This window comes from Cetorhinus maximus, chromosome 20, assembly GCF_964194155.1.
Source record: "Cetorhinus maximus chromosome 20, sCetMax3.hap1.1, whole genome shotgun sequence".
NCBI classification, from domain to species: Eukaryota; Metazoa; Chordata; class Chondrichthyes; order Lamniformes; family Cetorhinidae; genus Cetorhinus; species Cetorhinus maximus.
In genome coordinates, this window is record NC_135898.1 from 64,046,933 (window position 1) to 64,119,021 (window position 72,089).

Here is a 72,089-nt window from a genome sequence, read left to right on the forward strand (position 1 = left end):
TCCCCAGGGCTCCTTCCCCTCTCTGCACTCCTTCCCCCCCTCTGAACTCCTTCCCTTACACCTTCTACGTTCCTTACATCTACCTCCCCAGTTGCCATCTTCTTCCCCATTACCCCCTCCTTCCCCCATACTCCCTCCCCCACAACCTCACCCCCCCGACACCTTCATTCCCCTCTCCCAACCTCACCCCCGACATCTTTATTCCCACCCTCCTTGCCTCATCCCCCCGACACCTACGTTCCCCCCCTTTAGAACCTCACCTCCACAACACCTTAATTCCCCCCCTTCCAACCTCACCCCCCGACACCTTCATTTCCCCCTCCCAACCTCAACCCCCGACACCTGTTCCTCTCCCAGTTGATCCTAGACCTTCCTCTCCCAGCCCCTCGACCATCATCCATTGTGAGCATCAACGGTGACTTTCCAACGTCCGTGAGCTGCTCCGCAGCAGAGCCATGTCCATGAGAATCCACCCAGCATGCTGCGAATGTTCCTCCAGTGTGCCGCTGCTGTTGGGCTCCAGCATCTTCTGCTCCTTGGATGTCCACGATGTGAGTAAGGACCTGGCGGTAAGCCCCGACTTTTGCACATCACAGTTGTCAAGATGTGCTCTGCATCAGTGTGTTTTCCCACCAATGTGGGCGGACAATCCAGCAGGGGGGATGAGTCTGGTGGGCTGGCCTTATAATGATATGCATTATATCATTGTATTACAATGATGTATTACAGTGATGTTATTGACGTCTGATGGCAAGGAACGCGGCCTTCTGGGTGGAGTGGACGATTACAAACTGATTTCATGACGTTCTGAAACCAATTTTTGGTCTTGTCGCTCATATTGTCCGCTCACACCACCGAGCCTGCCCAAAGCCAGCGGGCACGGTAAATCTTGGCATCTGACTTTAAATTTGAGTGTTGGGGGGTTCCAGACACAGGGTAATTGTCCAACAGAAGTCAAAACTTCCCGGACAACTCCCATGCAATCCTTGTGTAGTGAATTCTGAGGGGACTCCTGTGCATCTTTAGGGTACCTCTAGGGTTTGACCCTCCGGAGAACGGAAGATCTGGGCCAAGGTGTTTGCAACCAATTGCAGCTGGAAGTGCCAACTGGATGGTTCATCACAACATCTTTTTGAGGTCCCCAGTATCCCAGATGCCAGTTTTGATTCACTCCACGAGATATCAAGAAACAGCTGAGCCCATTGGTTACAGCTAAGGCTATGGGCTCTGACAGCATTCCAGTTATAATGCTGATGACTTGAGCTCCAAAACGAGTCGTGTCCTTAGCCAAGCTGTTCCAATACAATTACAACACTGCCTTCTATGTGACAAAATGGAATATTGCCCAGGTATTCATATAATGCAGGACAAATCCAAACCAGTCAGTTAATGCCCCATCAGTCTACTCTCAATCATCATCAAAGTAATGGACAGTGTCATTGATAGTGCTAATAAGTGGCACATACTCACCAATAACCTGCTCAATGATATTTAGTTTGGATTCTGCAGGATCACTCAGCTCCAGAACTCATTATAGACTTCGTCTAAATCAGAAAAAAGGATCTGAATTCCAGATGTGAGGTGAGTGTGCTCTTGACATCAAGGCAGCATTTGACTGAGTGTGGCATCAAGGAGCCTGAGTAAAATTTAAGTCAGTGGGAATCAATGGGAAATCTCTTTACTGGTTGGCATCATACTAGTGCAAAGGAATTGGTTGTTGTTGTTGGAGGTCAATCATCCCACTCCCAGGTCATCACTGCAGGAGTTCCTCAGGGTAGTGTCCTAGGACTGACTATCTTGAACTACTTTCCTCCATCAGAAAGTCAGAAGTGGGGATGTTTGAAGATTGTACCGTGTTCAGTTCTATTCACAACTCCTCAAATAATGAAGGAGTCAATCAGCAAGATCTGGACAACATTCAGGCTCGGGCTGCTAAGTGGCGGGTAACTCCTTTCCTAACTCATGGATCAAGAAGGTGGCTCCCCACCACCTTCTCAAGGACAAATAGGGACAAGCAGTAAATACTGGTCATGTAGTGATACCCACATCCCATGAAAGGAATAAATCACAAAAAACACAAGTGCCAAACAATGATGATCTCCAACAAGAGAGGCTCTAACTCCACTCCTTGTTATGGCATTACAATCATTGGATCTCTTACCATCAACATCCTGGGGGTCCCATTGACCCAAAATGTAGCTGATTCAATCACATAAACGTTGTAGCTACAAGAGCAGGTCAGAGATTGGTTATTCTGCGGGAATTAACTCACCTCCTGACTCAAGAAGCTCAACACCATGCAGGATAAATGAGCCCACTCAATTGGCACACCATCCACCACCCTTTCTCCCTCCACCATAGGTCCAATGTGGCTGCGATGTGTATCACCTACAAGACACACTGCAGCAAAATACCAGGGGTCCTTCAACAGCACCTCTCAACCCTGCCCACTCTATCACCGAAAGGACGAGGGAGCAGACACCTGGGAACACCATCACCTCCAAGTTCCCTTGCAAGTCATACACCACTGTTGCTGGGCCAAAATCTTGGAATTCTGTACTTAAAACCGCTGTGGCAGTGCCTACACCACAAGGACAGTGGTTCAAGTTGCCTGCCAGCAACTTTTCAAGGGCAATTAGGGATGGATAATAAATGCTGGCTTTGCCAGAAATCCCCACATCTTGTGCATAAGCGAATCAAGAAAACCTCCGCATTCAGTGACTCCAATGCAACAGGCCAATATATTTTGGTGTGGAATTTATTGTCTCTATGTTATCATTGGAATACTTACTGAGCTTGTACCACCCTCTTCACTATTTTAGCAGAGGTTAAATGGGTTTAACCTCCTGTGCTAGTTTTGAAGCTTATATATCATCAAGACACAGATGTTATGAGATCAGAAAAGTTCTTTTGATATAGTTAATATACAAATGTTACTCAAAGGAAAGGGATAACAAAAATGGGTCCACTGGGTATTGAAAATCCGGGTGCCAATAACAGTATATAATTAAGAAATGCTATGATATAAGAAAGTCAAAGCTAAGCATTGTATATTTGATAGAAAGTACTTTTTTAAAGTTGTTGAAAATTACATATATAATTACATATGGCACAGAAACAGGCTATTTGGCCCAACCAGTTCATGCCAGTGTTTATGTTCCACTCAAGCCTCTTATCTTTTCTCATCTAAATCTACTATTGTAACCATTTATTTCCTTCTCCCTCATTTGCATGTCATTTCCCCTTAAATACATCAATACTATTCACTTCAACTACTCCCTGTTGTAGTGAGTTCCACATTCTCATCACTCTTAGAGTAAAGAAGTTTCTTCTGAATTCCCTATTGGATTTTTTGGTGGCTGCTTTATGTTGGTGGCCTCTAGTGCTCTTCCCCACAAGAGAAAATATTCCCTTTGTATCCATGCTATCAAAACCTTTCATAATTTTAAAGACCTCTATAGGCCGCCCCTCAGCCTTCTTTTTCTGAAAGTACAGTGACTCAGCCTGTCAATCCACTCACCAAAGCTCCTTTGACAGCACCTTCCAAACCCACGACCTCTATCACCTAGAAGGACAAGGGCAGCAGATGCATTGGAACGCCATCTTCAAGCTTCCCTCAAGCCACACACCATCCTGATTTGGAACTATGTCACTGTTCCCTTACTGTCGCTGGGTCAAAATCCTGGTACTCCCTTCCGAGCAGCATTGTGGGTGTTCCTACACTACATGGACTGCAGCGATTCAAGAAGGTGGCTGACCACCACCTTCTCAAGGACAATTAGGGATGGGCAATAAATACTGGTCTAGCCAGCGATGCCTGTATCTCATGAATGAATAAGTTTAAAACAATCCTTTCCTGATATGTATACCAACGCATTCCCGGTATCATGCTTGTAAATCTGCAACCTTTCCAGTGCCTCTATAGCCTCTATATCCTTTTTATAATATGGCGATTAGAACTGCATGCATGTGGTCTAACCAAGATTCGATACAGTTTAAGCATACCTTCCCTACTTTTCAATTTGTTCCCTCTAGATACAGAGCCTAGTGCTTGGTTTGCTTTTTCTATGACCCTGCTAACCGGAGACGCAAATTTTAGTGATTGATGTATTTGTACTCCGAGATTCCTTTGTTCCTCTGCCCCACCTAGACTTGTACCTTCCAAGCAATAAACTACCTCACTATTCTTCCTACTAAAATGTACTACCTCACAATTATGTGTTGAACTTCATTTGCCAATTATTTGCCCAATCATGCAGTGTTTTATTATACAAGTTTGTTTAGAAATGACTCATTTAATCCCCTGCCAATTTCAGCACATCTTTACCCAGGGAATGATGAGTCATTTGGGCAGGAAGGCACCAAGTTTAATCCACTTTTGCTATACTGAGCGAGCTAATGAGTGACTTTTACTGTTGGCACAGATGATAAGATGGCGGTTGTGGATCAGCTGTCCATTATACAGATAGCTTAATACTTCTTTCCATTGATATCCATTTCTATTCAAATATATTTGCATATAACAATAAGAATACATTTGAATCTAAGTTTGTAAGGGTTCACTAGTTAATTATGGATTGATGTTATAGCCTTATTAAGGAAAAGCTTCATTTCATCTTCAGTGCAAAATGAGATTCACATTCAGATTTTGATTTTTTTTAATGTTCATTTTTTCTTCAAAATTCAGCTCCATAATCTGCCTTTCTAATGTAGCAATGGCCAAAATATTTATCTGTAACAAACTTTATGAAAAGTTGTAAAGAATTGGACACAAAAGGCAATAAATGGAACCACTGAAAGCCAGGCAAGACATGTAACGGGCAGTTAATGTGCAGCCATCAGTTCACAGTCCACACAAAGTGAAAATCAGCACCAGTATCAGCCAGGCTTACTGTAGGATTGGCAACCAGGCCCTGCGATTAGCAAGGGGAATAAAAAAATTCAAAGCTCTCACTCCAGATTGCTATCAAAGGATTCCTATTGGAAATATAGTGCTGATGCTGGATGGGGACAGGATCAGATTTAGTTGTGATGTCTGTCATGGAGTAATATTCGGCTAACACTTGCTGATTGATAATGGTTACTTGGGTAGGGTGCTGGAGGACAAATGGCTTGCTTAGGATTGTTTTTGGCACCTTTAGAAGATGAAGGAAGGGGGATAAATGGATTAATTTTTTGTATGTCAACAAATGGATTTTGTCTCCAGACCTGAAATTAAATCTTCTGTCTGGCATTTAGTCTGCTGCAGACTAAACTACGTATTGAAGTAATATTGTCATCTGTTCCATGACATGGTATTAAAAGTTTTATTATTGCGTGAGCACAGGTTCAAAACCTGTCAGTGGACAGTGCTGGCCTGTAGCCATTAGGTTGGCAGATTTTATATTTGAAAAGATTAATTGCTTTATTAAAATTTGAACATGTCAACCTAGTGGAATATAAATTATTGTACTTTGTATATCAAGGCATTAGAAGCACCTTCTCTTCATTATACATGAAATAGTATTGTTACTATTAATTGTTTGAGGTTATTGCTGATATTTTTAGGCATGTCTACAAAAAGTGCACTTAAAATGTTTCTTTTCTTTATGTCTAATCCTTTACAATTTTTATAAAGTTTGCTACAGATCAATACCTTGACTATTGCAAGATTAAAAACACAGATTATTGAGTTGAGTTTTGAAGAAAAAATAAATCTTGAAAAAAAATTTAAAATTTGAGGTCCTGAATCTCATTTTGTATTGAAATTGAAACAAGATTTTTCCTTAACAACGCTTTCCTTAAATTCAATCCATAAATAACCAGTGGGCCCTTACAAATTGGGCTTCAAATACAGTGTTATTGTTGTCATATGCAAACATACTGGAATAGATATTTTTTCCATTTTTAATGTAATATTTTGAATCCAATATCTATTTAGATAAATGCCTTTTAAAATATTTTATTGGAAAACTGAATTACATTTTAATAATCGCTAAATATTCAAATGAATTAACTTTGTTGTTTGGGTTCATTGCACAGAAACAGTCTCTGGTGGTAGCTGTTTTTATGATGAAAGGTTTAATTACAAATACAAATGAGTTTCTTCTGTTTTGTGAAGATGAGATAAAAAATCTAATTACAAAGCTTTTTGTTTCTAGTCAGTACAAGGTTATTTTATTGTTGTACTTTTAATATAAATTTACTTTGTGCATTTTCAAGTGGATGCTTCACTTATTTTTGGAAAGTATGTCTTTTTGGAACAAAGAATATGGTTTCATGAATAATAAGTATCTTACGTTCCATGAATTGGGTCTGTACTATTTATTGGATCGTACAAATATATTAAAGCAATAAGTGAACAATGATCAATTATTGAGCCATCTAATGTTCCTTGATTTTTCCACATGCTGAATGAAGCAGAGTTTTATTGTACTGTATTCATTTTGTTCCTTTTACTTATGTTTGCATCATGGATGATTTATTATTTGCACTGCAATTATCTGCTTTTACAATAATTCACTAGACTTTTTGTGGGATCAAGAGTAGCTTGAGATTTTGCCTCATTGCACAACTCGCAAGTACAATTCTCTATCTAACTGATATAAATCAATCTCAGAGGCCAAATAAGATTAAATTCAATTTATATTATCTATTATAATATTTGTATTGCCTTTGTTTTGTCCTCCTACTTAGCATATCCATCTGCACCAAACATTTAACATCAAAGTTGAGGACTCTTGCTTATCTGACAATTTCCTTTCTCCACTGGGGTGTCTCCTCTTTTATGGCAAAAAATTCAAGTTCATTGTCTATTGTCTGAAACCCTGTTTTGTTCACCATGATTCTGCCCAAAGGACATTTCCTGGAATGATGCATAATGGTGTAAAAAATGAAACTCTTAGCTTTTGGTTAAGAGGCTATAATAATTTTATACAAATAGCCAGTTATTGAGGGAAAGGAAATTGAACGAGTTGTAATATTGCAACAATAACCTTCTTTATGCTATAATAAGCTTGGACAAATCTATGATCTTAGCAGATGCAGAGGTATGTACAAAAATGGAATAAGTATTAGCAGATTGCCCCTTTTTTAATTTAGTCCATTATGTATCAAGTATCTTATGATACAAACACTAAATGAGTTGCAAATTACAGCCAGGAGTAATTCAGTAGTAATCTTACAAATTATAAGAAAGGACAGATGTGCAAAAGACACTCAATTGCCAGTTTGGACAGAGCAGAATTTAACCAGGTGCTGATTCCTTCAAGAACACATATAAGTAAGAATCTGTTGAAATAAAAGATTTTTGGCTTTGTGAAAAATGTTTCTAAAAATGAGAATGACAAAAAGCACTTTACATTTATCAAATTTATTGTCATTCTTCAGCAGAACTTTCAAGTTTACTCATATCCAATATGTTCTCAGTGGATTAAAGAAAGAATAATTGGACATGCTACTAGAAGCACTAGATGCTATGCAGTAACCTAGTAGTAAAATAATGAAACTCAAATATTTTTGGTATTATTAAACGTTCAAAGAACTCTGCAAATGTATGGCCCAGATTTTCCGGCCTCCAGGTCGTCTGAGACCAGGGGCAGAATTTTGAGTTTGGTGGGTGGGCACAGTCAGCAGGTCAGGGATCGGCAGGGAAGCAAACCACTGCCCGCGATCGGCCCCTGACTGTGATTTCACACTCGCGGGCCAATTAAGCGGGGGAGGGGGGACTGTCGGCCGTTGGGTCCAATGCTGCCCCGGCGGCCAGTTTAAAAGCGGCACAGGCAGCCCCTGGAAGGCTGCCACAGAAGAACATCTGTTTTGCGTTAGCAGACTCCAAGTGATGGAGTTGAGTGTGGCTGGAGATGCCAGGCGGGAGGGCAGGTCGGGTGGGCATTCGGCCCTCCGCTTTTCAGATGACTGCCTCGCAGTCCTGTTGGAGGAGGGACACCCTTGTCCCCAGAGATGGGAGGAGGATGCCACTGCACCTCATAAAGAGGGCATGGGAGGAGGTGGCAATGCAGGTTAGCAGCCATGACGTGGTGTGGCGCACATGGGTGCAGTGCTGGAAGAGGTTGGCATGGATCAGTGTGCAGAAGTGTTAAAGTGTGGCTGTGCCCCCATAGACCTCAGGGGCATTAGAGTTTGAGTGCCAACTGTTAATGATGCTGGAGTTGGCCAAGAGGGTGAGCCCTGGCTGCTTGGACTGAGTGCCTTGTGGCTCGAGGGCCACGACTCAGATTTGCCCTGCGAGGTGTTCCTCAGCTGGGGTTGGCCAGGCTGCAATGGTGCTGCAAGTAGAGAGTGGACTAATCAATGCTCCTCTGTCCTTTCGGGAGAAGGCGAGCCAGAACCAAGCCAAGAGGGCACTTACAGGCGGAGGCCCACCCAACCTGCTGCTGCTGACCAGATTCGAGCTGGACACCCTAGAGCTCAAGAGCCATCACGCTTCCTGTGCAACTGGGCGTGGAGAGGCGGGGGTGCCAGACGAAAGTAAAAGTGCACAGAGGTGAGAGTTTCAGGTTATGCAGCCATTTTTGTGTAGCCTCTTCATTGATGGCAGCCTCAAACCTGGAGTCCTCATTGATCATTGAAAGACAAGGGCACCATGATGCAGATCTCCATTGTCTCACCAGGTTCCTGGCATCTACAGTGACAGCGTGATCACTTAAACTAATGACATTTATTTATTCTTCCTTAGATTTGCCAGCAAGCACTCGCTCTCTGGATCCTGAAGGGCCACCCGTGAAACCAGAGGATCACTGGGCTTCATTTGCACCTGCATCACATCCGCTTTCTGAACCAGCCACCAGCGCAGATACCAGCACCTCGATGGCCATTAGATCTTTGGCTAGAATGTCAGAGCACAGTGGTAAGGGCACTTCACACTCGCTTGAGGTGCAGGCAGAGGCAGAGAGTGCCCAGGGTGCCAGCAGTTGGAGGAATGCTGGGGACTAGGAACATGCTGGGTCGAAGGCTGATGATGAGCCTCTGGAGTCGTCCATTATGTGGCAGATGCTGGATGTCCAGCGAGATGTGCGGGAGGATATGGCGGAGATCCATGAGGGTCTGTGTGCCATGGTCTCTGTTTTTGAGGAGTCCATGTGGAACATGAGGATGTGTTGACCCTCATGGTCGGTGCACTGCCTCCTTCATTGAGTCAGTGGCGATTCTCATGGAGAGGCAGCTCCAGGGACAGAATCGGGGTTCTGGGGTTGCGCTTGGGCCTGCAAGCCCTCACACAGATACTGACTTCAGGTGGTCAGTGACCAGTGTGGGAGATGGATGAGGCACCAGTATCCCAACCAGGTGCTCGCCCATCAATGGTGAGCAGGGAGGTCCAGAGCAACCTCACATTGGCACACGAGCTGCTTGTCGTCTCTGCGGGCTCCTTTCAGGGCGCTCTGAATTATGGCAGCAACTCCTTTGCCCCTCTGGCAGGGATCGTGGAATCTGATGAGGCTGAGACGACTAGAGAGATGCCACCTGTGGCACTGGCCGCTCCCTCCCAAGAGGGGCCAGCACAGGCTCCACTGATCAGAGGACGACTGCCAAGGTCATCAAGGCCAACTGGACAGCAGAGTCAGCAGGCTACCTCCAATGTCAGTGCCAGCAATGTGGGAGCACCTAGATGTAGCATTCATAAGTGTAAGTTAAAGGCACCATGAGCACAGGAGGGACAATTCACGGGTGATTTTCTGTTAATTTATGTTTGGTTTATATGTCTGCTGGTGTGGACATCAACATCTGTAATTGTAATGGCATAATGATTTCAATGTAGCGATAATATTAAATTAGCTTTTGTTTTGATGACCTGAGTATAGTTCACTGTTTTTCTTTCTGGTGCAGGGTACGCCAGTGTGTAATGCTGGACTTGAGTGGCTGGATACTTTATTGCACAGGCATTGAGTGGACTTTGGGTTCAAATGAAAGAGTCATTTCAGACATCCGGGATGGAGGCGGCAGCCCTGGCGTGAGGTGGAAGCAGACCTTTGATAGCCTAGCTGTTGGATCAAGGTGTCCCTGGTGTCCCTGTCTCCCTGGGGGTTACTGAGGTCTGCCTCCACACCCTCAGGATTCTCCTCATCATACTCCTCTTCTGATTCATCATCTGTGGCCTGTGCAGCTGCGTCAAGAACCTCTTCCTCCAGTGGGTCCCCCCTTGCCAGTGCCAGAATGTGGAGAGTGCAGCATGCAAACTTGATCGGTGACACCCGCTCTGGGGGGTATTGTGGTGCACCCCTGAACAGTCCAGGCATCGGAAGCGCATCTTGAGAAGACGTATGGTCCTCTCTACCTTGTGGAGGCATGACTCCTATTATAACACTGCTCTGCCTCAGTTCTTGGGTGGCAGAGAGGTGTCATAAGCCACCTAGCCACCTTTTCAACTGACAGCCCTTGTCACCCAGCAGCCATCCATCCAGCTGGGCTGGAGCACTGAAGAGGTGCGACACCTGGGAGCGTCTCAGGATGTACATGTCATAGGAGCTGTCAGGGTACCTTACACAGATTTGCAGAATATGCATCCTGTGCTCACACACTATCTGCACATTTATTGAGTGGAATCCCTTCCTGTTGACAAAGGCACCCGGCTGACCCGCTGGCACCTTGATGACCACATGTGCGCAGTTGATGGCACCCTGGACGTGGGGGAACCCTACAATTGCTGCAAATGTTGGTGCGCAGCTACTTGTGGTGGCCAGGGATGGACACAGAAATCAAAAACTTGGTCAAGAGCTGCATGCAGTGCCAACAGGTGCAGAAATTGTCCCCTTCTGCATTGGGATTGGCCAGGAAGGCCACGGGTCCGCCTCCACATTGACTACGTGGGGCCTTATTTGGGCACAATGCTCCTCTTGATTATAGACTCTCACTCGAAGTGGATGGATGGAGGTGAGATCACCCACATCTGCCACCACCATTGACAGATTGCGTCAGAGTTTTGCGATACACGGGTTACCAGAGATAATAGTGTCTGATAATGGAACGGCATTCGCCAGCAGGGAATTCCAAAGATTTACAAGCCTCAATGGCATCACACATATTAAGACCGCGCCATACCACCCTGCATCCAATGGGTTGGCCGAGAGGGCAGTCCAGACCTTCAAGTCCGGACTGAAAAAACTGGGTGGAGACTCTATTGCAACTAGATTATCATGTTTGCTACTCAGCTATCGGACTACGCCACACACGACCACCGGTTTTGCCCCCACAGAGCTATTAACAAAGAGATGTCTCGTAACTTTGAGCCTCATAAGGCCAAATTTAGGAGGGAGTGTAGAGAGAAGACAGGAGGCCAGAAAAATGGACACGATTACCACAGTCGAGGAAGAAACTTCACTGTTGGAGACACAGCTTTTGCAAAGAATTTTGGAGATGGCCCAAATGGCAATCAGGTGGAGATAGTGCTGTGACAGAACTCTTGTCCTATCAAATATCAGTTGAAGGTCGGAAAATTAGGACATGTAGATCACCTCAAGAAGAGGAAAACAGATCTACAAGAAAGGATGCACCTAGCATCCCCATTGGACTCTACACCACACGTAGTAGGAACTCCCTTTGGTTTGGAAGTACCTGTAGGATCCGTTGAGCCTGAGAGAGTTGAAGAGACAAACTTACAGGTTCCTACTGGAGATCCTAGTGTACAGATGACCCCTGAGACGGAGGCCTCAGGTAAACCATCCAAAGTTGTAGAACTACGACGTTTGAAGAAGCCTCTAGAGAGGCTGAATTTGTTAATAGTTTATTTATGTGAATAGTTGATATATTTTAAAGATTGTAAATTGTACTTTTGAGTAAAGGGGGAGGGATGTGGTAACCTGAGGTGCAATACACCTTTAAGAGGATGTGAGCAGATTGACCACGTGACTGTATTACTCAATTGCTGAGTAGCATAGGCTACAATGTTCATCAGTAGTTTTGAGTAGGGACTGTTCGCAAAGCACACATTGTATTAGTACTCTGTTATTTGTGTAAAAAAACAGCATGTGCTTCCTCTTATATTGGTCGCTGCGTCTGCAGTATATTGTTTGCCAACTCACCCATCAGTAGATAGGTGTGCAAATGCGTTTGCGAGTAAAGCGACCCGACAGAAGGAACCTAGCAGTAATGTTATCCTGCACCGTTCAGCAGTGCAGATAGTTCCAACTCGATGGGTATGCCCTAGCAATTAGATTTGGAGGTCACACGAGTACTGGACCAACTGACGGAGTCTGTGACAGCTGAGGCCATTGAAACTCAGAGGAGGACAGTGGGAGGCCAGGCTGATGCTGAGCCCCATGACGATCCTCTGGAGTCATCCGTGAGGCAGCAGATGCCAGAAGTTCAGTGTGAGGTGCGTGAAGATCTGACAGAGATTCCCAAGGGTTTCTGTGACCTGGCACAAAGAGTGAAGGAGCCTATCCAGGCCAAGAGTGCTGCAATCTCCCACACGTCTGCGCACATGGCCTCCTCCATCAAGAGATTGGCAACTCTCAAGGAGAGCCAGATCCAGCAGACCAGTCAGTTGATGCCAGAGATGTACACAGGCCTGTATGTCATCTCCTTGTCCATGAGCTCAAGGGACCAATGGCAAATCGAGAGGGGGACGGGGCACCTGGAGTCTCAAATAGTTCCTCATCCTTCTCAGGTCAGCAGGGAGGTACAAGTGTGCCTTACAACGGCGGAGGGACAGCTGCCTTCTGCATCTGGGGACTCCTCTCAGGGAGCTTCTGATGTAGACATCGGCTCCTCTGCCAGTGACATCAATGCCTCAAGTTACTGCGATGATAGATGAGGCTCCACTGCTGTGCATGAGCCCCTCAGAATGCTGGGGCACTCCAGGTCTCCGGCAGCCAGAGGGCAGCCACCAAGGTCATCTCTGACCACGGGACAGCAAGGTCAGCAGTCTGCCTCCAGCACAGCTGGAGGTGAAGGGGAGAAGCACATAGGAAGATGTGTAAAAGAGCTAAGAATAAACACAAGAGGCACCTGGGCCTCACAGGTGATTATACAGTTAGTGATTTTCTATTTGTTTGTAACGATTAATGTAATAAATGTCTGATTTGGTTTTGAAAGTTTCCATCCAGTGTTGGTGACCCTCAGCCATGCAAGTGTGGCTTGTGTCAACCTGAGGCAGGTATGGGGGTGACCATTGTGGGTGTGTTCATCATTTGTACATTGCAGAAGCTGGTGGATGAGGGGTTCTGGGCTTACAGCAGTGCTGAGTGGCTTGTGTGTGTTTGGAGTGCACATCTTTATTTGGCTGGATGGTTGAAAAGGTAAGTGTCACCCGAAAAGCATATGTATAAGTGCCTCCCGAACCTCCCTTGCACCTATATCTTGGTGTCCTTGAAGCAACCCCTCATGTCTGACAGGATTCTACGCTTCCTCATCTTCCTCTTTGTCTGAGGATGCCTCACACTCCTCTATGTCTTCAGCAACCAGGGCCTCCCCTCTCTGCAGCACCAGGTTATGTAGAGCGCAGCAGACCACCATTATCCGGGAGACCCTTGCTGGGGCATATTGAAGCACCCCATCCAATCAATCCAGGCACCTGAATCTCATTTTGAGGAGACCAATGGTCTGCTTGATGGTCGCTCTGGTCACAGTGTGGTTCGTGTTATAACATTCCTCTGCCTCAGTCCTTTGGTTCCTGACTGGTGATAGCAGCCATATGTTCAGTGGGTATCCTTTGTTGGTGAGTAGCTACCTTGCAGACGTGCAGCAGGGGTGAAAAGCTATGACACCTGGGAGCGCTGGAGAATGTAAGTATCGTGGCAGCTTCTAGGATAACAAGCACAAACCTGCAGGATCTGCTGGTTGTGGTCACAGACGAATTGGATATTGTGGGAATTATATCCCTTCTGGTTCTGGTTAAAGCTGGCCTGCGGGAACCTTGATGGCCACACGTGTGCAGCCTATGTGATATTACACATCTTCTGCTGAATCACCTGCTCTCTTCGCCTGAATGTTTGCACTGATGTACAGAAATGATGGAAATTGATGTACAGGGGTCCATAAAATCACATTCCATTGGCTCCTTAAACATCTCAATTGCCTCGTACTTGCTCGTTTTGAAATCACGAATGATGTCCCCACACGACTTGCCATATGCTTCATATAAAACTGCATCCTGACTGATGACTTGAGGTCTGACACAATGCCATCCCACCTCCATCACCGTCCATTTCTGCGCTGCAAAATCCTGGTCATGGTGTCACTACTCCTTAATTAGAATGGTCACATAATTTGTTAAGGCTCATAAATGAACTCAGGGGTTGCAATGTGCAACTAACTTGTGCTTGTTGCTTCCAAAGCAAGCACAATGCAAACTTTGTGTTGTTGCCTCATTTACATGATTGCAGAATGCAGCTAAGCACATTGAGTGGCTGGATGCCTGAGCTGGAAGGTGCAAAATTGTGAGAGGCTAGCATGAGTTCAATTGAGCCTGTATTTAAAGACAGCTTTTTCTCTTAAAGGCAAGGTGCATTTTGACTGCAACAGGCGATGGAAGTCATTCTAGCTTTGAGTGTCTCCTGAGAAAGGGAAAAGAATAGCACAGTGGGCTCCAAGGTTCTCCAATACGGCACTGGAGGCCTTAATGCAGGGGGACAACAGGAGGAGAGAGGTGCTGTATCCAAAGGGCACCAAGAGGCCCTCCAGAAAGACATTGCAAAGGCAGTGGGAGCAGACAGTCCTCGTAGTCATTGCCAGCAATGTAGCAAGAAGTTTGATGACCTCACATGAGTGTGCAAAGTCAGTGAGCTCACCTTCAAATACCATATCCCACCAATTGAATCAATGGCCTTACACACTGTTCAATACACCATCCCTTCACTTAGTTACCAACAACCTCTATCAAACACTCATACTGCACAGTCATAACTTCACCTCACCCTCACACACTTAGCACTGATGCAAATCTCACATTCATGTCCCACATAGTGTACACACTGCCAGTCACATCATCCAAACAGATTGCACTCACTGCCACACTTCTCTCAGGACAAGATGGCACACTGCAGTGCACATAAGCAACTAAGGACTGGCACAGCTGAGCATCCTCACCCTGTTGGAGAAAACAGTTCTGGCCATCATTGAAGCAGCCATGACTGAGGCCATTGCCAGCGGCGAGGCTCTAAACATTGAAGATGATAGTATATTCCTTCCTCATCTTCCATCTCACATCCCAGGTCCCCCTCATCCCATAATCTCTTCTGATACATAAGCCACAAATGGTTTAATCATGTACCTCATACTTCTACCTGTTCCTCACTGCAACCCTACCTTTGTGTTTTTCTTATTTCAGACACTCACTGGAGTCATGAGCCAGGTGGTCAGCGGATACCCCTTGTCACCTAGCAGTCACCCTCTGGGTTCTTAAATGCTGATGGTACAGTGGGCTGGTGCAGTATAAGGCATCATGACTGATGACAGAATACTGGACTTTTACAGGTATGATAAGCTGAGTACCATCACACATCAGCTTAACATTGAGGAAATGGTACCTTTTGTCATTGTGGTATATCTCTGAATTTACATGCGGTGCCCACAAAGTAATGGGTATGCAGCCTGTGGCACACTGCGCCAGAGGCTATCTTGACAAAGCCATGTGATCACTCCACCTGCTTCTCTCTTGAAAGATAGAATGCAATGTATTTCCCTCTCTTTGCATACAAAGCATGCAGCAGTGGAGGGTGACCATCGAAATGTTAGAGATATCACCTGCTCCAGGCTGGAAGGAACCAAATTTAAAGATGTTGAAAGCGGTGGTCACTTTTATAGCCCCTGACAATGCCACCCTCACCCTGCTTTGAGGCTGTAGGCCTGCCTGCAACAGGTGGCAGACCTCTGTGATTTCCTTAGTGAAATGGAGATGGCACACACACCATTCCTTGCTGAACTTTTGATTGGATTATTGGCCCCTGAAGACCCTGGTGGATATGGCAAGCTGCTAAAAGGCCTTTTCCCCCTCCACCCTCTTCGAGCAGCTTGTCCTCCTCTGTGTTGCCTCTCAACATTCTCTCAGTTGTGTTGGAGGCTAAGGGGGTTAGAAACTACAGCACCCATAACTGGGTGCTAGTGTTGTGAACAGAACCCTTGAAAGCAGAACCAAAACCTTCAGTATATGCCACATCTCTCCCTATAGATGGCACCAACTTTAAGGAGCAGTACAGATCCCCAAACACATCTACCAATTCAGTAGAAATCAACCAGCAACTAACCTGAAAGTGGTTGGTGACTCCTTTAAATAGCACAGGTGCTGCTGCTTCCTGCTGCTGAACACATATTCAGCTCCATGAGATTAAGAGAGGACATTAGCTTGCCCGGTGAGGTTGACAATGACACTGTTAGAATAAAATCAGCTGACTAACATCACAATCTGCCTACTCTGCATACTTCTGACATACCCTCCCAGCACTCATGCTAACAACTTGTCCAAAATGGCATCCACATGGCTAGCCTTTTTCACACTTGCACAGAAGTGACCCAAACACATGGGTGCTACACAATACAATATATGCCCACATGCATTTGGATGGACACTTTCAACATCTGGCAGAAGTGATCGGGCTACTACCAATAAGACACCCTTATTCAATAAAGGTTGCAAGGGTGGTCCTAGCAAATGTAGGCTTGTTAGTCTAACACCAGTGGTGGGCAAGGTTTTGGAATCCATAATCAGGGGAAAAAGTCAACAGGCACTTGGAGAGGTTTGAGTTCATTAAGGAGAGCTAGCACAGATTTTTAAAAGGCAGGTCATACTTGATTAATCTAAATGAATGTTTTGATGAAGTAACAGAGAAGGTTGATGAAGGGAATGTGGTGGATATTGTCTCTTTGGATTTTAAGAAAGCATTTGACAAGGCACTGCATCAAAAGCTGGTTCACAAAATTGAGGCTTATGGAATAAGAAAGCAAGTGTGTAATTGGATAAAAAAAACTGGCTTATGCACAGAAAGCAGCGAGTCGTGGTAGATAGTTGTTTTTCAGACTGGAGGGTGGTAGATAGTAATGTTCCCCAAGTGTCATTGGTAGCCCCCCGGCTTTTTTTGCTACATATAAATTACTTGGATCTAGGAATATGGAGTAAAATCTCAAAATTTGCCGATGACACCAAACTTGGAAGAATAACAATGAATAAGGACAATATGAATCGCCTGCAAAATAGATAGGCTAGCAGAATGGGAAGGCAAGTGGCAGATGGAATTTAAAACAGATAAGTGTGAAGTGATACATTTTGGCAGAAGGGATGGGGAGAGGCAATGTAGACTTCATGGCACAATTCTAAAGAGTGTGCAGGAACAGAGGGACCTTGGGGTGCATATGCATCGATCTTTGAATGTGGCAGGATGTATTGAGTGTGGTTAGCAGTACAGAGAGTACAAAAGCAGGGAAGTCATGCTAAACCTTTATAACGCTCTGGTTAGGCCTCAGCTAGAATATTGTGACCAGTTCTGGTCACATTTTAGGAAAAATGTGAAGGTTCTTGAGAGGGTACAGAGGAGATTAACCAGAATTTTTTTTTTCCTTATTCTTTCTTGGGATGTGGGCGTTGCTGGCAAGGCAAGCAATTGTTGCCCATTCCTAATTGCCCTTGAACTGAGTGGCTTGCTGGGCCATCTCAAAGGGCAGTTCAGGCCAGTTAAGAGTCAACCACATTTCTGTGGATCTGGATCACACCTTGGCCAGACCAGGTAAGGACAGCAAATTTTCTTCCCTTAAGAGCATTAGTGAACCAGATGGGTTTTATGACAATGAATTAAATTTTTAGGACTGGCTTAGTTTTCAAGATTAACTTTCAATTCAATTCCAGATGTTAAATTGGCTGCTGTGGTGGGATTTGAACCTATGTCCCCAGAGCATAAGTCTGGGCCTCTGGTTTACTAGTCCAGTGACATGGTTCCAGGGATAAGGGGTTTTAGTGACAAGGTTAGGTTAGAAAGGCTGGGGTTGTTCCCCTTGGAGCAAAAAGACAATGAGGGGGGAGGATTTGATAGATGTGTACAAGATTATGACAGGCTTAGGTCAGGTAGACAAGGAGAACTCTTCCCATTAGCTGATTGTGCAAGGACTAGGGAACAGAGATTTAAGATTTTGGGTAAGAGATCCAGGGGGAATGAGAGGGAAAATTTTTTTACACAGCGAATGACCTGGAAAGAACTTGCTGCCTGTGATGGTGGTGAATGCAGAAACAATCAATGATTTCAAAAGAAAATTGGATGGAAATAAACTTGCAGGATGACGGGAGCCAAGTTAGCGAGTGGGACTGACTGGATTGCTTTGCGACGAGCTGGACTCGATAGGCTCAATTCCATGCCGTAAATGACTCTCTCTCTTTCTCCCTCTTTCTCTCTAAGTCTTCTATGGGCATATACATAGTAAAAGGGCTGTAAGAGAATGGGTGAAGCCAAAAGAAGGGATTTCTCAGTGCAGGCAAAGAGCATGGCTAAGTTGCTAAATGAATATTTTGTATCTCTTTTTACCAAGGAAGAAAATGTGCCTGGAACCCGAGTGAAAAAGGGGTGGGCTAAAAATTGATAAAGAGGAGATATTTGAAAGGCTGGCCACACTTGAAGTTGATAAATCACCAGGACAGGATAGGATGCATCCAAGAATGCTGAAGGAAGTAAAGGGGAAATTATGGAGGCACTGGCCATAACCTTCCAACCCTCCTTAGCTATGGGTGATGTCAGAGGGCTGGAGAATTGCAAAAAAAATTACAGGTCCCTGGGGAAAGAAAAGAGGAGTGGAATTAACTGCATAGCCCTCCCAAAGAGCTGGCAGAGGCATGATGGGCCAAATAGTCTTCTTCTGTGATGTATCATTCTATGATTCTAGAACGAAAGTACAATACGATAAATAGTGGTAATAATGTTTCTCAGGCTGTGCGTGCTGGTGGTAAAAGTGCCAATTTAATTATTGCACCTTGAACAATGGCAAAAAATTCACATCGATACATCCAGCAGATATATTTAGCTGATGCTCTTTTCAGACTTACGACAACAAAGTGATTGCCTGGCTGCTCGAGAGGTAGGTTGGCTGGATTTATATTCCTGTTGACTTAATTTGGCACTAAACTCTAACTAACGAGCTAGAATCCTGTCTACCGAGGATGGGAGTGATAAAATTGCTCCGTGTTTTGAGATAGTACGTGCACTAACTTTGTGTTAAGATCTAAAATCACAGTTCCTAAAATTGCTCCTGGGAGCACTCAGGTGTTGCGCACAATAATGGACAGTACCGGCATTACCAGTTTCTTTTTGCTTGTTGAACATCAATTAATTGAATTTGCACAAAATTAATTAGGCTTGACTTTGATCGCACATTCTGTTAATGATGCTCAAATAAAATCTGACATTCAAGCAGAGGAGGGAGCTGTTAGCACCTAGCAAAGTGGCATTGAACAGAGCCACCAAGCTGTTTCAGTGAACATAGTAACATGGGTGGAGCAGCGTGCCTATTGCTGGACTTGTTGGAGGAAGAGGACCTAGAGCATCTAGAAAAGTGCAAGACGGGGAGAACAACCAGGAACCACTACTGGCTCAGTCAGTGTGGAGACTACAGGTAATAGAACTGTTGTGGGATGTTGGTACCATTTGGTAGGCCTTAATGAAGTCTTCTTAGTCTTAAGTAGGTTAACTGTATGTGCTTATTAACTTTAAGAACTATGTGGATATATACAGTAAAGGCTTCAAGCTAGGAGCTTTCCCGTGCTTGCTGGTGCACACGGCTCTCTCTAACACTAGATTGACTCCTAGGTGTGGGTCATGTGTTTCCTTACATCACTGTGTGGGTGGTACTGTAGTCAGTCCCACGTTAACCTTATATTTACCACACCCTTATACTACAGCACTTAGTCTCAGGGAGATCTGTGCACTCTTGCATGCGCAAAAGAGTGCACTCCTGGCTGAGGGAATCCATCCCCCGCCAGCACAGGAAGTGCATAGCACTTTCTGGCAGACGTCACACCGGGAGGGCCTTAATTGGCCCACCCATGTAAAATGGCGGTGCGCCCCCAATTGGGGGCGCCAATCGGGGAACACGCCCGCCCGCACCTGCTCCTGCACCCCCCCCCCCCACCCCCCACCCCTTCCTGACAGGGAGAAAATGTTGCTTCATAAGTTCAGGCAGTCTGGAGGCCTTATAATCCTTCCACATCTTGTTCACGCTACTGTCGGAGGAGTGGTGGGGTCTGTTGCTGCAGATAAACTCTGTTGATTTGAACAAAAAACTACTGCGGATGCTGGAAATCCAAAACAAAAACAGAATTACCTGGAAAAACTCAGCAGGTCTGGCAGCATCGGTGGAGAAGAAAAGAGTTGACGTTTCGAGTCCACATGACCCTTCAACAGAACTGAGTGTAGTTAGGAGAGGGGTGAAATATAAGCTGGTTTAAGGTGGGGGGCGGGGGGAGAGAGAAGTTGAGGGTGGGGTGGTTGTAGGGACAAGCAAGCAGTGATAGGAGCAGATAATCAAAAGATGTCACAGACAAAAGAATCAAAGAGGTGTTGAAGGTGGTGATATTATCTAAGAAAAGTGCTAATTAAGAATGGATGGCAGGACACTCAAGGTACAGCTCTAGTGGGGGTGGGGTGGAAAGACTGACAAGGTATTAGTTGTAGATTTAAAAATAATGGAAATAGGTGGGAAAAGAAAAATCTATATAAATTATTGAAAAAAACAAAAGGGAGGGGGAAGAAATGGGGTGGGGATGGGGGGAGGGAGTTTAAGATCTAAAGTTGTTGAATTCAATATTCAGCCCGGAAGGCTGTAAAGTGCCTAGTCGGAAGATGAGGTGCTGTTCCTCCAGTTTGCGTTGGGCTTCACTGGAACAATGCAGCAAGCCAAGGACAGACATGTGGGCAAGAGAACAGGGTGGAGTGTTAAAATGGCAAGCGACAGGGAGGTTTGGGTCTTTCTTGTGGACAGACCGCAGGTGTTCTGCAAAGCGGTCGCCCAGTTTGCGTTTGGTCTCTCCAATGTAAAGGAGACCGCATTGGGAGCAACGAATGCAGTAGACTAAGTTAGGGGAAATGCAAGTGAAATGCTGCTTCACTTGAAAGGAGTGTTTGGGCCCTTGGACAGTGAGGAGAGAGGAAGTGAAGGGGCAGGTGTTGCATCTTCTGCGTGGGCATGGGGAGGTGCAATAGGTGGGGGTTGAGGAGTAGGGGGTGATGGAGGAGTGGACCAGGGTGTCCCAGAGGGAACGATCCCTACGGAATGCTGCCAGGGGGGTGAAGGGAAGATGTGTTTAGTGGTGGCATCATGCTGAAGTTGGCGGAAATGGCGGAGGATGATCCTTTGAATGCGGAGGCTGGTGGGGTGATAAGTGAGGACAAGGGGGACCCTATCATGTTTCTGAGAGGGAGGAGAAGGCGTGAGGGCGGATGCGCGGGAGATGGACCGGACACGGTTGAGGGCCCTGTCAACCACCGTGGGTGGAAAACCTCGGTTAAAGAAGAAGGAGGACATGTCAGAGGAACTGTTTTTGAAGGTAGCGTCATCAGAACAGATGCAATGGAGGCAAAGGAACTGAGAGAATGGGATGGAGTCCTTACAGGAAGCGGGGTGTAAGGAGCTGTAGTCGAGGTAGCTGTGGGAGTCGGTAGGCTTGTAATGGATATTGGTGGACAGTCTATCATCAGAAATTGAGACAGAGAGGTCAAGGAAGGGAAGAGAAGTGTCAAAGATGGACCATGTGAAAATGATGGAGGGGTGGAGATTGGAAGCAAAATTAATAAATTTTTCCAGGTCCTGACGAGAGCATGAAGCAGCACCAAAGTAATCATCGATGTACCGGAGAAAGAGTTGTGGGAGGGGGCCGGAGTAGGACTGGAACAAGGAATGTTCCACATACCCCATAAAGAGACAGGCATAGCTGGGGCCCATGCGGGTAGCCATAGCCACACCTTTTATTTGGAGGAAGTGAGACGAGTTAAAGCAGAAATTGTTCAGTGAGAGAACAAGTTCAGCCAGACGGAGGAGAGTAGTGGTGGATGGGGATTGTTCGGGCCTCTGTTCAAGGAAGAAGCTAAGGGCCCTCAGACCATCCTGGTGGGGGCTGGAGGTGTAGAGGGATTGGACGTCAATGGTGAAGATGAAGTGGTTGGGGCCAGGGAACTGGAAATTGTTGATGTGACGTAAGGTGTCAGAGGAATCACAGATGTAGGTGGGAAGGGACTGGACAAGGGGAGAGAGAAAGGAGTCAAGATAACGAGAAATGAGTTCCGTGGGGCAGGAACAGGCTGACACGATCGGTCTGCCAGGACAGTCCTGTTTGTGGATTTTGGGTAGGAGGTAGAAGCGGGCCGTCCGAGGTTGGGCGACTATCAGGTTGGAAGCTGTGGGAGGAAGATCTCCAGAGGAGATGAGGTCAGTGACAGTCCTGGAAACAATGGCCTGATGTTCCGTGGTGGGGTCATGGTCCAGGGGGAGGTAGGAGGAAGTGTCTGCGAATTGATGCTCAGCCTCCGCGAGGTAGAGGTCAGTGCGCCAGACAACAACAGTACCACCCTTGTCAGCGGGTTTGATGACAATGTTGGGGTTGGACCTGAGAGAACGGAGTGCAGTAAGTTCAGAGAGAGACAGATTAGAATGGGTGAGAGGAGCAGAGAAATTGAGACAGCTAATGTCACGCCGACAGTTCTCAATGAAAAGATCAAGAGAAGGTAAGAATCCAGAGGGAGGGGTCCAGGTTGAGGGAGAATATTGGAGGTGGGTAAAAGGATCAGTTGAACAGGGACTGCTTGCTTGTCCCTACAACCACCCCACCCTCAACTTCTCTCCCCCCGCCCCCCCACCTTAAACCAGCTTATATTTCACCCCTCTCCTAACTACACTCAGTTCTGTTGAAGGGTCATGTGGACTCGAAATGTCAACTCTTTTCTTCTCCACCGATGCTGCCAGACCTGCTGAGTTTTTCCAGGTAATTCTGTTTCTGTTGATTTGAAGGTTGTTCTGACATCTGAGTATCTTTTCATCCTTTTTTTCCATTCCTTAGTATTGAACCACTCTTTGTCGATTCGGCAGTTTTGGTGATAGGTAGTTGTTGATTTATTTCATTTTTCTCAGGGTGGATGAGCACTGTGCTTGTCCCCATGGCATTTTTTCCTCTTCTTTCATTGTGCTATCATTCAAGCCCGCATTCTTTAATTGTGCTTCTGATAATTGATTGAAGCTGGTCAAGGATTCAGCAATGCGCTACATTAGGGTTATTCCATCAATAAGTTCACCAAACCATTATAAAAAGGCATTAATCCGAACTTTTTCTGACTTTCTACTTAGACTAGATATACTCCAGTAATTTAAAAATTATCTTCTCCGTGTCGCTCAATTTTCTGTTAAGTTTGGCCCTTTGATGAATCCAAATTGACCTGGTAAGTTGGATCTTTGATCCATGGTTAAAAAGTTTTAAAATGCAGGTTCAACTTTAAGAAGTTGCCGAAATTGAAGATGGCGCTGCAGTTTGAAAACAAAGGGTTTACCCACGCTTGCTGATTTTGGCGGGTTCCCGCTGTAATTGTGTCATGATCAGCCTAAAATAATTTTAAACAATGGCTGCTTGCATCAACTAGCTGCAGACTTCTTCGTTTCAGCATTATGCTTTAGGGTCGCAAAAGGGTCGAATCCTGACCTTTGCTGGTCTTTAAAGCTGACTCTTTGGCCGCGATTCTTCCAAATTAATTAACTAAGTTTTTGGTTCTTTTTTTCCCGGAATGAGCTCGGATGCCATGTGTTCAGGTGCTGACTCGGGAATCTGGTTTTCCAGATGGAGCTTTTAAATGGCAATTTCAGACCACTGAACTATTTAAAAGCTTCCCAGCGCTTGCTTTATCCTGGAATTTAAAAGCTTTAGCTCACCCTTGCTACGTCTGCTGACTCTGCACTCCGGGAACTGAAGCTGGACTTCCAAGAAACCCCATTGAGTCCTCCACTGAAGTGAGGAACCTCAAATCCCTGACTTCAGCCTCCAAGCCCCTCACAGGAGCTTTACCCAGGCAATTTTCCTCATGTGTCTGCTTTCGAGCTTTCCTTCAGGCCAGAAAGCTTCTTTGAACTTTTTGTTAGTCTTGCAGGCTCTTAGTTTTTTCTCTGCATTTTTGCGAGGTTTTTCCATTTGCTGCCGCCATATTGTAGGGTGTTGGATACTGTTTGGTAGGCTTTAATGAAGTCTTTGTAGAATGAACTAGGTTAACTCTATGTACTTAACTACAAGAACTATGTACATATATATAGTAAAGGGTTCGAGGAACTATAGGAACTATCTCTATGCTTGCTTGTGCACATGGCTCTGTCCAACACTAGACCGACTCCTAGGTATGAGTCACGTGTTTTCTTATATCACTGTGTGGGCGGTGCAGTAGTCAGTCCCACGTTATATATGTGCCAGATTCTTATACTACAAGAACCTCCTAGAGTTTAATGAATAATACTCTGAAGACTATGCCTCACCAGCCCTGACACCCAAGAATTGAGCCATCTCCCAAGCAAGTTAGGCATCAGCAAAGTACTGTCAGGAAGGGGAGAGGTTACAATGGGGCTAAATCTTATGTCAGAACCCTCCTGGTTTTCTTTATTTTTGAGAAAAAGAGTTAATAACCCCATTTTCATGGAGTGTAATGATCCCAAATCAAATAGAGCTATTTTTGCTTCATATAATTTTGCACAACATAAATTTATTAGCAACAATAACTAAAGATTAGCTAATAATAAGCCATTATTAGAATACAATACTACTTTTACACTTATTATCAGTTACTGAGGCAATTACTGCTTTTATATTTAGGACAAAACTTATACATAATAGGAGGGAAATAAGTAAAACAGTTGATGGGCTATCAAAGATGAAATGGTTAACTTCAAGAGAATTAAGATCCGCGCAGTTTATGAGGAGGGAAGCTGTCAAAGATCTTCAGCATGCTTAGGTTAGGCGCATGCACAGATCAACTGGCCAGTATCATCTAAACTGCATAATTTACAATTTGCAGTATATGGTAGACTAACATTTTCACACCCAGGCTAATAGTGGACAAGTGCTTAATAGTTTGTGCAATGGCAATGTAGTATCCAAACTTGGGAGACCTTTAAAATGGCAGGCAGGGCCCAGATGCAGAAGTCTCACCTCAATTTCTGGCAGACCCAATTTCTGCCGGCAGGGTAAAGGGGGTTGGGAGTGAATCACACAGGTGGAAAACCTGAACTCAGCAGGGCCATTTGATTAGACTGCTGAGTACAAACACAACCAATTTTTGTTGCTCCAACGGCCTTAGCCCAGACCATGAAAACCATGGGGCAGAATCTTCCCCCTGTCGCACGGTGGGGGAGCTCAGGAGCAGGTGCGTGGAGGCGCGCCTCTGATCGGCGTCCCCGATCAGGGCCATGCTGCCATTTTACATGGGTGGGCCAATTAAGGCCCGCCCAGTGTGACGTCCGCCAGGAAGCGCTAGACACTCCCTGTGTGGGTGATGGGGAGAGTGCCCTGTTTCGCGCATGTGCATAACAGTGTGCACTCATCTCCCTGAGGCTAAGTGCTGCCTCAGGGAGATCGGCTCCACATTAAAAGAAAATTAAAAATAGAAAAAAAAATTTCCCTGACATGTCCCCTCATGTGACACTGTCACATGAGTTGGGACATGTCCATCACTTTTAGTTACACTTTTATTAAATTTTTAAAAACCTACATGAAACCTCATCCCGCCCGTGGATGAGGTTTCATGCTTTCTCTGAAGCCCGCCAGGGCTCCTGACCCATCTGCCAACCTTAAGGTTGGACAGGCAGGTCCATTAATTAAGTTAAGTACTTCGTCAATGGCCTCAATAGGCCATTGACAGGTCAGCGGTCATACAGCTGATTCGGCTGAGCCCCCGCTGACCTGAAAATTGAAATGAGGCGGGATGACATCGGGAGTTCCGCCCGACGTCATCCCACATCATTTTATGCATCGGCGAGCGGGCCCCGCCCCCAGCTCGCTGACCGAGAAATCCTGGCCATGATGTTATGAAGGAGGTGTAAACACTTGTGAGGGTGCATATAAGGTCTATTTAAGTGTCACGATCTGCAGTGATTTAAATGCCCAGCTCTTTAAAATATTTAAAAAACAGACTTTAGATTTCAATTAGAATTTTAAAAAGAAACAGACAACCTCTGCTGGAGTACATTGACAGGCCATCTGTTGTAGCTTAGAAGAAAAAAAAAAGCTATCTGTTTTTGCAATTTCAAATCATTTAGATTTTCCAAGGATGTTATTATTGCTGAGTCCATTATGAATGCTTGGTTATGTTTCAAAAGGTCCAGAACCACTTATCTCAGAAAGGGGAGGTTTGGCATTTTGATTTACAGTTTTAAGAGGTTATTAAAGGATTAGTTGTCTTTGATGTGGTTAGTGAAATAGATGCTTGTTTTTAACAACAAATTGGTCGCTGAGGGGATTTACTTACTTTGAATGGGTTTCATGAATGAGAGTTTTTCAATATTAATTGTGTTTGAGTGAGAGTTAGATTGATTGAAGTCTTAATTTTTTTTCATTTCCAAATGGATCCTGAGGTCTGTCCATAGCAGATACTGGGTGAGTGGCTATGGAGGATATATGGGGGCATGGAGGGGGCATGGGGAATCTGAGTGGGTATGGGGATATGGGGGGGAGGAGCTGAGGTGTAAGTCAGTGCCATTGACATCAGGGCAGCATTTGATAGAGTGTGGCATCAAGGCGCCCTAACAAAACTGGAGTCAATGGGAATCGGGGGAAAAGTCTCTGTTGGTTGGAGTCATACCCAGCACAAAGGAAGATGATTGTGGTTGTTGGAGGCCAATCATCTCAGTTCCAGGACATCACTGCAGGAGTTCCTCAGGGTAGTGTCCTCAGCCCAATCATCTACAGCTACTTCATCAATGACTTTCTTTCCATCGTAAGTTTAGAAGTGGGAATATTCACTGGTGATTGCATAATGTTAAGCACCATTCACGACTCCTCAGATACTGAAGCAGTCCATGCCCAAATGCAACAAGACATGGACAATATCCAGGCTTGGGCTGACAAGTGACAAGTAACATTTGTGCCACACAAGTGCCAGGCAATGACCATCTCCAACAAGAGAGAATCAAATCATCGCCCCTTGACATTCAATGGCATTACCATTGCTGAATTCCTCACTATCAACACCCTGGGGATTACCATTGACCAGAAACTGAACTGGACTAGCTGATGACTACAAGAGCAGGTCAGAAGCTAGGAAACCTGCGGTGAGTAACTCGCCTCCTGACTCCCCAAAGCCTATCTACCATCTACAAGGCACAAGTGTAGGAAATACAGTACCAATTTAGAAATAACAAGGATTCACAAACAGCAATGACCAAGCATTTGTTTCAGGTATCAATTGAGGGGTAAATATTGGCCAGAATATCGAGTAAAATTCCATGCTCCTTTGGGCTTTTTTACATCCACTGAGGGGGCTGACAGGGCCTGGTTGTAATGTCTCATTCAAAAGGCACCACCTCTGACAGTGCAACAGTCCCTCAATACTGTGCTGAAGTACTAGTCACAATTATTTTTTGTTCTTTATTCTTTCATGGGATGTGGACATCATTGGCAAGGCCAGCATTTGTTACCCATCCCTGATTATCCTTGAACTGAAGGCAGTAAAGAGTCAACCACATTGCCTTTGGTCCAGAGTCACATGTAGGCCAGACGAGGCAAGGATAGCAGATTTCCTTCCCTAAAGAACATTAGTGATAAAAACTTTCATGTTCACCATTACTGAGATTAGCTTTATATTCCAGATTTATTAACTGAATTTAAATTTCACCAGCTGCCACAGTGTGATTTGAACCCATATCCCCAGAGGATTAGCCTGGGTATCTAGATTGCTAATCCAGTGACATTACCACTACACTACCATGTTATCCTATGTGCACAAAGGGGCTTGAACCCTTGACCTTCCGACTCACAGGAGAGAATGTTGCCAGTAAGGCTGCCCTTGGTGAATCTATTAATGTGGTGAAGAACTGCTTCTGTTTTTGCTGGCTGTTTCTGAAGTTCACATTGACAGGCAGATGGAAAAACAGAGCTTCAGTTACCTCCTTAATGGAGCTGTGAATTGCAAAATAAATAACTTCTGATATTTCTTGTGCGTGCTGGGGGAGATCTTGTGTTATGAAAGATATGTGAAGTGGTGAACTTCACTGACACTGGTAACCCAGTGCAGATGATTAATTGTCCCAACATGCCTTTATGAACTAAGTGGCACTTTTCAGTCACAGCCTCTTTGCTGAACTTAAGCGTCATTGCTCCTCCTCCACATGTCTGCTGAATCTCTGAGTTTGTTCTATTCCTGGGGTAGTTTGCTCAGCAAATTGTGTGCCTTCCCTGCACACCTTGTCTGCCCTCTCCCTCTCTTCCTGTTGCATTCAGGAATACAACCAACAATGGATGATACATGTATGCTATGGGGCTGAAGATGGCTGTGCACTATTCACTTCCAACAGTGCTACCAAGATGCTTTAAAACCATTGTCTGACTAATGCCAGTTCCAAATATGAGTTAAGGAGTCACTGTCAATTACAGCATGCATGGCCATAATTTTGCACAAGGTTCTTGTCATTGGCCTTGAGCATGACCCTAACTGTTAAAAGACAAAAAAGAAATTCTTACTAATTTCCATTATCAATTTCAGAATGATGCAAGAGTCAGAGTCAGTTAGCACTTTCTACTAATCTTGGTCTAATGTTTATGCTAATCTATTTTTGAGTTATAATAAGCAAATAGGTGCACAGAGTGGTAACACTGACTACTGCACTTGAGATAAAATCAGTTTCTAATTGGTAATTTTCCTGCCAGTAGCACAGCTACCAAATGAGATTGCCTGGTGTTAGATGAGTAAACACTTTCACCTGGCTTCTTGTGAACCATTCCACTATTCACTCAGCTGTGACAGTATATCTTTTCAATGGTGTTTGAGAAACAGAGGCTATTGAAAACTGTCTGATGGTAGTTGAAAAATAATCAGACTTTTACTTCTAAATTTTGTTTAGGAGCTACCCATACTTTTAATATAAACAGAATGTCAAACTGCAATGTTGTAAATAAACAGCTGGCCAGAGAGCAGTTAAAGGAGAAAGATAGGTTAACATCTTCTGTGTGATCCTTCACTATAATCAATGTTTGGATGATTGAAACATTAAATTATCTTTGTACTTTCCAGTGACTGACTGACCTGCTAGTCATTGCCAGCATTTTCTGTTTTCGTAACATGTTTCCAATATCACAATTTATCTATTTATCTCAGGATAACTGTTGTATTTTATGTCAGTTTGAAAACTCATCTGAGAATGTCTTCTAACAAAGTGCTAGTGGACTGCACTCTTACTTGGAACATATTCAAATGAGCTATTTAATAAAGATACGAATTGGAAAAAAATGTAAAAGATGCTTAACAATTATGTGCTAGGAAACTTTGAAGTGATATTTTCTAGTCCTGGTGACATATTAACAGGCTACACTATTAAAAAGTGACAGCACACCCCTGAGACCATGTATAACCTTCTAGCACTTTCCTTGATACCTATTTATCTCTCTTTTGAGTTTTGAATTCCCACACACTTGGAGCAGATGATTATGGTTGTCTCTTGAGTTCAGAAGGCACTTCTGGGCTGCTATATACAGCTCCTAAAGATAACAAAAAGCAAGCACCTCTGGAATATGATGTCACTTTGCTCCATGCATACACAGATGTGAATGTGCAAAGGCTTGATCAATAGGGAATTGTGCATGTAAAAAATAAACTGATGAGAGAAGAAAAATGAGTTGATCTGATGTCATTCACTAGTTACTTCTATTTGTCCTTGTTGATGACCTATAAAGCTTCAATGTATTAACACTTGCTGTGCAGATCAAAAGCATCTGAACCAGATAGATATTGTCTACTTAATTGCCAGGACAAGCACTGAAAATGCAGATATTCTTATAAAGCAGAGATAAATCTTTTTTCTAGATTGTAAGCTTGGTTCTCTGAAAACTTTAGCTTTAACATTTTTTTTCTGTTGATCTAATTTGCTGCCAAATTTTTTTGTCCATATACAGAGAAATTACAGTGTGACCCTAAGCAGTTTCACATACAGACAGGGTCACTTTAGTGATGAGTTAGTAGGGACTTGAATAATCAGTATAACAGAAAGGGCAAAGCATTATGGCTTTATGGCTCTGTGGAAGATTTAAAATTAATTGTCATCCTAGACAATTTTAATAGTGAAATTTTAAATGAAATGTCTGTAAAAATGCTGGAATATGATTCCACACTGATCAATTGGTTATTTTACAGAGACAAGGGCACGGCCTGTTGAATTAAAAATTTATGCAAATAGCAGGAATTTGTAAATGACGGAATGTCAGCTACCTAGGATCAGCTCTGGAGTGAGGATTTATTTATGCCTGTTTAATCTTTCTAGAATAAGCATTCCGCACAGTTCAATTAGTTCCAAATCACACTTGTGAGCTTTTTTTTGGGAATAGCTTTTGTTGTATTTGCATTTTGCGTGCTTTACATGAAGTCCTGTGATGAATCACAACAGCTATTATGCTTGAAGGAAAAATGACTCCTTTGTGATTTGCTGACTGATGCTGGAGGAGGGAGGTCATGTTTACACTTGACCTCCTCATGAACTCATTTCATTTAGGACCTAGTTGGTTCCGCTGAAAATATACTCATCTGAATAGTCATTGTATGAATTCAATGAATTAAATGGCTAGGTTTTGTCAAGTATGTCCATAATAATTAACTAATACCACCAAAAAACAGAAATTTAATAGTGGCTTTAAAACAGGAGCATGTGTGCAACATGTTTTTTTAGAAAGTAAAAATCCATCATTCCTCGTTGGAAATCAAAATGGTGTCACTGTTGTCAATGAGAAATTCAGCACCTGGGACAGTCTTCAAGCTTTCAGTAATTCTGAATAAGCCAGTTCCCAACAAATAAAATCACACAATTATGTAGGTACTCATTCAAACAGCTGTTTGTTTATTTTCCTGCTGAATAGAACTAGATATGCTTCATGAAAGCAGTCTTGTGTAATTAAAAGCTTAAAGTTTCTTTAATGAAATAAATCTACTGCCTGACCTTTAGCACATCCAACCCTGTTACCACATGGTTTTCCTCAACCACAGAGAACCTGGCTCGCTTTCCAATTGCACAAGGCACTTATGCTACTTTTCATCTCTAGTAAGTCACTGAAAATAAAAGGTGGTAATTTTTTTCTCTTCTCTGTTTCAATTTGCATTCATTACCGATTAGAATTGTTTGATGTATAAAGTTATCATATTGGAGCAGACATAAAATTTTAGGGCATAAGTGATGTTTTTGCATCAAAGTTAAACAGATTTGCAATTTTTAGTCAACAAATGTGTTGCGGTGCTACATATTTCTAGCAATTTATTTTAAAATATGCCAGTTAGAAAAGCATTTTGGGATATCATATGTTCTAATATACAAGATAAGAAATGTACAAAAGAGAGGATTGGATATTGCAATGGGTCAGAGCTTTCTAAATCGGTGTTTCAGTCCAGCCCAGAATAATGGGATAAACGTTTCTTCTTTCTGCTGACTGCGAAATGAGTTCAAGAAGTTTTCACTCAATTCTTAGTTACTGCAAGCCCATAGAACGCAAGTATCTCCTCATGATCATTTTCGCTACATTGGCGGTCTCAGAGAAGTAACAAGGATGCGTAGGGTATGAAAATACCACACTGTGCAGTAAGAGTTACTTTTTTGGGGGTGTGGGCTAAGACGCATTATTAAAGTATGGCAGAAGGAGCTTTACTCAGCTTTACCCGATCAGGAATTACTTGGCACTAATACCAAGTGCCAGAAGTGGGAAAATACTTAATTTGTTAACAATATAAAGAGTGCAAATTCAGCCACCATACATATTCTGAAAATTACAATAATAAGTGAGTTAAAAAGTACAAACTTAGCAAACTGTTCAGTATATAATATACATAAGGTATTTAATTCTCATCCATTTTCTGAAAATGTTAACCTTACAAGTTGCAAATATTGAACTCGGAAGTTAGAGTTCTATTGATGCTGTATAGCCGGTCACATCTCTTGATCAGTACATTCATCTCAACATACCAGTAGCACCTCTTGCAAATTTCAACAATGAAAAGTAAGAGAGGATCAGGGACTGAATTGTGCACTTGTTTGGAATCACTTTCAGTGCTGAAAAATAATTTCTTTAAGTAAATCACTGTTTGCCAAATCAACTTTGCACTTTAACCAGAGGAAATTAATTCCAAAAAAAAGACCTTTAATATAAATGAGAATGATCCTGTAACAGCCAACAAAGAAATAAATCCAAGAATTGAAAATAGTGAAATAAACAATTAAGGATTGGAGATGGAGATAAACATATTGATGCTTCTTCTAGCTTGCTTTGTTTCTCATAAACTCAAGTTATTTAGGCATGCTTAGTTGGTGAAAGGGATCTCCAGGCCTTGTTTGCTTTAGTGAATGTACTTGCTGAAATTAGCATTTATACTCAACGTATGAAATTTGACTCTGGGGCAGGGCATCATGCTACTGCTGGATACATACACACATAATGGTATTGTATGAGAGACTAGATTTTCTGATTTATATTATTTTAATGCTGGCATGAATCCATTCACTTTAAGCTGATTAATGCTAAAGTTCAGATATTGCCAATCAGAAAATCTAGACTGAGTTCCGAATTTAATTGATCCATTGAAGTGGAACTCAGGTGTGTAAAGTAGGAATTTTTCAAATGAGAATAGTGCTGGGTAGGTTAGTCACCCTAAACTGATATCATGCATCTCCAATTGACCGATTACAAAATACCATTGACATAGGCTTGGGTGTACACCCAGGGAGTCACTTATGGAATGTGGTATGTGACCAAAATTAAGCATTTTCCATCATGTTTTGGCTTGTTAGCAGTTCCTTTAATTCAATCACAATAAGGAAAGAAAGACTTGCATTTATATAGCTCCTTTCGCAACATTTGGGAAATCCTAAGAACTTTATGGTCAATGAAGTACTTTTGAAGTCACTGTTGTAATATAGGAGGTAAATACCAGCTCCAATCAGAGTTATAGTTCCTGCCTAACTTGATACAATGTTTCAGAAATATCTAGCCAATTTGATCTCTGAGAAGATAGCTACAGAGAGGAACCAAGCCATACAATTCCAACACAAACAATTGTGTGATTTACTCAGTAATGTGCATGATCAGCAACTTCTTTATAATTTAGTTGACAGTTATTCAACTCAGAATTCAAAGCAGAAATAACCTAAGGCAAGGGAGCTTAAGTGGTGGAACAATGTCTGGATTCAGACATGTAGAGCCCTGGCAACTGCTTTGGGGAGCATTTAATTTACCTGCACTGCTCAAATCAGAGAGAGTCATCAGTCTAGCATTGCCAAGAGGCCAGTCTGAGCAATTAGCTTCCAGAGTTGGTAAGATTGGAAGATGAAAAGAATAACTACTATTTCGTTAATAGTGTTCCACCATGTAACTTAGAAGTCATAAAATTATAGGTTTACAGAGAGATTCTAAACCATTTACTATTATTATCCCAATTCAAGAAGTTGTATAGTGCAACATCCACTTTAAATATATATAAAAATGTTATTTTTTGTTTGTTAAATTTGAATTTAAATTAAGGCTTATAAATGAGGTCTGTTGTTAATGTTATTCTGTCGCATTTGAGAATGAGAAGAATCCTGTGGAAACATAGGGTAGGTTCTGTAGCTAAAAGAAATTTAAAGAAAAGCTTTCTGTTCATTATTGGAGGCACACTTACAAAAACATTTCTAAATATCAACTACATATCCTGTGTATCTCATTCATCTAAGCCAAAGTGTTCAACGTAAGAGGAGCAGAAAAGGCCTGAAAAAGTAACAGAGAACTGTAAAAAGGGGAAGGGAGGAAACACAAAATCACTTAAATGCTTAAATTATGACAACAGCCAAGAAATCTTGCATCTACTGGGGCGCTATGTCACAATTAGCAGAATTACCTTAGTCCTGGGAAGCACAGGCAGTGGAAGAAGATCTAGATTCAGATCTATAGAGACTTCAACAAGGCCTAATGTGTTGAGGGAACTAATTCCACACTTTTCACTTAATAACATATTCCGCTTATTTGACATTACCTCTGGAACTGGGATACTACTTGTATTGTTCATAAAATGCATTTAATTACTAGACTGCATTGTGCTTTAAAGAACTTGCTGACAGCTACTACAACAGTGTTGTTCTAACGTGGGCCAGCAGTGGATCGCAGCCAGACTTTCTCATTCATATCCTCTCTGAACTTTGTGGAGTCCATCAGATTTTATCTTGCACCTGATACATTACTCCCTTGCCCCTACCCTTTTTCTTCATTACAAATAACCTCCTCATCCGCGCACATCTCATCCTGTCACAATGCTTTCCTTGATGAAAAATGGATAGCGAAGAATTAAAGTACTTTGTATGTGATACTAAGAACTGGGTTTCAGGGAATTCATTTCAAATCTATCTGCTCTCATTTTGAAACTTATATGCACGTCTATGATATTATTTACATGCCTGAAATTCTCCTTTGACCAGCTCTAAATTTGTGTATAAACTATACTTCTTTCACTTAAATGTGTATAATTTCATACAAATTTTAGCTGTGTACAAGTCTACTACTAGACAGTTGCACAATCTAACAAGCTGAGAGGACATAATTTAAATTATCACATTTTGTAAGCATCTTCCATCAATTGGGTGGGCAGCACAACTTGTCACTCAGATTTTTGAGATATATTATATTTGCACCACAGTTTTCTATGGAACAGATCTCCTTCTTTATATATTGCCCAGGGGTAAGTAATACCTCCCAATATAAATTAAATCAATAAGAATATATGTTTAATGATTTATTTTTTGTTAATAGTGTTCCACAAAACATTTTGTTTCTCAATCATTTACTACAGTACTAAATGTTGGCATTAATTAAACAAAACACAGTTTATTATAATATTGCAGGACATCCTAATAGCAATTAAATAGTATTAATAGTAGTACAGTGTATTAGTGTGCTGCATGTTGTGCTGTGGGGCACTAGGTTTTAGCATATAGATTCTCTACTATTCACAATCAGGATTTTTGAGAAAATTCAAATGAAAGTGAAATACTTCTCCTGGAGGTCCTGGTTAAAACTAAAATGTGATCAACCTGGAAAACTATTTAGTGCTTTTAAAAGTTTATTCTTTCATTGGATTTGGGCCTCACTGACAAGGCCATTATTTGTTGCCCATCCCTAATTGCCTTGAACTGAGTGGCTTGCTAGGCCATTTCAGAGGGCAGTTAAGAGTCAACTACATTGCTGTGGGCCTGGAGTCACATGTAGGCCAGACCGGGTAAGGGTGGCAGATTTCCTTCTCTAAAGGACAATAGTGAAACTGGTGGGTTTTTACAACAATTAATGACAGTTTCACGATCACCATTACTGAAAATGGCTTTCAATTCCAGATTTTATTAATTGAATTTAAATTCCACCAGCTACTATGGTGGCATTTGAACCCGTGTCCCTGAGCATTAGCCTGCGCTATGCCACCATCTCCCCTAATTTTGGAGTTTATAGCTTCAAGAGCCCTGGAGCAGCTCATGGGGTAGCATGTGATAGGGAACAAATGAAGACAGTGGTGACTTAAAATTGTGGAGTAGAAGCTAATGTTAAAAAAGGTAACCATTAGCTGATAATAGCAAGACCTTTTGTGAAACCACAGTATTTGTAACAGCACATGAAATTTCCTGGCTCTTCGTGAAAAGAAAGTTCAGCCATTGATATCCATTGAACGTACAATTAAGAATTGATCTATATGCTGACTTACAGTAAAATTTAATATTGCAGTTGACAAATAGACAGATTTTCCTGCATTTGTGAAGTTGACATCAGCTCTCAGCTTTTGTGCCATAAGTTGTTTTTGATTAACAGTTGGAGATTCTTCATGCATAAGTCAATCAGCTTCACAAACATTTCATTATAAAGCTAGTTATGCCACAGTAGTTATTATTTCAGAAACCAAAGAACAGCAAACACAAATGGAAGACTTTAATCGATGTTCCTTTCTCCAGAGCTACAGTTGGAGTGGAATTTTGTATACCCTTAGTAAAGTCCACTATTAGAAGTTTTAAATTGCATGATGAGCACATGATGTCTGATGCCAAACCTGTCATTCATTATATGTAGACTGGTTATATTCCATGCTGTTATGACCTTTGTTCAGTTACACTATAAAAAAATTTTGAAAATGAGCTGTTCTTGGTAATACTTGATGGCCGACATAGATTATGCCTTTCAATCATAGCAAAGGTATGTATATTACTCATAGTAAAAAAAATGAATATTAGGCTACATACAGTGACACAACTCGTCTCTGGCAGAATGGAGATGATTGGGTGATTTGGGGAGGTGATGGCATAGTGGTATTGTCGCTGGACTGATATTCCAAAGGCCAAGGGTAATGCTCTGGGGACCCGAGTTCATGGTGAAATTTGAACTCAATAAAAATCTGGAATTAAAAGTCTAAAGATGGTTGTCACACTAATGCCCTTTAGGGATGGAAATCTGCTATCCTTACCTGGTCTGACCTACATGTGATTCCAGGCCCAGAGCAATGTGGTTGATTCTGAAGCCCTCTGAACAAGTGCAATTAGGGATGGGCAATAATTGCTGGCCCAGCCAGTGATGCCCATATCCCATAAAAACAAATTGAGCTGTAAGCGACTGGGATCGATTTGATACACATAATTTGTATTATGTAACTGTTGTAAGGGTAGCTGAGTTGCTACTATTAATGATAGAGTTGATCTGCAGACACTTCTAGCGTGAAAACATTAAGTTTATTTACAATATACTCAGCAGCTACTACACCTGTGCCTTCAACTCCAACTCTACACTGACTGTTGAGGTAGCCCGCGCTACCCTCCTATTGGTTACTAAAGATCATATGATCTTCCTTAACAAGTATTATTCTTAAAGGTCCATTGTACACTAAACAAAACCATAATTACTACTTTCCTCCCCCTTTAACTTGGCTATACATATTATATTTACAAGTACAAATTTTTCAAGACAACGTAATATCTACGCTGGGTAAGGAATTTGCAAGTTCAGTCTTTCAGGTGGTTTCCTGGGATGTGTGGAACGTTGCAGCTCCACAACTTCAGATGCTTTGGCAGGGACCTCCTTTTCCAGAGTTGCCTGAATGCCAGGTTCTTCAGTGGGCACTTGTAGTTCTGTATCCTCAACTCTTACAGGAACATCAGACATGTCTGTCCTGGGTTGAGTCTCCTCAACAGGAAATGCAGACTCGGTCATAATCACTGTTGGAACCAAATCTTGGTGATTTGTCTCTCTCTTCCTTAAATGGTCCACATGTTTCCAGATGATTTGGCCTTCCACCTCCACATGGTAAGGGGAGTCCAGTCACCACATTTATTTCACCCGGTAACCACTTTGGTCCTCCCCCGAAGTTCTTCACTTATACTGGCACTCCCACGGTAAACTTCCTCTTGCAACTATGGCAGTCATGTCTAGTTTCCTGGTTTTTCTGACTCCTTTCCACCTTCCCCTCTAAATTCGGCATTATTAAGCTCAATCTCATCCTGACACGGCATTTCAACAATAACTCCGCAGGTGTGACACCTGTTGTTGTGGGAGAGAGGTAGTCCTGTAATGAAAAAGAAAGCGTGCTAGCTTGGTTGCGAAGGGATCTCCAGTCAGCTTTTTCATGCCTGCCTTGAACATTTAAACCGTCCTTTCGGCCAGTCCATTTGAGGAAGGATGGTACGGTGCAGTTTTTACATGAGTGATACCGTTGAGGCTGATAAACGGTTGAAACTCAGCACTCATAAATGCTGTGCCATTTTCAGAAATTACTACTTCTGGTAGTCCATGAATGGCAAAACTTTGGTGTAGTTTCTCAATTGTAGCAGCCAACGTTGGTGACTTCACCACCTATATGTCCAACCATTTTGAATGGGCATCAACAATGAGCAGAAACATTGTTCCCAGGAAATGTCCAACGTAGTCACTGTGTAACTGCACCCAAGGTCTTCCTAGCCACTCCCAAGGGCGTAATGGAGCTGCCACTGGCAACTTTTGCAGTTGCTGACATTGCACAGAGTGCTTTACTAAACCCGTTATTTCGCCACCCATCCCAGGCCACCATAGATAGCTGTGTGCAATGGTATTCATACGGAAAATTCCCGGATGGGCACTGTGTAGTTCAATTAAAAGTGGCTCCCTTCCCTTTGGAGGAATTATCATTGATGCTCCACACAATAAGATGCCATCCTGGCTGGTTATTTCATGTCTTCTGTTGAAGTACGGTTTCATTTAATCAGATACGGGCTCCTGTGACCAACCATGCAGCACTTGTTCTTGTACTTGAGATAGGACTGGATCTCAACTTGTCCAGTCTCTGATCTGTCAAGTGCATACTGGCGGGGAATCTAAGGAATTTAACAGTAAGACAAGCTCCTCTGGAACTGGGACGTGCTCATCATTTTCTTGTAAAGGCAAACGATTAAGGGCTTTGGTGTTTGAGATTTGATTGCCAGGCCTATGTACGAAAGCGTATTCGTATGCTGCCAGAATTAAAGCCTATTAGTATTTCTGTATCTTTTTTCTACGTGCCTTCTTCTTTCTAGCGCAGACTTTAATCTCGGCTTTCTTTTTGACTTCACTATTGGCCAGACTTCTCTCAGATGCCAGCTCAACTTGTCTGAGCTCAGTGGCTGAATCTACCAAAATTTCGTTATCCGTCTGCTTCTTGGAAAATTCTGAAACTTTTGCTTCCAAAGCCCCTTTGGCTTCATTTATTTGATTCTTCAGCTCTTCCATCTCTTTTATGTATTTGTTTGCTGCCTCCTGGAAAATTGAACATTGTTGTGTCTTCTCTGCCATCTCATTCTTTAGTTTGTTCAGGGAAGTTCTGAATTCTTTGTTTCTCTTCATACTTTACTAGAGGTACAAACTTTGACCTGAGGGAATCTTGATATGCGTGAAGGTCTTTTAACAGATTTTCTTCCTCCCTGCGAAGGTTGCTCACCTCATCTCGAACTCTGTCATCTTGTAGGGTCTTCTTCTGCTGTTCCTCCAGGTTTTGGCTTAAGACAGCCTGCATTTCTTCAGGTTGTTGAGTCCTTACACACTCCTTTTCAAAACAGGAACACTTCCAGCTTCCTTTGGAATCTCAGTGACCAATCAAGGTTGATTTTCCTGAGCCAATTTCACCCCAGAAGGCTTGGTCCTCTGCATCTCAATACTAGCACTGGTAGCTTTGCCGATTGGCTTCCATAATGGAGAGTTACTCTGCTTATGCTTTTACTTGAATGTCTTCACCTGTATAGGTTTTGAGTTTAGCAGCTGTTTCTTCTAAACTTAATTGATGTTCACCATTATTCAAATGTCTGAAGGTATGTTCCCCAATTAGTGTAGTGGAAGCTCCCATGTCCACTTCCATTCTAACAGGTTTGCCATTTACCTTCACTGTGACAAATATTGGTTCTGTCTTTCCAGCTTTCAGATTAAACAATGGGTAAATGTCTGATTTGTTGCTTCAGACTCTTTTATATTGTGGATTTCATTGGGCTTCTTCATTTGTTTAACAGCCTGTTTGAATCTTTGCTTGCACTGCTACATTATATATCCATTTCTATGACAATAATAACATTTGGTTTTTTTAAACCGCCAATCAATAAAAGACTGCTTCTTTCCACCTTTATGCAAATGATTCTTTGATCTCGCTGCTAAGTTATTTTGCTTTATTCTTCGGCTAGCAGGGGTTCTTTCCTGGTTCTTGGCAGTGTCTTGCTTTCTCGTGCCACTTTCGGTTGAGGTTTCCCGCCTGATGTGGAGGATGGCGCCACTTTGCGCACCCTGTATTGCTTTTGACTCTCTTGCTGTGCTTTCCATAGTCAGCGTTATCTCTAGTGCCTTCTTGAAATCCAGACAATAATCTTTTCTGAATAGTGTCTTCTTTCACACCACACACTAAGAGACCTCTGAGCATGTCGCTTAGAGTTGTACCGAACTCATAATGTTCTGTTAACTGATTCAAATTTGCCACAGAGCATGCAATTGTCTCACCCGGGGCTCTATTTCACAAATTAAGCCTGAATCTCTGCATTGTGACTGAGGGCTTTGGTTGAAAGTGACCTTTCACGAGGTCCACCAATTCATCAAAATTCTTCGAATCTGGGGCACTAGGTGCCATCAAACTTCAAATCAGGCCGTAGGTTTTGCTCCCACAGGTACTCAAGAGGATCGCTCCCCTCTTCCCCCATAATCTCATTCACTTGAAAAAAGAACGTGAGGCGTTACATGTAATGAGACCAATCATCTGGGTCTGGGTCAAAAGGATCAATTCTCTCAAATTGCGACATTTTGAGAGGGGATTACTTCTTCGATTCTAATCGAGCTTACTACTTATGATCACTGGGTGAGGTACATTGCTGATTTCTTTCTAACTTGATTTCTTCTGTTCAATCCTGTTTCATCCTGGTCGCCAGTTTGTTGTAAAGGTGGCTGAGTTGCTACTATTGATGGTAGAGTTGAACTGCAGACACTTCTTGGGGCAGGATATTTAGGTCGGCGAGCGGGGGGGCGGGGCCCGCTTGCTGACACATAAAATGACATGGGATGACATTGGGTGGAACTCCCGACATCACCCCACGTCACTTCAATTTTCAGGTCGGCGGGAGCGCAGCTGAATCCGCTGTGTACCTGCTGACCTATCAACAGCCTATTGAGGCCATTTAAAAAGTAATTAAGCTCATTAATGGACCTGCCTGTCCAACCTTAAGGTTAGCAGGCAGGCCGGGAGCCCTGGACGGCTTCAGAAAAAGCATGAAACCTCATCCATGGGCGGGGTGAGGTTTCATGAGGGTTTTCAAAAATTTAATAAATGTTTGATTAAAAGTGATGGACATGTCCCAACTCATGGCAGTGTCACAGGAGGGGACATGTCAGGGAAGTTTTATTTTTGCCTCTTCACCATTTTTAAATTTGGCGTCGATCTCCCTGGGGCAGCACTTAGCCTCAGGGAGATGAGTGCACTATCGGTTGAGGGAATCCCCCTCCACCCGCACAGGGAGCGCATAGTGTGTCCTGGCGGACATCACGCTGGGCGGGCCTTAATTGGCCCGCCCACGTAAAATGGAGGCGCGCTCACATTCACTCGCTCCTGGACTCCCCCCCACCCCACCGCCGGGGGCAAAATTCTTCCCTAAGTTTATTTACAATATGTTCAGCAGCTACTACATGTGTGCTTTCAACTCCAACTCTATCTCTACACTGACTGCTGAGGTAGCCCACACTACTCTCCTATTGGTTACTACAGATCATGTATTCTTCCTTAACGTGCAATATTCTTAAAAGGTACATGACACACTAAACAAAATCATAATTACTACAATAACTATCCTCCACTCACTGCATTTTGTTGGAGAAATAGTTTTGCTTTTACCAGGAAACTTTGCAGTAGTTTTGGTCATGAGTTCTGTATGTCATAGAGACTCTTTTGTTGAGTAAATTGATTATTTGCTGCACTGCACTGCTAAAATAAACTTCGCTGTTTCCTGAGTAATTGGAATTTACTTGCGGTAAAATAGAGTTGTCTGTGAGTTTTGCCCCACCTGCAGTTCATTGGCTGACACATTGGTGACAATAAACACTGTGAATAAATTAAACATTGGCCTACTCACACCACAATAGAGAGAAATTTTGGCATGCTCTGGAGCTTCAATTAATCTTCTCCCTCATGTTTCTATTCTTCACAACAATGTCAGCATTATGATTGGGCTTTCTGAAGATAGATTAATCTATAATTAATCAACTGAACTGCAGTGTCTGCAAAATCCTAGAGAAAGGTAAGAAAATAAGTGTGGACATTATTTACCAGCATTCCTCACAAATTCTTTCAAATTGATTTTTTCCTCCTCATAACTGGAGATGGTGTTTGTATTGGACTTATCACCCATCTCCCCTTAAGCTATGAATGGAAGTTTTTAGAATGGCATATTAGATGTAGGTTAGATCAGTTTATCAAACTCTCCTTTTAACTAAATTGATGAAGAATCATCCATTAAATCATTGGGGTTCTAAAGATACAAATTATACTTAAAGTCAAGCAAAGTAGGTGAGAATCCTGTAATTTATATTTATATTTCTTTGCTCCATTCCCATGCAACCTTAAGAGGTGAATACCAAACCAAAAAATCACAATGAATCAGGTTCATCTCAAAGTCCTTAAAACACCCTCTCCATTGTCTGCTTGTTCGTGCCAGGATTTTCTAATTTATTTTTCAGATAGGTAGTGTGCACTGTATTGTAACATCATCATAATCATTTGCATCTGATTCCTATTCAACAAACAATCTTTTTTATTGGTTTGTACAAAATACTAGTGATAGAATGCATCAAACTGTGAAGGAAAATAGCAATTTTATAACCTTTAAGAAACAAAAATAATGATGCAGATGTAATGGCCACGTGAGTTACAGAAGGGTATTATAAGGTTATTATTTACTGTGAGATATTAGGTTATATACTAAAGTTACTATTGGAACAAAAAGCATACTAAATGTGAAGCGTTAATTGAAATTCCTGTGTTTCTTTTAGATTGCTTCAGCATTTGGACTTAGTGTTAGAAATAAAAATACTTTAATCATAGCAGTCTCTGGCATAATGAGTAGGTACACCAGTACAGAATAGTGGGATGGTTGCGAGCAAAAATGGTGCCTTCCCAAATGTGTGAGCAGGTTATTGTGGGTGCACAAAAAGATTTTGGCTCCCTAAGGTGGGAGGGAAAATTGGGAAGTCACATATTTGTTTGCTTTTGTCAGTCTCCTCTTGGTTGACTGGGATTGACAAGGCCTGATTGAACTTCACATATTCATTTGTGACTGAGGGAAATCCTGGAGAATGAGGATAGGGAACTTACAGAAGAAGGAAATTACTTGTAAAAGCTGCAGAACATAAACAAAATTTCAGTTTATTGATGCATTGGCGGAGATGCTTGTCAGTTGTCGCTACCAGAGTAGCCCATCTACTGCACCAGATTATTGGTGAAACCCATTCTGCATACAATTGTTAGATATCAACATTCGGCTATAACTGGGTTTGAATGATTAAATGTACAGATTGACGAAAGTAAAATAACTACTGTACCTATCCTATCATCCAAGACATTTCAACCACTCTACTTGATTTGTTTGGGTAGAAGAGGATGAAAGAAGCTGAAGGTTAATGTTCATTTTATTGGCAAACATCTGTAGTTACAACTTTCAGATCTGATTGATTGTTGATATATGTCATAGAATACTTGAAAGCGTATTTGGAATTGTACATTTTACTTATTAAAATTAAATCCAGATGAAAGTCAATTGGGTAAGAATTGCCTGTTGCTGTGCTGTAAACAGAACTTCAGGGTTTCTCAATGATAGGCAGTCTAGCATAAAAATATTTCAACAGCATGAAGTAATAATGTATTTATTGCGATTGGTTTTCATAGTTTTATTTATGACCATGACGCATGTATAATCTTAAAGTCAAAACATATTGCAGCATTATAACTTAAACCAAAACAATGAAAAGTGGGTTTCTCTCTTTTGAGAAATGTGCTCTACATTCAATATTTTAGCAATTTCTCCATTCATTGTACCATCTGTCCCTCTCTCAACATTTTGAATAGTTTGGCCTACCCAGGGCTGAAGATCACCTGAGCATCATAAAATTAGTCGAATGCTGTCAGTGGAACACATTGAGAACACAGCTGCTCTCCTGCTGCCTGATTTAATGAGGTTCCTGAAGTAAGTGGACAAGTGTTCATTCTCTTGGTAACCATAGAAACAGATTGTGGTGATCTGAGCAGGTGTCAGCAGTGTTTCAATCACAGTGAATCAGCTCTTGGCCCATCATCTGGATGAGGCATTGTGCAAAACATTATGAACCCACTCTTAGCTCTGACTGAAGGCTTAACCCTCCTCCTCTACCATAACTCCGAGCTACACCAGCACTTGAAAATATCTCCGCATCTTCCATCTTGCCTAACAAATTGAACAAGTTACTTAGAATATGCTGAGGAGTATGAGTGCCAAGGAATAAAGAATGAATACCAGAAGATACTCACATTCTGATGGCAAATATGGAAATGAAAATATGCATGTAAGCTTTTAACAACAAAAATGTAAGATTTCCTGTTTATCAAGAGTAGTTTTAAAAATATAAATTTCCATCAGACGTCACCCTATTACTCTTATTGTAATAGTATAATGGAAGCGATTTTTACAAAGATTTATTGCTATCTTTCAGATATGTCTGGAATCACAAATGACGTGCTGTTAGCTGAATTGCATGACTATTGCAAATGGTAAATTACTGTTATTTAAATCCCGGAGGTCTTATTAATATTCATAAAATTAGCCAAACTATTATGATTAGACTATAATATCCACAGAAATACTGAACAATCATCCTTTGTGATGACATGCTTTTTGATGAGAAAATTACAGAAAAGCAATAGCATTAGAATGAAACATTTCCAAGAGGAAATATTATGTACTGAACTTCACAATCACATTTGTGCATAAATCTCAACCTCATTTTGACCTTTAATGTCAGTGTACCAGCTTATTTGAATGCAAAATGCATTAATTAGCAACATTTAAGAAAAATAGCAATCTGAGATTAAGTCAAGACAGATTCATACGGGAACTGATGTCTATGGTAAATATCAAAGGTCTAAAAGTGCGCACAATATCCATAATTTCTTTATGATTAGACTGATCAGATCTGAAAAAAAAATCACAGCCTCGAAAAATGTTTTCTCTCTTGAGTGAATTGGCATTCACAAGTTCAAAAGTGCTATTCCTAATTAAACATAGTCAATGCATCCATATTCAATGTCGTTTGAACTTGCCAGCCGTCTTAAATTACAGACATGGTATTAAAAACACTGTTGTTTGAGTTTTAAAATACAAAATCTAATATACTTGACTATGACTTTGGAAGATTATTGGAGGCGAGCTCACAATAAGACATACTTTCCCACCTGCAGTGGCAAAATAAGGTGCATCACTCCTGCTTTAGGTGATGTTATAATGAACCATATTGAATTCAACAACTGTATTACAAAGGGCAGCAGCGAGGCTCTATAAAAAACACAGCAAGCTATTTTTAAAAAGTGTTTTTAAATCTATCAAATCAAATTGGCACATTTCAAAGGGAGAGCAAATAACAATAATCGACCTTTCACAAACTATGTTGCAATGTGAATGAAAACTGGAAAATTAATGAACTTCACATTTAATCTCATGCATGTATTATCCAACTAATCCTCAATACGGCAGGTCCACACAAACACATATATTCACAATCTCTTAAATAATGAAACAGCTACAAGATGAGCTCTCCATTTTCAAGCCTGAACAAATAAGCATTAAACAATTAACAGCCGAAGTAATTGAAAGTATCGGCAATACTCAGGTCAAGGATGTTTCAAACATTCCAGACTCTTAAAGGAGTTGGATGAACATTCAGGGAACATTGCTGTATCAAGCAGAACAAAAGCTACTGCAAATATGGTAACACAATAAGATGGGAAGGACCTGACAAGGCAGTTCGGCCAATTACAGCACCATCAGTCTACTTTTAATTATCAGAAAAGTGATGGAAGGTGTTGTCGACAGTACTATCAAGTAGCACTTATTCAGCAACAGCTTGCTCACTGGTGCTCAGTTTGGATTCTGCCAGGACCACTCAGCTCCAGACCTAATTACAGCCTTGATCCAAACTTAGATAAAAAAGCTGAATTCCAGAGGTGAGGTGAGTGACTGCCATTGATAGCAAGGTAGCATTTGACTGAGTGTGGCATCAAGGGGCCCTAGAAAAATTGAAGACAATGCGAATCAAATTTCCACCGGCCAGAATCATAGCTAGCGCAAAGGAAGATGACTATGGTTGCGGCCAATCATCTCAGCCACACGACATCACTGCTGGAGTTTGTCAGGACAGTGCTTTAACTGCTTCATCAATGACTTTCCCTACATCATGATTCGGAAGTGGGGATGTTAACTGATAATTGTGGAGTGTTCAGTACCATTCATAACTCTTCAGCTAATGAAGAAGTCATGCTCGCATGCAGCAAAACCTAGACAATATTCAGGTTAGCAGCTAAGTGGCAAGTAACATTCAGACCACACAAATGTAAGGTGATGACCATCTCCAACAAGAGAGAATCTAATAATCTCCCCTTGATATTAAATGGTATTGCCATTGGTGTAACTACTACCATTAACATCCTGAGGGTTACCATTGACCAGAACCTCAAATGGACCTGCTGGGAATTCTGAAATTAAAACAGAAAACGTTGGAAAAACTCAGCAGGTCTGGCAGCATCTGTGGAGAGAGAAACAGAGTTAACATTTTGAGTCCATATGACTCTTCTTCAGAGCTAAAGCAAGGTAGAAATATGTTGGATTTTATACTGTGCAGGAAAGGGTGGAGCAGGGGGAGCAAAATAGGTCAGGGATAGGTGGGACCCCAGGGGAGATTGGGCAAAGATGCCATGGGCACAAGACAAAGGGAGTGTTAATGGTAGTGTTAAAGACTAAAGAAGGTGCTGATAGCGGCATTAAAGGTGGCCTTGTAATGAATATTGGTGATGGTATCACTTCCATTTCTGCTGATAGACTGTCTACCAATATTCATGACAAGCCCCTGACTCCCACAGCTACCTTGACTATAGCTCCTCACACCCTGCTTCCTGCGAGGACTCCTCTGCCTCCGTCACATCTGTTCCGATGATGCCATCTTCCAAAACGGTGCTTCTGACATGTCTTCCTTCTTCCTTAACTGAGGGCTCCTCCCCATTTTGGTTGACAAGGCCCTCAACCGCGTCCAACCCATCTCCCGTACCTCTGCCCTCACCCGTTCGCCTCCCTCCCAGAACCATGATAGGGTCCCCCTTATCCTCACTTTTCATCCCACTAGTCTGTGCATTCAAAGGATCATCCTCCTCCATTTCCAGCATGATGCCACCAGTAAACACATTTTCCCCTCACTCCCACTGTCAGCATTCCTCAGGGTCTGTTCCGTCCATGATGATAATGTTAGAAATATAGGTTCCTTTAAGAGTAAACCAGGACAAGCTTCAGTGTGAATTGAGAGCAAGTGATGCTCATTGAAGCCTGTACTTGAGAGCTGGGTTTTTCACCAGTAGCAGAGTTAGCTTCTGGACAGGGAGAGGACCCAGAAGGGAAGAGTGGAAACTGGTATTTGTACTGAACTATAGTTTAATAATAAAACAGTTGTGATTCACAGAATGTGTTCTGCTGCCTGATTCGGTAAATGGATATCCACCTATTAAACATATGACACCCCGGTCCACTCCTCCATCACTCCCAACTTCTCATCTCCTTCCCATAGCACCTTCCCATGCAATCACAGAAGATGCAACACCTGCCCCTTTACTTCTTCCCTCCTCATTGTCCAAGGCCCTAAACACTCCTTTTGGGTGAAGTGGCACTTCACTTGCACCTCCTTCAATTTGGTCTACTGTATTCGCTGTACCCAATACGGTCTTCTCTACATTGGGGAGATTAAACACAGACTGGGTGACCGCTTTGTGGAATACGTTCGTTCAGTCCACAAGTATGACCCAGATCATCCTGTCGTTTGCTATTTGAACACACCATCCTGTTCTCATGCCCACATGTCCGTCCTTGGCTTGCTGCAACATTCTAGTGAAGCCCAACACAAACTGGAGGAATAGCACCTCATCTTCCGATTAGGCACTTTACAGCCTTCTGGACTTAACATTATGTTCAACAGCTTCAGACCATGAACTCTCTCCTCGATCTTGACCCTTTTTTAATCCAAGTTTTTTCCCCAACCACCCCCCCTGCCCACCACATCTGTCACTTGTTCTTATGTTTTGATTTCACAGAATACTGACCCTTGTTCTGTTATTAACACATTCTGCTATCTTACCTTTATGCCACTATCAGCACCTTCTTTAGTATTTAACATTACCATTAACACTCCTTTTGTTTTGTGTCCATGATAACTTTGCCCAATCTCTCCAGAGCTCCCACCTATCCCTGACCTTCTATCTTGCTTCACCTGCTCCACCCCCATCTACACAGTATAAAATCCATCACATTTCCACCTCTCTTTAGCTCTGAATGAGAGTCATACAGACTTGAAACGTTAACTCTGTTTCTCTCTTCACCAATGCTGCCAGACCTGTTGAGTTTTTCCTGCATTTTCTGTTTTTATTACAGTTTTCCAGCATCCGCAGTATTTTGCTTTTATTTTTTGGGAATTCCGCAGCGAGTAACTCACCTGCAGACTCTCCAAAACCTATTCATTGTCTAAAAGATACAAGTTCGGGGTGCGATGGAAGATTCCCTGGCCTGGATGAGTGCAGCTCCAGCAACGCTCATGAACCTCGACACTATTCACCACCTTAAACATTTACTCTGTCCACCGCTTGTACACTATCCACAAGATGCAGCTGCAGCAACTTGCTAAGGTTCCTTCCCACCTAGAAGAACAAGGGCAGCAGATGCCTGGAATACCATCATCTGCAAGGTCTCCTCCAATACACACAGCATCCTGCCTTGAAACTATATTGTTGTTCCTTCACTGTGGCTGGGTCAAAATCCTGGAACTCACTCCCAATAGCACTTTGGGTGTACCTACATGACAAGGCCTGCAGCTCATCACCTTCTCAAGGACAATTAGTATGGACAGTAACTGCTGGCCTCACCAGTGATTCCCACATCCCATGAATGATTTTTAAAAAATGGCCAATCTGACTATTTGTAAAATACGCTGCACTTCCCTATCTCCTTCCCTCCCTCTAATCCTTTTCTCTGCAAAATACCTACCCAGTTTTCTTTTGAATTTGCAGACAATTTCTAGCTCTACAGTTTCCCCGGCCATTCTGTCCTAGATATTAACCGCTACCTGTGTAAAACAGTTAATTCTAAACTGCCTGTTTCACCTTTGCTTTTCTTTGCTCATGTTTGAGATTACATGCCAAACATATTTTTAGTTTACCGTTTATTCATTAATCCTGAATACTTCATGGAGATCTCCCCTGACCTGCCTTTTCTCAAGTGTAAACAACATAACTTGAGCTGATCATAGTGAGAGTGCCAATTCTGTGCTTTTCAAGACAATGAGAGAATAGAAGTTAGATACAATTTTTAGTTACACTTAGAAAAAAAAACATGGGCGGAATTTTACGTCCTGTGGGTGGGCGGGCATCTGACCCGATTGGGCGTAATATCACGCGAGATGACGTTGGGCAAGTGGGAACTTAAGCCCATTAACGGCGCAATTGTCTGTGATTTTTCGTGGCCCATCCAACATTACAGTTGGCGGACGGGTGACTCAGCCAGGCAGCCTTTACATTTTTCGTGAAACCTCAACCAGGGGCGGGATGAAATCTCCGGTAGGAGATAAAATAAAAATAAATATCTGGCGACAGCATTTTTAATAAGGCGTGCTTTCAGGTGCTTGGTTGTGGTGCATGGACATTTTTTGCAGCTTTTTAGTGCTTCATTTCATCATTCGCAGGTCTGCAGCTCCCTGAGGCAGCTGTTTGTCTTCAGGGAGCGCTCTTGGGAAGTGCTCACCCCCGCCCTCGGTGACGTCGTTGCCCACCCCCACCCCGGCAGCGCTGAGCTTTTCAGCACACATTTCACACTGGTTGGCCGTTAATTGGCCAGCCAGTGCGAAATCGCGGCCGGGGGCCTGTTTCCCAGCCACCCCCGGGCCCGCCGATCACGCGATCTGACGAGGGAAAAATTCAGTCCCATGTTCACAGACATTTTTCGGTGAAAAGCAAAACATTTAATTCCTTATAAAAATATTATTCATGGAAAAGAAATCAGAGACTTACAGGCTGCACTTATCTTGAGTTGTACAAATCAGAAACCCTTTTTAAAGGTAGAAATATCTGTCTCTTTAAGGGCTGGGCTGCTGGTTAGGTTTCATTCATGTTGGTACAGGATTTGATTGTTTCAGGATCATTATGGTTGTGCCTCTAATCAACCTCAGTTTAGCTCATTTGTGGTTTGAAATTTACTAAGAATTCTTGTCCCAGCACGCATACATGTGTGAGTGGGAAACTCTTTCGAGTTATCAACAGTCACAGATTGCAACTCTTTCAAGTACAATCACAGTTCTTGGTTTCCAGGAGTGGGACATGAACCCACAACCCTCTGATTCAAGGGCGAGGGTGCTATGAACTGAGCCACAGCTGACACCTCAATGTGTGAGTGGGAATGTGCTCTCATACATAATATAAACTAAGTGACAGATAAATCGATTGGCAGACATCAGCCATCGGAATTGGTTTCTCCTGACTGTATGAGCAGACCTTCTCATGATTAGCCATTCAATTACTTACCTACATTACAACAATAACCACACTTCAAAAGCACTTAATTTCTTGTAAAGCACTTTGGATGTACGAAAGTTGTGAAAGGCAGTATATAAATGCAAGTATTTCTTTACTGATAGTTGGAAACTGGATAGTTAGAAAATCTTCTGTCTGACCTGGTTCCACAATAACAAGAACATTCATTTTCCATTACCCCAGTCAATCAGTCAATAAATTTATGGATACAGGCAATAGCTATAAGTTGATCTACAAGAATAGTATTGTAGGAAGAGACTCGAAATGATTGACTTCATTCTTGTTAAAAATTGCTTTAGTTCCAGATATTCAAGAATGTTAATAGCTATATGTTTCTAAGTAATTGACATGAATGTTGGTACTTACTTCAAGCATCATTGAATACCTTGTGGCTGTAATCTGACCTAATGAGCCAGGGACATTTTATTTCTCCAACGATAAAGTGTTATCTCAAACCTTGTCTTCCCAAAAGCAACTACAATAGAAAGTGGGTGGTCAATCTGCTGTAAGGTCTCCACCAACGTACCCCTAAATCAGCTATCCATTGGTACATGAAGGCAACCTGGGGAATACCGTCTCTTTCTCTCTCTGTTCCTGTTCTGCTTGTGGCTTTGGCTTTGCGCCTCCCCTGGCAATGATGTGGCTGGGGTTGTGAACTTGGTGATATGGTGGATCAATTCTGCGTCACTCTGTGTCATAGTGTATCAGCACTTCAATAAACTGTTGCATTCAATTGCCCAGCCAACTGAATCTTCTCTCTTGAACACTTTTTGAACACACTGTTGATGCTTAAAACCGCTGACAGTATTAGTGTGAAAACAGTTTCTTGGTTCACCAGCCTTTCCTGCAAATTTTATTACAAGTTGCAAACAGATATTTTGAAACTACTTTCAATTTATTAGATGATGACAGGAAATAAATTATATCCTGTTAATTTAAATAAATATTCTGCAGAGGCATAAAATAGCCTGTTATGCACAAATGTGTGTTTAAAATGTTGTTATTTTTGATAGGTCAAGAGTTTAAAATGCAGAGGGAGAGTAAGGAATGTTTAAGATGCAGAGAAAGACAGAATGAAAGTTTAAGGCAAGGAAACTAGAAATTTAGAATAATAGACGGCATGTAATGAGAAAGTTCTCTTTCTACAGACCATGGGCAATGTACCTTGTCGTTAAATATACCACCATTTCATTCTCCTCAGGAAACGTTCTGCATAAACATTATGTGATCATTAAAGGTAATCAAAACAACTCCAGAATATTTGGTTCTCTTTCTCCATTTGAACAATTTTCCTTCTTTCATTGCATTACCCGCCTTGGAACCAACATGATCCATGAAGCGTTTAATGATCTCTGTCAGTATAACTACCCCTGTGAGCTCCAAGACCATTTCAAACATCACATCAGTTGCTGAAAGTAAAATCTCGTGTAAGATAGATATTCAGTAAGCAAACATAAATAGAGAAACAGACAGAAAATGGAATAACAATAAATTCAGGTACAGGCCTGGAGTAAAAGTATAGAGGACAAAATGTATCACAATAAGTAAATGCTTTTAAGTACACCAGTTCCACAGCTAAGGAAGACTTGATACTGTTTGTGGAAAAGATGGAGGGTAATGTAACTTACTGCAGAAATTAAAGATTTACAAGTCTTAATTTGAAATGAAGTAAATCAACCATAGTACTCTGCAATGCAAAAGAACTGATTCTGAACAAGAAAATTAAGAATTTTTGAGACTTTAAGACTTACTCGATTTTCCTTTGATTCCAAATATCGGTGTTGTCTGGGTCTGGTAATATAATATTTTGGAAGTTGTAATTATGTCTTAATGGAAGGCAAAAAACAATTGAAACCATCATGGACAGATGGGTGAAGTAATGGCTGATGTGTTTGCTAACATAACATTTGATTGTAAAATACTTTGGGAGATATTATAAGATGCCATATAAAGCCATTGGGGAGAATTTTCCCCAAGTTGGGCGGGCCATGAGGGAGCGGGCGTGGGCGGGCGCGGACCTGATCGCTGTCCGCGCCACCATTTTATGCGGTGGGCCTGCTTCACAACTCCCATGGACAGCAGGACTGGGCGGGTGGCAGCGGATGCGCTCAAACCGTCGGGTCTAATGGCGACCCAGCGGCCTGTTTAAATGAAGGCCAGGTAGTCTTTGCAAGGCTGCTCACAATGGCTGGGAGAAAAGCACATCAGAGGGGCAATGTGCCTGATGCGAGTCCAGAGGGTAGGCTATAGGGGCAGGCCAGGCCGGAGGGTAGGCCAGCTGGGCAGCATGCCCCTTGTTTTTCCGATGAGTGCCTAGCTGCTCTCCTGGAGGAGGTGGCAGCATGGCGGGAGGTCCTTCTTCCGAGGGACGGGAGGCGGAGGCCCCCCCCACCTGATGAAACGTGCATGGGAGGAGCTGGCCGAGAGTGTTAGCTCCCATGGTGCGGTGCACATGGGTCCAGTGCCGCAAAAGATTCAACAATCTCCTGCGCTCGGGAAGGGTGAGTACCATGTTGTCTCAAGTCACTTAATGCAGCCGTCACCCTTTCCCCACAACGCCCCCACCCCCACCCCTGGCAACTCTGAGGCATTGAATCCCTCATGGCATCTATCCCTCACTGGGTGGGCCGGCAAATATTGCCCATGCCCAGTTTACCCTGAAAGGGTTGAACTAGGTTGTGTTCTGCATCCGTAGCATGTGTGACACTGACATCCAGGGTATAGAATGGGGTTGAAAGTCTAGGATCTGCACCTAAGCAGAGTGCTGGAGCTGCAAAGCATGTCAAAATCAGGGTGCTAACATGCTAGGAGGGGTGCTTCCAGTTGCCAGGGCATCAATCCATCTGCTGGCCTTTGCACTCCACGTGCTTGTGCCTCCTTGCTTAGCGAAGTGACACCTTGTGGTGCCACATGTGAAGGAGGCAGCATTTGGGCAATGGGGTAAGGGGTCAGCCCTGGTTTGTTTGAGTGAGTGTGCGGCAGCTGCGGGGTGACAAAGAACTGGAATCCTGCAATGTCCCACTCTGGATAGGTTGGTAGGGATGTGATGGGAATTCAGGTGCAGACTGGGCTTTTCAGGAGAAGACTACGCACAATGCCTCTGAATGAATGCGGACTGGCGGAGGGCAGGCCCAGTTGGCCATCCTAATGGCTTATGAGCAGCAGACCATGGATCTGAAGAGGCACCATGCCCCCAGGTCCACCAGTGGCACTGAGGCTGGAATGCCACAGGGAGGTATGTTTGGCAAGCACTCAGGTCACCATGTGTGCCTCAGCAACCATGGCACAGCTGAATGCTCAGTGATTGAAGTTAGCAACATGGGTTGACCATTGATTATGGAAGGATAAGCGCATAATGATCCAGGGGAGCGACATGCAAGTTGACACTGTCTGCACTGTAACTAATCAAATGTCCTTTTTCTTCCTTTCAGTATCATCGGAGCAGGGCCGTGAGGAGGAGGCAGAGGGCCCACCTCTCGCCCATGAAGCCCCAGAACAAATCCACTCAGCAGTGTCACACCATCTCTGCCAGTCAGGCACCAGCACAGATACTAGTACCTCATTGGGAATTAGATCTTCAGCCAGTGCCTCGGGGCATGATGGTGAGGGCACTTCACACTTGCTTGAGGTGCGGGCAGAGACAGAATGCCCAGGGTGCCACCAGTCGGAAGACTGCTGAGGACCAGGTACATGCCCCGAGTGTCTGTAGCTGATGATGTGCCTCTGGAGTCGTACGTGAGGTAACAAACGCTGGAAATGCAGCAGGGTGTGCGGGAGGATCTGGCAGAGATACATGAGGCAATGTGTGGCATGGTGCCCGTGCTTGAGGAGCAATGCGGAGCATCACCAGTGCAATGAGCCTCTTGCTTCCTCCATGGAGAGAGTGGCGACTCTCGTGGAGAGGCTCCTCCAGGAGACCAATCAGGGCCTCCTGGGGTTGCTCTCAGACCTGCAAGCTCTCACAGTGGCATTGGCCTCAGCTGGTCAGTGCCAGTGTGGGAGATGGTTTGGGCACCAAGTATCCCAGCTTGGTGCCCATCCATCTATGGTGAACAGGGAGGTCCGAAGCGACCTCATGTTGGCCCAGCAGCTGCCTGTTGTCTCTGCGGGCTCCTCGTAGGGTGCTCCGGATGAGGGCAACAGTTCCTCCGCCCCTCTGCCAGTGATCGTGGCATCCGATGAGGCTGCGGTGACTGGGGAGAAGCCAGCTGTGGAACTGGCTGCTCCCTCCTAGGTGGGGCCATCAAAGGCTCCATGGGCCAGAGAACGTCCGTCAAGGTCATCGAGATCCACAGGACAGCACAGTGAGCAGGCTGTCTCAGATGCCAGTACCAGCGAGGGGACAGCACCTAGACATAGCACTCATGAGCGTAAATTTAAGGCACCTTAGGCACCCCACGGGTTTCTCACTGATGCTTTTATGTTGGCCCATAGTACTTTCTGGAAGACTTGCTGTGATGTGTTTCAACACCGTTTCTTTTGCTTTATGAAGTTGCATTTGTTCTCTCAATAAATTTTGATATGTTGCCATGCCTCAGGCTGATTCCTTACTTCTGCAAATGGACAGGAAGCCATGATGTTATGAGTGAGTTGTCTGACATTGAGCTTTATTGACAAGGGCCTTAGTTAATGTTAGTATCCAGGCAGATTTAGCACTCAGGTATCGAGTATGAAGCCTGCAGCCCTGGTGTGTGTTGAAGGTCCATCTGTGGTGAGCTAGCTGAAAGTTCTTTGGATTAAAGCCTCCCGGGTGAACCTGTCTCCCTGGAGTATGCCCAGGTCAGTGTCTACCCCCTCAGCGTTCTCCTACGCGTGCTCATCCTTGGACTCACTGCTGGACTCGTGTACATCCAGAGCAGTTGCGTCCAAGTCTTCCTCGTCCACTGCGTCGCCCTTTCCAGCACCAGATTGTGGAAAGTGCAGTATGCAACCACTATCACCGAGACACGATCTGAGGGGTATTGGAATGTGCCCCCTGAACGGTCCAGGCATCGGAAGCGCATCTTGAGAAGACCAATGGTTCTCTCCACCACAGCCCTTGTGGAGCATGGCTCCTATTGTACCGCTGCTCAGCTTCTGTTCTTGGATGACAGAGAAGCATTATGAGCCACCTTCTGAGGGGATAGCCCTTGTCTCCCAGCAGCCACCCATCCAGCCGGGCTCGAGCACTGAAGAGCCTCAGCAGCTGGGGGTGTCTGAGTATGTAAGCATTGTGGGAGCTGCCTGGGTATCTTGCACAGACTTGCAGGATCTGCAGCTTGTGATCATACATTCTCTGCACGTTCATGGAGTGGAAGCCCTTCCTGTTGACGAAGGCACCGGGCTCACCTGCTGGCACCTTGATGGCCACGTGTGTGGAGTCTATTGCACTCTGGACACGGGGGAAGCCAGCAATTGCTGTGAAGCCTCTAGCTCGCTGTGTCTGGCTGGCCTTGTCCCAGCAGTAGTGGATGAAAGTCAATGCACGCCTGAATAGAGCGTCTGTCACCTTCTTTGCTTGACACAAGTGTGGACAGCTGATTGGGAGACTCTGCAGAGGTAACCCATCAACCCCTGGAAAGAGCCGGAGGCATAGACATTGAGGGCAGCTGTGACCTTTAGAGCCGCTGGCATGGGGTGTCCACCCACACAGTTTGCGGAGATCTCAGGGCCTATCATCTGACAGCTGGAGGTGACTGTCTCCCTTGAGAGACGGAGCCTCCTTCGGCACTGGACCTCAGACATATTGAGGTAACTGCTTCGCCGCCTGTAAACCCTGTCAGCAGGATATTGGCGTCTCCTGTAGCCCCTTCTGCCTTGCACTTCCTCTTGGCCCTGCACCTGTCCTCCCAAAGATGGCTTCCCTGGAGGCTGAATGTGGACTCCTGGCCTCCTCCCCCTTCTGGTCCCCCCTTCCTCCTCAGAGGAGGTGTCTCCAGTGGAGAGCACAACTCCCATTCCCAGGCTAAGGGAAGACTTCCTGAAAGCTGCAGGCCCCAAAAATGATCTTTACTGTACAGTCCTGATCAAGGCTTTTACTCTTGTACAAGCAGTTGGTAGGAGTTTTGAAGTCTTCCTGCTCACACAGGCAAGTATAGGTAACTTTCACACTTAAGTACCTGAAAGATTTGCAACCCCAGTCACCCCTCTTATCCTGCCCGTGGATGAGATTTATACAAATGTCTCCTACCCGCCTGTCTGTTGCGCCCATGCAACGTCCTGAAGATTGCACGGGCTGCGAAAAATCGAATTCAATTGCTGCCTCAAAGGCCTTAACTGGCCCATTAATCGATGGCAGGTGCGCATCCGAACTTTCTAGCGCGCTCGCCTTCCCAACTATTGCGATGGCACATGGTGACGTCGGGACGCAAGCCTGATGTCACCGCTTGTCATTTTATACGTTGGCGTGTGGGGCTTACCCCTGCATGCCAACAGGAAAATTCTGCCCATTGTCTTTTTTCTATTTTCATGATTTAGCCTGGCCCTTTACATTTCCTATCCAGACCAAAATTGAAATTCAAGATTTTAAAAATTAATTCAATGCCATTGTCAATGCTCTTAGAGTTCCAAGAAGCTACTATGAGTTGGCTTCTATTGCTGTGTGACTCAGCAAGAGGTAGAGATTATAATGGTTCCCCTGCCATACACACAGACTGGAGTCTCAATCAATTGCAACAGTTAATGATCAATTTTGAATGGAAGAGTTATTCTACTGTGTGAATCTTGAGTCTTTAATAATAATTCTGGATAAAATCAGCATGCATTCACTTAAAGGTAAAAGTTAGGTTCGCAATGAACATAAGAACATAAGAAATAGGAACAGGAGTAGGCTATTCGACCCCTCAAGCCTGCTCCACTATTCAATAAGATCATGGTTGATCTGCTTGTGTTTTGAATTCCACATTCCCATCCACCCCTGATAATCTTTGATTCCCTTGCCTAGCAAGAATCTATCTATCTCTGCCCTAAAAATATTCAATTACCCAGCCTCCACCACCTTCTGAGGCAAAGAGTTCCAAAGTCGTACAACCCTCTGAGAAAAAAATTCTCCTCATCTCTGTCCTAAAAGGGTGAACTCTAATTTTAAAACATTGCCCCCTAGTTCTGGACTCACTCACAAGAGGAAACATCCTTTCCATGTTCACCTTGTCAATACTGTTCAGGATCTTATATACTTTATTCAAATCACCCTCGCTCTTCTAAACTCCAATGGAAACAAGCCCAGTCTGTCCAACCTTTCCTCATAAGACAACCTGCTCATTCCAGGTATCAATCTAGTAAACCTCCTCTGAACTACCTCCAATGCATTTACATCTATCCTAAAATAAGGAGACCAAAACTGCATACAGTATTCAAGATGTGGTCTCACCAAGGCCATGTATAACTGAACCATAACCTCCTTACTTTTGTGTTCAATTCCTGTCTTAATAGAGGATAACATTCCATTAGCCTTCTTAATTACTTGCTGTACCTGCATACTAACTTTTTGTGACTCATGTATTAGAACACCCAGATCCCTCTGCACTGTGGAATTTGGCAGCTGTTCTCCATTTAAGTAATACTCTGCTTTTTTATTCTTCCTGCCAAAGTGAACAACTTCACACTTTCCTACATTACACTCCATTTGCCAGATCTTTGCCCACTCACTCAACCTATCTATATCCATCTGCAACCTCCTTATGTTCTCTTCACAACATAATTTCCTACCTACCTTTGTGTCATCTGCAAATTTAGCTACCATGCCTTCACTCCCCTCATCTAAGTCATTGATGTAAATTGTAAAAAGTTGAGGCCCCAGCACAGACCCCTGGAGGATTCCACTTGTCACATCCTGATGCTCAGAAAAAGACCCATTTTGCATACTCTGTTTTCTGCCAGCCAGCCAATCTTCTATCCATGCTAATATGTTACCCCCTACAGTATGAGCTTTTATTTTCTGTAATAACCTTTGTAGTGGCACTTTATCAAATGCCTTTTGGAAACTCAAATACAGTACATCTACAGGCTTCCCTTCATTCACAGTGCATGTTACACCTTCAAAAAACTCCAATAAATTGGTTAAACATGATTCCCTTTCACAAAACTACGCTGACTCTTCCCGATTACCTTGAGATTTTCTAAGTGCCCAGCTATAATCTCCTTAGTGATCAATTCTAACAACTTCCCTGTGACAGACATCAAGCTAACTGGCTTATAATTTCTTGTTATCTGCCTTGCTCCCTTCTTGAATTGAGGGGTTACATTTTCTACTTTCCAGTCTGATGGAACCTTTCCTGAATCTAGCAAATTTTGGAAAATTAACACCAGCACATCTACTACCTCATTAGCCACCTCTTTTAAGACCTTAGGATGAAGCCCATCAGGACCTGGAGACTTGTCAGCCTGCAGCTCCATCAGTTTGCTCAGTACTGCTTCACCAGGTTCCTCTCTCCCTTTCACTTCCTGATTTACAGCTATTACTAGAATGTTTTTTGTATCCTCTATAGTGAACACAGAAGCAAAATATTTGTTCATTTCTTCTGCCATTTCCTTATTAGCCACTATTAACTCCCCACTGTCACTCTCTAGAGGACCAACACTCACTATACTTACTCTTATCCTTTTTGAATACCTGTAGAATCTCTTGCTATCCATTTTTACATTTCTAGCTAGCTTCCTCTCATACTCTATTTCTCCTGATTAACCTTTTAGTCATTCTCTGCTGTTCTTTATATTCTGACCAATCATCTGTCCTGCCACTCATTTTTGTACATTTTCCCTAAATTTGATACTTTCCTCAACTTCTTTGGTTAACCACGGACGGTGGGTCCTCCCCTTAGAATTTTTCTTTCTAGTAGGAATATACTTATTCTGAACATTCTGAAATATCCCCTTAAATGTCTGCCACTGCTTCTGTATAGCCTGGTATCCCAGTTCACTTCAGCTAGCTCAGCTTTCATGCCCAAATGGTTGCTCTTATTTAAATTTAAGATACTAGTGACAGAAATAAACTGTATTGGTTGAATTCCATTGCTGGTTGGCAAGAGGTATAAGTGTTTCAAGTTGAAAAGGGGAACAATCAATAGCTGGTGTCTTTCTACTTCCCTGTGGCCTGAATAACAAATGTAATTTTTATTGTTTGAGCAATGTAAAATTTATAGTTATCAGCATGTTTCCTATGACATTGCTCACAATAATATTTTCACCTGAAGATCTCAGCCTCTCCCAATAGCCTGAACTTGATATTGACATTGACAGTTCTGTTCAGAGTTGAGGTTCAATTAGGCAGATCCTGCAGTTTAAATTTGTGCAGTATGCACAATTCCCCAGGATACATCAGCAGTATTTTGTCAGCTCAAAGTGTATTAGGCTTCTCTTTAACCTCCAAAGGTATCTCCTTGGTAATTTTCCAAATTATTTGAAGAAAGTAAATATCATAAATGTAATCTGCTCTATTCAGGCAAAGTTTGCTTGAGAAACTCTTTTACTTAAAAGAAAACTGAGCGTTCTGGAAATATACGTGTGGCAGGTTTTGGTATTTTCCTTGGTAGTAAAGCCAAATTGTGTCCCTGTGCCTAACAGCACTACAATTTCTATGTTTTTGAAAATGATTGGGGCTTTACTGCTGACAAAGCCCTGGATGGCGTCAAGCTTCTTGAGTGTTGTCACACCTCCACTTTTCCAAGAAAGTGGAAAGTATTCCATGAGAGTACTCCTGCCTGTCTCATGCCTTGTAGGAAATAGAATGGCTTCAGGGGAGTTGGGGCGTGACCCACCAACAGCAGAATACCCAGCCTTAGACCTGTTTCAGTAGCCAAGGCCTCACATTGCTGGTCCTGTTGAGCTTCTGGTCAATATTGATAGTTGGGGAGTTCAGCAATGGTAATATCATTCAATGTCAAGGGGAGGCGGTTAGACTCTCTCTTCTTCGAGATGTTCACTGCCTCAAACTTGAGTAGCCATGAATGTTAGTTGCTTGCCACTTATCAGCTGAAGCCTGGATGTCGTCCAGGTTTTTCTGCATGTATGCATGGATTGCTTCATTATCTGAATAATTGTGGATGGAACTGATCACAGTGCAATCATCAGCGAACATCAGCACTTCTGGCATTATGATGCAGGGAAGGTCACTGATGAAACCGCTCAAAATGGATGTGCCTGGAACACTACCCTGAGGAACTCCTGCAGCGATGTCCTTGTCTGAGACAATTGGCCTCCAACAATCACAACCACGCTCCTTTATGCTATGTATGACTCCAAGCAGTGGAGTGTTTCCACCCAGATTCCTATTGATTTCAATTTTACTAGGTCTCCTTGACAGCACACTATCAAATGGTGCCTTGATATCAAGTGCAGTCATTTTCACTTCACCACTGTGCCATTATTGATTTCATTTAGGTCGCTTCAGAACTTTGCTAGAACAATTATTCATTTATAAATATTTGTTTTATCCTAAATTCTAGCTTCAAAATCTCAATCAATTGCAAGTTTCTGTAATAGAACCATGAATAGAAATTTGTGTGTAAATGTGGCCAGTAGTTCTAGAAGGTAAATAAATAAGGTACTTAAGTGGCTCAAAGAGCTGATCAAGTCCAGGATAGCCAAATTGGAAACTCCCTTTGTTCTCTAAGAATCATCTTAAATTATTCCACAAGTTTGCCTCTTCCAATGCTCACTCCAGTGAGGGAAAGTCAGCCAAAAATTATCAGGTTCAACATATCAGCCAAATTTCTTTTGTATTACTGAAAAAAAAGAGACAATTTTTGTTGAAGCTTCTCGTCTTGTGCTCATCAGGCCAATTCACAACAAAATCAAATGTAAAGGGAACAACAGTTTATACTGTATGAGAAGAGAGTGCTGATTGATTGGCAAGTGGGCTCTGATTGGTAGGGGCATTGCCATGGTGAATGCACCGGTTGATGGTGATTGACAGTTAACTGCTAAGCATTGTTTGAAATTTAAACCTGGCAGTTTGACTCTGATTGGTCAAGGCATTGCCCTGAGGAATGACCCAGTGAATGGCTGTCACTTATTTTGTTTAACTGAAACAGGCACAATATGCCAATGATGTTGATGGTGCTAGAACAATAGTTATGAAGTCAAGTGCTGCTCTGGATCAGCACGTCCAACCATTTTATGCTGGCCACAGGACCTGGGAAAGAAATCATTAGCCCTGGTGTTTCTCCTGTTTCTAGGCCGCTTATCCAAGCTCCCCAACCCCTTTAACCCTCCCTCTCAGATCCTTTGAATGCTCAGAATTGGGAAGCACAGTAACAGTGGGGTTGAAATATTTTACAAAAGTAAAACACTGAGGATGCTGGAAATCTGAAATAAAAACAGAAAATGCTGGAAAAACTCAGCAGATATGGCAGCATCTGTGGAGAGAGGAACAGAATTAATGTTTCGAGTCCGTATGACTCTTCTTCAGAGAAATGTTTTATATAGGTTTAGCAACACTTTTTGGCTTTTGTACTCTCTGCCAAATTTATAAAGCCCATCAAAAGCTCAGGTTTCAGTATGATGCACTTTGCAACCATGGCTTTTTCAGAAAATTACACAGAACTTGGTCATTCATATTATGCAATCAGCACCCCCTCTTTGAACCTGACACTATGCAATATCCAGACAGCAACATCCAAAAGACTTGAATCTCAAGTACCACAAACAACAATCCCAGGGTCCAATCAGAATATCTTGAACAAACAATGGTATATTTTATTGGCGCATGGCTCTGGTTTCACTTACAAAGTTAAAAATGGCAAAACCTTCCAGCAAATTAGCACCAAACAATTCACGAGCAATAATGTGCTATTTCCATCCGTACAAGTGGGCTTTTTTAACAGAAAAATTAAACTGTGCATTGAGTGATAAATATTTTCTCATTTTAAATTGAAACTAACCACACTTACAAATGCCCAACATGGAACATATAAAAGGTGAGCAAAGTGCTGCAGATGCTCGAAATCTGAAATATATGGAGAAAAAGCTGGAAATACTCAGCAGGCCAGGCAGCATCTGTGGAGAGAGGAAAAAACAGAGTCAACACTTCAGGCCCACAATCTGCACTAGTTCAGATAGAGGATCACTGACCCCAGTTCCTCTCTGCACAGATACTGCCAGACGTGCCAAGCATTTCCAACGCTTCCTGTTTCTGTCGGAGCAAAAATAACTCCTTTCACCAGCTCTCCAAAAAGCAATCAGGCTTCTTGTGAGCCTTTCATTCCCCTTCAGCAAGAAACCCAGCAGCAGCTGCCCGAGATCTGGTTTGGCACAACATTAAACATGAATTTAAAAAAAGGCTCAGGCATGAAGAAAACATAAACAATGTCAAAGCAATAAATTGATCATTTAAAAAGGAGCAATTAATGAAAATGACCAATAAAAAATGCTAAGCGGCAGATTTAGCTAATAAAATCTTTTTTTGTCTTTTTGCTTATGAAGCAGAGCTAGAGAAAGACAGACTGGGCCCCAACTCCTAGTCACCAGGGGAAGTGGGAGAAGACCAAGGTTGAGCTAAGGAGTTGGGTTGAATTGACATTGACCTTGTATTTGCCACTGGTGGTGCACATTCTGAGCAGGTCTCGGCAGAATCCATAAGAAAGCAGGGGTCGGAAGCAGGTTGCCTTTCAGCCTGGGTTTTCCTCGTTATCTGGCCCAGTACGTGGATAGTTTTTTGGGGAGGGAGGAAGGGGATGGGGGTTGGTGGGGACGGGAGGTAGTTGGTGTTGGACGTGTGTGTATGTGTCCCTGCACCGAACAGCCACCGTAGTCTCTGAGTGTGTATCTGTATCCCTGGCTCACTCGCAGTCACTCACACGCACACACACACCATCCCACCCACACACTTGCTGTTTGCAGCTTTAGTGAAAAAGCCCAAACTTCTCAGGTATCTTTCCTAACTCTGCCTCCGCATCCATCATTATATCCTGCTGTACGTGCAATGCCTTTTTTCTATTATTTTGATATCCTTTCTATTTGAGGGCCTAGTCCCATTCCCCTGACTTATACCCATAACCTTGCACATTCTTTTTCAGATAGCAACCCAATTTCCTTTTGAATATCTCAATAGAACCTGCCTCTACACCCTCTCAGGAAGTTTGTTCAGACTCCAACCACCCTCTAGGTGAAAAAATTTCCTTACATCACTTTTACTCCTTTTGCCAATTATTTTGAATCTGTGCCCTTTAGTTCTTGATGCTGTCTTGAGTGGGAACCGTTTCTCACTATTTACCCTGTCCATACCCCTCAGGATCTTGAATACCTCTATCAAGTCTCCTCTCGGCCTTCTTTTCTCCAAGGAAAACAGTCCCAACCTCTCCAATCTATCCTTATAGCTACAGTTCATCATCCCTGGCTTCACTCTTGTGAATCTCTTCTGTACTCTGTCCAATGCCTTCACATCCTTCCTCAAGTATGGCACCCAGAATTGGGTGCAGTACTCCAGATGATGCCTAACTAGTGTCTTATACAAGTTCAACATGACCTCCCTACTCTTGTACTCAATGCCCCTATTAATAAAGCCTAAGGTACTATATGCTTTATTAACTGCTCTCTCAACATGCTCTGTCATCTTCAGTGACCTATGTACATATACACTGAGGTCCCTCTGTTCCTACACCTCCTTTAGATTTCTCCTTTATTTTATACTGTTCTCCATATTCTCCCTGCCAAAATGAATCACTTCACACTTCTCTGAATTGAACTTCATCTGCCACTGGTCTGCCCAATCCATCAACATGTCTATATCCTTTTGAAGTTCTAGACTATCCCCATCACTGTTGGCAACATTTCCAATCTTCGTATCAACTGAAAATTTTGAAATCATGCCTTGCTAACCACAGCCTAGGTCGTTAATATACATCAGGAAGAGCGAGGGTCCCAACACTGACCCCAGGAGAACTCCATTACAAACCTTCCTCCAATCTGAAAAACAACCATTTATCACCACTATCTGTTTCCTGTCACTCAGCCAATTTCTTATGCAAGTGCCTACTTTCCCTTTTATTCCATGAGCTAGAATTTTCCTCAAGTCTATTATGTGGCACTGTATCAAATGCCTTTTGAAAATCTATATACGCCACATCAACAGCGTTGCTCTTATCAACCTTCTCTGTTACCTCCTCAAAAAACTCCAGCCATTTAGCTAAACATGATTTTCCCTTAATGAATCTATGCTGGCTTTCTTTAATTATTCTACACTTGTCTAAGTGACTATAGATTTTGTCCCGAACTATAGCTTCCAGAAGCTTGCCTACCACTGATGTCAGACTGACTGGTCTGTAGTTGCCAGCATTATCCTTGCACCCCTTTTTGGACAAGGGTGTAACATTCGTAATTCTCCAATCCTCTGGCACCACCCCTGTGTCTAAGGAAGACTGGAGGGTTATCACTATTGCCCCTGCAATTTCCACTGTCACTTTCCTCAGTACCCTTGGGGGCATCTCATCTGGTCTTGGTATCTTCTCTTTTTTAAGTAAATGTAGCCTTTCTAAATCTCCTCCTTCTCAATTGTAAATTCTTCTAATGCACCACTTACCTCCTCTCTCACCTCAGCCTGGGTAGCATCTTCTTCCTTTGTAAAGAAAGATGCAAAGTACTAGTTTAATACCTTCTCAATTTCTCATTCCTCCAAGTGCAAGTCCCCTTTTTTTATCCCTAATCTGCCCTACTCATTATTTTACCTCCCTTTTATAATAATATGCATAGAGAAGACCTTGGGAGTCCCTTTTATTAGCTGCCAGACTCTTTTCATGCTCTCTCCTTGTTTTTTATTAGTTTTTTCACTTCTCCTCTGGTCCTTCTATATTTAGCCTGATGCTCCATTGTATTTTCTACCTGACATCAGATATAAACATACTTCTTCCTTTTCATCTTTACCTCTATTTCTGCTCTCCTTCTCTCCCTCACTCTCTCCCTCTCCCCTTCACTCTCTTCCTCTGCCCCTCACTCTCTCCCTTTGCCCCTCACTCTCTCCCTTACTCTATCCCCCTTCAATCTCTCCCTCTCCCCGACTCCCTCTCACTTCCTCTCCCTATCTCCCCCTCACTCCCTTTCCCTCCCCCTCGCCTTACTCTATCCCCTTCACTCTCTCCCTCTCCCCCTCTCCCTGACTCCCTCTCCCTCACTCTCTCCCTCTCGTGCTCTCTCTCTCTCCCTCTCCCCCTCGCTCTCTCTTTCCCCCTCGCTCTCTCCCCACTCCCCCTCACTCTCCCCCTCCCCCCTCTTTCCCTCAACCTCTGCCTCTCTCTCTCACTCTCTCTACCCCTCTCATTCTCTCCTCCTCTTTCACTCCCACTCTATCCTCCTATCTTTTTCTCACTCCCCCTCTCTCCTTCCCCCCTCTACTTCCCCCCTCTCTCCTTTCCCCACCTCCCCCTCCCCCTCTTCGCCCCCCTCTCTCTTTCTCCCAATCGCCCTCATTCTCTCTCTCCCTCTCCCCCTTTCTCACAATCTCCCACTCTCTCTCTCCCTTCCTCCCTCTCTCTTTACCCATCACACTCTCACTCTCTCCTCCTCTCTTTCACTCTATCCTCTTGTCTTTTTCTCACTCCCACTGTCTCTCGCTCCCCCTCTCTCTCCTTCCCCCCTCTATCATTCCCCCCGCCCTTCCCCCTCTCCTTTCCCCTCCTTTCTCACCCTTCCCTCTCCCTCTCCCCCTCTGCCCCTCTCTCCCTCTCCCCCACTTTCTCCCAATCTCCCTGTCTCTCTCTCCGTCTCCTCCTCTTTCTCTCAATCTCCCTCTCTCGCTCTCTCTCTTTCCGTCTCCACCTCTTCCTCCCAATCTCCCTCTCTCTTCCTCCCTCTCTTCCTCTTTATCCCAAGCTCCCTCGCTCTCTCTCCCTCTCACTTTTTCCCCCTCTCTCCTACTCACTCTCTACCTCTCATTCCCTCTCCCCATTACACTTTCACTCTCACCCTTACCCTCTCCCTCTCCCCCTCCCTATCCCCTCACTCTCTTTCTCCCAATCTCCCCCTCTCTCTCTCATGCTCCCCCTCACCCTTTCCCTCTCCCCCTCACCCTTTCCCTCTCCCCCTCATCTTATCCCTCTCCCTTTCCCCCTCACTCTTCCCCTCTCCCTCACCCCCTCACCCTTTTCCTCTCACCCTCTTCCCCTCACCCTCATTCTTTCCATCTCTCTCTTCCTCTCCCCCTCACCCTCTCCCCCTCACTCTTTCCCTCTCGCTCTACCCCTCACTCTTTCCCACTCCCTCTCCCCCTTACCCTTTCACTCTCCCCCTCACCCTCACCTTTTCCCTCTCACCCTCATGCTCTCCCTCTCAGGCTCACCCTCACCCTCACTTTCACTCTTTCCCTCTCACCCTCTCCCCCTCCCCCACTTTCCTTCTTCCTGTCCCTCTCCTCCTCACCCTTTCCCTCTCGCCCTCACCCTTACCCTCCTCTCCCTCTCCCCCTCACCCTCTCACCCTCCCCTCACGCTTTCCCTCGACCCCTCACCCTTCCTCTTGTCCTCTCCCCCTCACTCTTGTCCTCTCCCTCTCTCCCTCACTCTTGCCCTCTCCCTCGCCCCCTCACCCTTCCCCTCGCCCCCTCACCCTTCCCCTCGCCCCCTCACTCTCTCTCTCTCCTCCTCACCCTTTCCTTCTTCCTCTCCCTCTTCTCCTCACCCTTTTCCTCTCGCCCTCACCCTCTCCTCCTCATTCTTTCCCTATCCCCCTGCCTCTCCCCCTCACCCTGTCCTTCCCCCTCTCCCCCTCACTCTTTCCCTCTCTCTCTCCCTTTCACCTTTTCCTTCTTCCTCTCCTACTCCTCCTCACCCTTTCTCTCTCCCTATCCCCCTCACTCTTTCCCTATCCCCCTCACTCTTTCCCTATCCCCCTCACTCTTTCCCTATCCCCCTGTCCTTCTCCCTCTCCCCCTCACCCTGTCCTTCTCCCTCTCCCCCTTTCCTTCTCCCTCTCCCCCTCACCCTATCCCACTCCCTCTTCCCCTCGCTCTTTCACTCTCCCCCATTCCCTCTTCCTCTGTCACCCCCTCCCTCTTGCCCCCTCCCTCTCCCCCTCACCCTCTTGCCCCCTCACCCTCTTGCCCCCTCCCTCTTTCCCCCTTCCCCTCACTCTTTCCCTCTCCCTCTTTCCCTCTCACCATCACCCCCTCCCCCTCTCCCCCTCCCCCTCTCCCTCCTGCTCCCTTTCCCTCTCCCTCTTTCCCTCTCACCCCTTCCCTCTCCCCCTCACTCTTTCCCTCTCACCCTCCCCCTTACCCTAACCCCCTCTCCCTCTTTCCCCCACCCCCTCATCCTCATCCCCTTGCCCTCGTCCCCTCACACTCTCCCCCTCACACTCTCCCCCTTGCTCACTTTCCTGGCCGCCCATTCTCCTATTGAGCAAGCCGTTGCTCATGTCAGGGCCACTGGCTGCTTTTCCATATGTGGAAAAACCTTGTACATCTTCTGCCCTGATGGGTAACAGTGACTTGGATTGGGCTTCAGCCTGTCATAAGCTGATGGAGGGTTTCCAACCCTTCAATGACCCAGAGTTTCCTAGAATCAGCGGGTTCCTCTCTGTGCACTCTCTCCGATAGCCCAGAAGATCAGCAATATAAATTTCTTTTCAAACTGCATCCCAAATCCACACCACATCCACATCTGACCATTGCCACAAAGAGTCGGAACCATGTGGAGTACAGTCAGGAGGGGTAGGTGAACCACAAATCAGGGGGAAGCAAGGCCCGGCAGGGTGGGGGGTTGCGGAGGTGCGGTGGCGGAGGGGTGTTGGTACACTGCCCCTGGTGCACCTGTCGGGTGGATCTCCCTGGAAGCAGCCAATTAGGATGCTGTGTCCCAGAGCTCTGTCAAATCAGGAAGAATGGCTGTCTTTCAGAGGTGTGGTTATGGTTGCCTGTCACCCATGCAGAGGGGGTGGTGCTACCATTAAAGCAAAAGCTGTGATTTAAATCCAGGGGCCCTGGGCCCTCTGAAGCAGCGCTCACTCACTCGCTACCCCCGGGGCCTGAAGCAGCCACTTGAGAGGGGAGGTACTGTCTGAGCCTGGACCCTCCCAAAGGCACGGGCCTTGGGGATTAGCACCGTCTGCACCCCTCTATCCTGGGCCCTAGCTGGCCACTGATAAGCTTAGAAATTCTGCCAGTGTCATTGCAGTTCAAACTTTGTTGGCCTTGATTGCAATGTTCTGGCTGACTGTGAAATGTGTCCTGGGTGAAGCCTACTTTCAGTCCAGAATTATGTCTGCTTTCTGCACACATAGGTATGGTCTATCCTAGATGTATCTAGTGAGATTCTTGAGGTAACCAAGGAATGCCCAAGATATGCTCCAAAGCTACTTCCAGGATAGAGGGATGATTGGCTGAAGGTACGTTCATTTACCCATCCTGAATTGCATTTCCTGTGCCCCAGATGGGAAGAGAGTTTCTAGGCTTTAAATATTCCCATTAATACAGATATTTCAAGTCGTAGATACTAATGGATTTTTGTGTACTCATTTTATCCATTGGTGGATTCACCCCTTATGTTTCACCAAATTCACCACAGGATAAACCAGTGATGAAGAAATAAATTAAATTGAGGTGCATGGATAGGCAGGGCTCGTGGGTCATGGGTGTACTTTAGACTGCACTCTAGATATTAAGGTAACAGAGTTTCAAGCTAGCAATCAAAGATATCAAGGAAATGAAACTTCTAATATTGGTGGAAAAAGTCACAGTTAGTATAAAACATTATGCTTCATTTTGTACTCCTGCCAATGTTCTTCTATACTGATGAGAAGATAGCCTTTATGAAACATGTTGCTCTAAAGGTGTGCAGTAGTAAAGGGAAGAGATTCCCAATCAGATGTCAAAATATTGAAGATGATCTGTGTCTATTGTGATCTGAAGGATGTTGTTTGATCTGAAGGATGTTGTTTGATCTGAAGGATGTTGCATCAACATTTTCAACACTGATAGGATGACAACAATTTTGATGTCTGGATTTCTGGAAGGTGTTTTGAAGGTTGGGTAACATCTTAAGCCCTTAGTTCAGTAATCTAGTGTTACATATGCAAACTTTAAAATAAAACATCTTTGATCACATGACTACAATGAATCTAGCTTCTTGCGTGGAAATCTTCCTTTTCTAATAACCCTGATGTCAGCTGGAGGAAGGTGATGCATTTTGATCATGCTCTACCCTGATCACATATTGAACAAACCTTTTCTTAGACCATCATTTAAAATTAGTGTATACACTAGGATTCAAATTCCACCTGACTAGAACTCTGCATCAAGTAAAATAGAATGCAAATTACATCACGTGGATTGGAAAACATCTCTGCAGTTACATAGAACAAATATTGTTTCAAAGCTGCTTATATTCTGTAGAATTAAACTTTAACCTAACAGTAAATGTTTCATTATTTGGTAGACTGCATCTCATATTGCTGCGTGCTTGTTAAGGAAGTGCTACTTGACAATAAGGACCATTCCATTTTGGTAGTATTGACTGCCTGAGCTACTTTTAAGTATCAGAGCAGGTCTTAAGAAATAAGAACTCTTTACAGTTTCCCCATTGATTTGGTAATACATTAAAGATTAGGCCAGAGTTGGAGCACTCCATGAAATTTTGCACACTCTATTAGAGAAGTAAAAAAGGCAATGACGGCCTTAATGTAGAATCACCAGGATGATAGAAATGAGAGGAAATTATAATTTGAGGAGACTGGGATTATTTCTAGTGGAACAGTAAGGTGAAAAGATTTATCAGATTTAAAAATTGATGGTGAAGAGGGGAACAGACTATTTTTTGTAATTAACGAATTGGTAGTGAAGAGTCATCAATTTAAATATAGTCAATGAGAGAGTGAGGAGAGGGAGGCTGGGATAAATTTATTTATACACATGTTTGTTGGGGCATGGAATGCTTTGCCACAGGGAGCAGTTGAGGTGGAAACCATTGTATGCTTGAAGGGAAAATGTACACAAATATTTTCAAGTAGGAAGATACAGGCTTATGAAGATAGAGTGCGCAGTGAGATTAATTTTGGAATGTGCTAGCAAAGAGCTGACATATTTTAGAGGGACCAAACGGCTTCCTCCTATGCTCAGGGGAGGAAAAAAGCTATTTGACCATCAAGTATTGTCCTTCTTTGAATCCTGTCTTCTGTCTGTTGAACACAGAGCAACCTTTGTAGAAATCAAAGAGCATTCCGTGTCCCAGGCCATTCCATCCTCCCGGCTGCAACAATTTGCCCAGATCTTCCAATCAGCATCAGAACCACTGATCTGATGCTGATCAGTCAGAACACTGCCAACATACCTGGTTATATTTAAAAGGGGTCTGATGCAACACCCAGAAGAACTCATTCAGTGCAGGAACCCACACACAAACCTGCAAAGATGATCAGCACAGAAGACACACCCATATTTTGCTGCACTCTCTGCCATATAGTAAGTTTAAAGGTCCAGTTTTAATGTTTTTTTTTAGATTTTCTACTGCACCTTGTGTCTTTATGTTTAAAAAAAAAGATGCTATTTTCAAACTTGAGTTCTCACAGGACCCTCTGATTAAACAAAACATCTTTTTTTTAAATACTTTTTATATTGGACAAATTTTCTTCCTGCCCCATCCCCCTTACTCTCTCAGTGACTGCTCAAGGCAGTCTCCCATCCAAGTATTAACCAGGCCTGAGTCTGCTTAGCTTCTGAGATCAGGCATTTTTCAGACTAGATGGTGAGTGGGTGATGTTAGTATCTAATAAGTTCAGTTGATGGATGTTAAATACCTAGTAGTTTAAGGTAATAAGGCAAACAGGTGTTGAGTATTGATTATTTACACATCTGAGAATAATCAACTAAAGAAGAGTTAACCAGCACTGGATATGGGTGTGTTAGAGTGGAGAAGTAAGCTCTGTGACAAGCAATGAACAGTCTCCACCAAAGCATCCTAGTCTCAGTGTCTTCTTCACAACCAGGTTTTGGAGTTCCACTGACAGGTGAGATGGGTAAGTGGGTAGGGGAAGAAGTGGATAGTTGGGTTAGGTGGGTAGGGGGTAGCTGGTTGGTCTGGTCGGGGGTAGTCGGGTGGTTGGGGTCGGATCAGGAAGGTAGTTGAGTTGGACTGGGAAGTTAGTCTGGTGGTTGGGTTCAGGAAGGTAGTCCGGTAGTCAGGAGGGTAGTTGGGTGGTCGGGGCATAGTCGGGTCTGGTCATCAGGTAGTCTAGTGGTTGGGAGGGTGATCAGGGGGGTGGGGGAGATAGTCGGGTTGAGTTGGGGGTGTAATCAGATGGTCAGTGTGAGTGATTGGGGAGTCAGTTCTGGAGTTACCCAGGAGTTAGACTAGGTTTTGATCTGTCAAACATTTCCTGGGAATTAACCAGGTAAGTACTGCGGAATTGTCCGAACTTTCCGACTCTAACTCCGAGTCGGAGACGTTTGTGATGGATCCTGGGGAGCAGGGGAATTGCCTTTTGGGAGTTGAAACTTCCCAGGCAATTCCCATGGAGGTCAGTGGGTCAGGACTGCCATAGGGTGCTGACTTCCATCTTCGGTTCTACATCTGGACTCCGGATTGTCGGAAACCAGAAGATTTGGACCAAAGTGTTAAGTAATCTTGAAAGGGTGAAAATCTGAGGTGATATACTGTAATGTATACAAGATTTGATTTTTCAAAGCATTAATTGAATTTTAAATTTTCTGAATATTGACTAAAAAATGCCTACCCTTTGAGGGTGATGACC